A 72,089-nucleotide genomic window follows, 5' to 3' on the forward strand; every position below is an offset into this window, starting at 1 on the left:
GCGGTGTACATCCGCTCGCAGATTTTCTCCGAAAATTCGGCCGAGCGGATGTAGCCCTGTCTTAAAGGTGCAACCCGACTCGGCTCAGCCTCTTGGTACTCTTTGAAGGCCGATTGGGCTGCAGCAAGAGATTCTTGCAAAGTGGTCAGTTCGTCCTTATGCTTGGTGGTGTCGGCCGAGCGGTTCACTTTCTCTTGGTCGAGCTGCTCCATCAACTCCTTGACCTTCAGCTCCAAGCCTCGAGCCTCCACATTCTTCTTCTCCAAGTCAGAAATGGCCGTATTCTTCCGAGTGGTGGCCAGGGTAAACTTTTGGTCGAGCGACTTGACTTGTCGCTCGAGCTCGGCCAAATGATGAGCCTGGTCGGCTGTTCTCTTCTGTTCGGCCGCCAGCATATCTTGGGCCTTCTTCAGCTCCTTCTGTAGATCGGAATATGAAGGGCCCTGAAGGCCGGACGGACCAACCGCTGCCTTCAGTTGTCGCAGCTCTTCATCCACCAGGGCCAAGCGATTGGAAACCGCAATTTCTTCTACCCATCTCTGACGGGAAGAATTAGAAGCTGTTAGTGGCCGATCGGGAGGAAGGAAGACAAAACTTGGTAGATTACAAACTTACCCCCGTGGCCTGCTGCATATGGCTGTTAGCCAGGTTCCCGATGGGGATCAGGGCGACGCGTGCCCGAGCGTCGGCCCACATCTCAGCGAGAGGCCCCTTCAGGGTAATAGTGTGCTCGGGCGCGGTCGGGCGGTTGGCCTCAGGCAGCAGCTCTTCAGTCGGGAGGTGAAGAGATACTCGTATAGTACGGCCGTGGTCGGGGGTCGTCCGACCGGCAGTCGGAAGGGGATCAGAAGCCGGCGCAGAAAACTGCGAACGAATGGTCGAGCGTTGGACTGAATGACGAGCAGGCGGAAGAGTGCTGATCGGAGTAGCCTCAACTGGAGCAGCTGGCTCGTCCCAGTCAGAAGGCGTCCGGTCGGATGAAATGGTTTCGGCCTCTGGTGCCTTGCCCCGAGCAGTCGCAGTGACCCGCTCGGATGGTTGGATTGCGGAGGTAGCCGACCGCAGGGGAGTCTCCACTCGGCGCCTCTTTTGCAGAGGCTGCTCCTCCTCCCGAGCGGAACCTTCCTCAGGGGCAGTTGGTTCTCCGGGAGAGATGGCTCCGCTGGCCACGTGCTGTTGAGAAGCTTGAGCGGCCGACTTAGCTTGAGTTCCGCTCTCTCCTTCATGGGATCCGACCGGCTGGATACCCAGCGCTTCCATCTCTTTGGCAGCCGCGGCTTCTAACGCTGCCGCCCTTCTCTTCAAAACGTCGGCCATGACCGAATCCATGACGATGTCCGCTGCAAAGAAAGGAAAAGAAATCAGTTAGCAATCAAAGCAAAGTTCTTACCGAAGCCGGCCGGAAGAGGAGTCCGTATAGGACTCAAGCCGAAGATGTACATCACTCCTTCGTGAAGAAGCTTATTGATGTCAAGTCGCAGACCGGCTAGCATATTTGCGGCGTGGAGATAGTCCGGTCGGGTCTTGAATTTCTTCAGCTCGGGAGTGGGGGGCAAGTTGACTTGCCACTTTGTCGGGAAGGTGGCCTGATCGGGCATACGGATGTAGAAAAAATAATCCTTCCAATGTTTATTGGAAGTAGGAAGTTTGTTGAAAAAGACCAAGCCGGGCCGAGCTTGGAACATGAAGGTGCCCGGCTTGCTTGGGGTAATAGAAATAAAAGAAGACCTCCGGTCGGAGGGGGATGTTGTGAATCTTAAACAAAACGACAACACCGCAGAGGAGACGGAAGGTATTGGGTACTAAACTGCCGAGCGGCACACCGAAAAAATTACAGACATCTATGATGAAAGGATGTACAGGAAAACGCAGACCGGCGGTAAACTGGTCTCGGAAGACACAGAAAGCTCCGCGCGGCGGCCTGTGAGGCCGAGCGGAAGGACCAGCTAAGCGAATTTCGAAATCCTCTAGGATTTCGAAATTGTCTGTCAAAATATCGAAGTCCCGCTGTTCGAATCGGGACTGCATGGTGGTGTACCATGGGCCGAGCGACTGATCTTCGGGATTGGAAGAGCTAGCCATGGGCCGATCGGAAGGAATCAAAAGGCAAAAAGGCAGGAGAAAAACAACAGCAAACCAAAGGAGGTTTCAAGGATCGAAACTGAGAAAGAAATGCGGAGGAAACACCGGAAAGGAGGAAGGAAAGATATAAAACCTTACTGCGGGGAAAGGGATCAAGGAAAAGGCGCCGGAGAGCGTCGGAGAGCAGAAACAGGATCGCCGGAGCTCCAAAGCGCAGGGGGCAATGCTTGAAATCGCGGAGGCAAGTGAGGGAGAGAAGGAAATGAAGAATTTATAGGGTGAAGGCCGGGCGGCCTCCACCGTCGGATCCAGGTCACGGGAATCAAAGCATGCATCGAGCCGTCCATTTCGAATTGCTTCGATCACATCAAAACACCATGCCACCGCCGCCGTACGCTGATGGCAGTGCTCCACATGACATTCAATCATTCAGAGCATTTAATGAAAGCATGATCAACCTTAATGTCGAAGATTGGCGCAGAACACGAGGAGATCCGGTGAATGCCATCGTTGATTCGCTTAAGGCTATCTCTATAGTTGGCCGAGCGGAGGGTACTAGCACGGAGGAGCCGTTCGGCTAGATTCGTAGTCCAGTCAGTCGGACTATTCGCCTCCTTCGACTAGACTTGAAGGGGAGGCAAGTGATCCGGTAGTAAGAATAGGGGACCTCGTCCTGTGGAGTCAACGCCACGTGGAAGTCAAAGTGACAGTTGTCCATCCGGGGAGGGCCGGGTCCGACCGACCGGCCGACCGTCCGGTGGAATCGAACGTCCGGAAATGGATGGGTTCGACCGACCGGCCGACCGCTTGGTGTTCGGCTGATGGTTAAAGGCGCCCTGTCGAAATCAGGGTTCCGGCGCTCAGTGGAGAAGGTCGCAGGGCCGAGCGGACTGCACGCTCGGCCAAAGCCATAAGGTAACGTACTGCTAATAGTCTCCACAAAGCACGTGATGGAGAATCTCCCCATGTAAACCATCGCATATATCCGACCGGATGTTGAGGGAACTGTCCGGCCGGACGCCAGATATGGAGTAAAGGGGAAAAGGACAAGGGACATCTTTTTCTGATAGCAGGTATGTTTCACGTGTAGGCCATACTCCAAATCTTCTGACGGGAGGTTCCGCTGTCCCATCGAGGACATGCTTGGACTGTAGCAATATGGGTTAGGTAAGCTCACTGACAAGCCCTTACTAGGGCATGGGCCATGGACACGTGTACACCTCGATATGTGTACACTCGCTTCTTCGTTGCCCTATATAAAAGCCCTCATCCTTCGCCGGAGGTACGCTTTCTATGAGTTTTGGAGCCACTTTTTCTCTCTTGAGCTTCGCCTAACTTGAGGGTCGCCGCCGGGAACCCCTTCCCGGCCCGACTTCTGTGCAGGTTCGCCGGAGGTTCGTGCAACTAGTCTAAGACCCACGTCAGCAGCCGGGGAGCGCCACGTACCCAGCGTCCGTTGATTCAGCATTCGGACAAGATCAGGACTATTCGGAAAACCTCGAAGGGTTGGTTACTTCTAATGATGTCCAGGTGACTCACCAAGCTTAGAAGTTTATCCGAAAAATACCTATTTGTTGAGACCAAAGCTAAACCTGAATCTAACACAAGTTAAACCAAACTCTGTAATTAAATCTAATTCATCTCACAAAATTATAGGATTCCTTGATTGATAATCTAGATCGGGTGAGATAAATAAAGATTAAATTAATTAATTTTCAAATTAAATTAAAATTAATTAAAATTAAATTTCAAATTTCAAATTAAATTAAAATTAATTAAAATTAAATTTCGAATTTCAAATTAAAATTAAATTTCAAATTTCAAATTAAATTAAAATTAATTAAAATTAAATTTCGAATTTCAAATTAAAATTAAATTATCTTAAAAAAATTATTTTAAAAATTAAATTAATTTTAAAAAAAATATTTTAAAAATTAAATTAACTTTAAAAAATTATTTAAAAACTACTTTAAAAATTATTTAAAAATATTTTAAAAATTCTTTTAAAAACTATTTTAAAAATTCTTTAAAAAACTATTTTAAAAATTATTTAAAAACTACTTTAAAAATTATTTAAAAACTATTTTAAAAATTATTTAAAAAACTATTTTAAAAATTCTTTAAAAAACTATTTTAAAAATTCTTTAAAAACTATTTTAAAAATTGTTTTAAAAATTCTTTAAAAACTATTTTAAAAATTCTTTAAAAACTATTTTAAAAATTCTTTAAAAACTACTTTAAAAATTATTTAAAAACTATTTTAAAATTCTTTAAAAATATTTAAAAATTTATTTAAAAACTATTTTCAAAATTATTTAAAAACTATTTTAAAAAATTCTTTAAAAACTATTTTAAAAAATTATTTAAAAACTATTTTAATTTTTTTTTAAAAACTATTTTAAAAATTCTTTAAAAATTATTTTAAAACTATTTTAAAAATTCTTTAAAAAACTATTTTAAAATTCTCTAAAAACTATTTTAAAAATTCTTTAAAAAACTATTTTAAAATTTTTTTAAAAACTATTTTAAAAATTCTTTAAAAACTTTTTTAAAAATTCTTTAAAAACTATTTTAAAAATTATTTAAAAACTATTTTAAAAATTATTTAAAAACTATTTTAAAAATTATTTAAAAACTATTTTAAAAATTATTTAAAAACTATTTTAAAAATTCTTTAAAAACTCTTTTAAAAAAAAATCTTTTAAAAATTATTTTAAAAACTCATTTAAAAATTATTTTAAAAATTCATTTAAAAATTATTTTAAAAATTCATTTAAAAAATTATTTTAAAACTCTTTTTAATAAATTATTTTAAAAATAATTTAACATAAAAATTATTTTAACTTAAAAATTATTTTTTTTAACTTAAAAAATAATTTGAAAATCATTTTAACTTAAAAATTATTTTAACATAAAAATTATTTTTACTTAAAAATTATTTTAACTTAAAATTATTTTAATTAACTTAAAAAATATTTTTAAAATTGTTTTAAACTTAAAAATTATTAATTTAAAAACTTTTTAACTTAAACTTAGTCATTTTAAAACTGAATCAAACGTATGTTAATTGATATAAAACATATTATAAAAATTATTTTAAATTTCTTTTAAAATGCTAATTTAGAAGTCCCTTTAAAAAAAAAAAAAAAATATATAAAAATAATAATAATAATTATAACTAACACCTTCATTGACCAACTCAATCAGGTAATATGAAATTTAAATTATTTCACTAAGTATTAAATTATTAAATCAAGTAAAAACTAATCAATAAATTATTAATAATGCTTAACTGTTATTGAATTAATAAAATCTTATCTTATTTAACCTTAAACTAAAGTTAAGCGCCTGAATCTAAAATTAATTAATTAATCAAATTCAAATAAACAGTTATACCAAGGATACAGAGATAATAATATAAGTGTTACTAAATTAGACAAATGTGTTAGGGCTTCTGAAATTTAACACAACCAAACCTTAGTATTAAATTAAGGGGGAGATATTAAATTAAAGAGAGTAATAAATTAAAGGAGTATCAAATTCAGGGGGAGGTTTTTTTAATCTCCTTAAGTGTTATTTTTTTCTCTTTAAAATCTCTTTAGAAAATTCTACCCCAATTATTTTGAAAATCTAAACCTTGAAATTTTGGTTTTAAAAACACATGTTTGAAAAGTGTTTTTAAAGTTGAAACTTACTTTGAAAATTTGATCTTAAAATTCTCTTTCTTTTGCAAAGTCAATTTATTTTGCAAAAATTATCTTTCAAAATTACTCAAAATGTACTAAATTAGCTATTTTCAAAACTTAGTTATTTTACAAAAGTTATGAAATAAAAGCAAAATAATCTATGTTTTAAACTCTCCTAGGTTAACTTGACATTATTTTTTATTTTGTCTGAAGTCTGTATTTATGCTTACTTGACATTTGTTCTTTTGATGAATGACAAAGGGGGAGGGTTAGGTGGTTAAGTTAGCTAAACCAAACTGAAAATACAAATTAACTTAAAAACCACATAAATGCATGTTGTTACTTGCATATGTTTTCACTAACTTAACCAGGTTGTCATTCCATCAAAAAGAGGGAGATTGTTGGTGCGGTTAGCACTAACGATTTAACCCAGGTTTTGATGAATGACAAATCAGGTTAAGTTAGTTTGTTGTTGTCTGACACTTTGATCAAGTGTGCAGGAGAAGTCCAGATAGGTCGACGGGCTGACCGGATGTCTGGCACGAAGCCCAGCTAGGTTGACAGGCTGACCGGATAGCTGGCACGAAGTCCAAGCGGGTCGACGGGCTGACCGGACGCTTAGGCACGAAGCCCAGCTAGGTCGACGGGCTGACCGGATAGCTAGCACGAAGTCCAGATGGGTCGACGGGCTGACCGGACGTCTGGCAAGTAAGTGAGGTAAGTCACTGGAGGGGAGTGACTGCGAGGACGCGTTCCCAGGAAGGGAACATTAGGCGTCGATCCGGCTTAGATCCATTTCGGATATCTAAGTCGAGATCGTGACTAGATTCCGGTCTCGGAAAGACGGAATCTAAGTCATACTCTTTTCTTGTTAAATCATATTACTTTAGTTGTGCTAACAATCTGTTTTGCAGAATATATATTTGCCTCGGACTAACTCTATTTTGCAGGAAAGGAAGTTTATGGAAATAGGAGGTCCGGGCGCCCGGAGGTGAATTTTATCCAGGCCGAGTCGTCGCCACGTGGAGTTCACTGATTAGACTTGCCACGTCGCACCAGGGCGCCCAGAAGGGATCCAGGCGCCCGGAGCAGCATATAAAAGAAGCCCCAGGGGTGGAGCTTCAATAACAACTGAGAACTCTTCGACTGCTTGCTCTGCTGCTCTACGCTCCTGCAACGCTAACAAAGTTCCGACAAAGTGCTCCTTCTTCTTTGGTTAACTTTCTTGTCGGTATCTCTTTATTTCCATTAGCATTTCTGTACCTTAATTTGTAATAGTATTTCGAATTGCTAGTCAATTGCCCAACGAAAGTACTCAAGGAGTACGGGCCTTCGAGTAGGAGTCGTCACAGGCTCCGAACGAAGTAAAAAAACACCTTGTTCAGTTTGCCTAAGTTTTTTATTATTCCGCTGCGCTTAACTCTTATTAACGCGATTTTTTTTTTCGAATCGATATTCATCCCCCCTCTATCGACGTTTCACGATCCAACAGATATGTGAGTTGTGTTCCAAGAGAATAGAGAATGTGAAGGTCACAAAGGAGGATACTACTAGTGAGTGTATAAGATTCCTTTTCGCTTTATCTCTTTTCTCTCTTCCAAATCCTATCCGAGAGCCCTAGAAAAGTGCTAGCACACTTGGGGTACTCTCTTCTCTATCCTTGTGTGTTAGAGAACATACCTTGTTCGTGTGGATATCACTAGAGAGTTGTCTACGTTGACAACTTCGAGATCCAACGTACCTTGGACTTGCGGGATTACGAAAAGGGCACGCATCGAAGGTATAAATGGTTTTCCTTTGTAGATCTATTGTAGATCGTAGTTTAAAACTCGTACTCGTGTTTTCGAAATTTTTATTCGCACGAGATCCAATGGCTAGGGTGATTCGGGGTTTCCGTGACGCGAAAACGCGGTTTTCGCGGCCCGAAAAACCCAACAGTGGTATCAGAGCCACGTGCGAATCGAGTACGAGTTTAAATTAGTATTTTTGTGAAAAATATGCCTACTGTAACATTCTGTGAATTTCCTAATTTTTATGATTTTATGGGTATTTTTCTCGTAGAAGCGAAGCACAAGTGTTTCGGCACTTGTAGGCTTCGACTACCGAGAAGAATTTTCCGAAACGGCAATGTTTCGACCCAAATCGTTTTGGGACAGCGGACTTAGGTGCTATAGGATCGCTTAGGAGCAACTCGCGATAGTTAGATCGCGGGTAGGGGTACTGCCCCTAACCCCGCAAGGGGATTTGCTCCGCAATTGCGCCCGAAATCGCTAATCGGGATCGCCAGGAAAATTTTACTCTTAAAATCTGTAAAATTATGAAAAATTACAGAAAATTATGAAAAGTATATAATTTTGAACTATATATTAATTTTGTGATAGTCATGGTCCAAAGACCCTATTTGATTGGACAATTTGTGTTGTAATTCATAATACGGCCTGTGCGCCGTGATGTGATGTGCGTGTTGTATTTTATTTTATTTTTCGCGACCTGCGCGTCGTGCCTTTCTTTTATTCTGATTGTAAATTAGATTTAGACTTGAATGTAACTCGAGTTTCAAAATTGTAATGTACAAAATTGGAGCTGTGGAAGGTCCACTCGAGACGGAGTTACGAGGAAGGCGCGAGCAACACAAGGTGGTCAAAAGGAAGGCGCTTGAGAAGTTGACCTTAGGTTGACCATCCGATCTTCTCATTGGCTTGAGAAGATCGTAGTAGGGTCATGACTAATCACAAAACTTAGTTAATTACTTGTGTATATGATGCATGTTTAATTAAGTAATTAATTAGTGCCTAGCGATTAAGATTAGATCTAAATCGTGCACAAGATGCACCCTTACGATTAGATTAGATCTACATCGTGTACAAGATGCACTCTATCGATTAGATTAGATCTATTTCGTGTATATGATACAACATCATTTAGATTAGATCTAAATCACGACAACTCAAAATGCCTACCATGCCGTGATACCTACCACTACCTCGATCGCATGATGTTGTTGAATCTGCCAAAGCAGAACAACACATACTATCTTGATAGGGTACGGAGGGACAATCTTGGTCTCGCCTATCAACGCATGGGCGAGTACAAACTCAATTAGATAGAGTATTCCTAGTTTACTCGGTTGGATCGAGTACAACTATATGCATTCTTCCAATGGTTGGAAAGGTAGGACAAAATCACGTTTATATTAATTCTCGGGCGTATTAGCCAAAGCTAACTCGAGTTTTAATATAAATGCGGATTTCATCCTATAAACAAGAGTTGCATAGAGATGTAATTGGTAATTGTTACCTACCGATCATACTAAATCTTGGGCGTATTAGCCAAAGCTAACTCAAGGGTTAGTATGATGTGGATCTTGTCCCACATGAATTATAGAATTCAGTGGGAGCATCATTTAGTTAAAGGCCTAATTAAATGATTAAGAATATGATACTTATTTCTGCATTTATTTTTGTTGTAGAATTTCCATGACGTCGAATACGAACACCTCTCTCGCGATATCATCCTTAAGAAGGACAAGCTCACGGAGCAAATTTCCTGGAATAGGAACCCGAGAATAGTTCTCACCCAAGAACGTAAACTGACGTTCTACAGCCCATTCCGGAGGCTCCTCCTGCCACTGCCACGCGAGCAGACCGAGATGCTTACAAGAAGCATCAAGATGACGCATTAGATGTGTCTTGTCTTATGTTCGCGACCATGAACTCTGAGCTTCAGAAGCAACATGAGTTGATGAGCGCTTACGATATGGTTGAACATCTTTGTCACCTAAATCAAGGAAAAGCAAGGCACTGGAAGAGGAACTCCAAAGAATACCTGGAAGATCTTAAGAAGAAGAGAAATAAGATTTCTACTTTAGGTATACATGTTATAGAAGTCAACCTCTCTATTTCTTCATCGTGGGTATTAGATACCGGATGTGCTTCGCACATTTGTACTAATGTACAAGCGCTAAGAAATAGCAGGGCATTGACGAAGGGTGAGGTAGACCTACGAGTAGGCAATGGAGCACGGGTTGCTGCTATTGCTGTAGGAACTTACCATCTATCTCTGCCCTCTGGGCTATTACTAGAATTAGATGATTGTTGTTATGTGCCTGCCTTGACTAAGAACATAATTTTAGTTTCTTGTTTAGACAAGAAAGGATTCTCGTTTATAATAAAGAACAAATATTGTTCCGTCTATTTAAACGATATGTTCTATTATAGTGCACCTCTGATAAACAGACTCTATTTTCTAGACCTTGAGAGGCCTATCTATAACATAAATACCAAGAGGTTCAAGTCAAATGACCTGAACCAAACCTATCTCTAGCACTGTCGCTTAGGTCATATAAATGACAAGCGCTTATCCCAGCTCCATAAGGATGGTTTGCTGGACTCATTTGATTTAGAATCATATGAGGTATGCGAGTCATGCCTACGAGGCAAGATGACCAAGACTCCCTTCAGTGGGCACATCGAGAGAGCGACTGATTTGTTAGGACTCATACATAGTGATGTATGTGGCCCTTTCAATGTCGCTGCTAGAGGCGGTTATATGCACTTTATCACATTTATTAATGATTTCAGTAGATATGGTTATGTGTACTTGATGACACATAAGTCAGAATCCTTTGAAAGGTTCAAAGAATTCAAGAATGAAGTACAGAACCAGCTTGGCAAGAGTATTAAGATACTTCGATCAGATCGAGGTGGAGAATACCTTAGCCATGAGTTTCGTGACTACCTAGCCGAGTGTGGGATTCTATCCCAACTCACTCCTCCTGGAACACCACAGTGGAATGGTGTATCCGAAAAGAGGAATCGTACCCTATTAGATATGGTACGATCTATGATGAGTCACACAGATCTTCCGGCATACCTTTGGGGCTATGCTCTAGACACGGCAGCTTTTATACTCAACCGAGTTCCATCAAAGGCCGTGATAAAGACACCATATAGGATATGGTGGAGGAGATTCCGGTGTCTTTCATGAGGATTTGGGGTTGTGAGACTTACGTTCGACGTCAAGTCTCGGACAAATTAGGACCCAATCCGACAAGTGCTATTTCATTGGATATCCCAAGGAAACTAAGGGATATTATTTCTACATTCCGGTCAAGACAAGGTAGTTGTGGCAGACGGGGTCTTTCTAGAAAGGGATTTTGTTTCTAGAAAGACTAGTGGGGCGTTCGATCTTGAAGAAGTTCAAGATGCGAACAATAACTGATGCCTCGATGGAAGTTGAACTGGAACCACAAAGTGTTGTGGATGATGTTGTTCCACAAGAGTTGAGGAACAACAACCGGTTCAAGTAGACATACCTCTTGGCAGGTCCGATAGGGTGCGTCGTCGGCTGAGAGATACTCATTTCTCTTATCGACCATGATGACGTTGTGCTCAGAGGATGAGCCTACCACCTATCGGAAGCCGTGATGAGACCAGATTAGAGAAGGCTAGAAGCCATGAGATCGAGATGGAATCCATGTACACCAACCAAGTATGGACTTTGGTTGATCCACTGAAGGGTAAAACCCATAGGGTGTAAGTGGGTCTTTAAGAGAAAAGACATGGATGGACTTATCTATAAGGGTCGCTTGGTAGCTAAAGGTTTCAAGCAGATTCATGGTATTGACTATGATGAGACCTTTTCTCCGATGGCGATGTTTAAGTCCATTCGGATCATGCTTGCTATTGCAGCTTACCACGATTACGAGATCTGGCAGATGGACGTCAAAAATGTGTTTCTGAATGGAAACCTACTCGAGGATGTGTACATGACACAGCCTGAGGGTTTTGTCGATCTACAGCATATTAGTAGAGTATGCAAGCTGCATAGGTCCATTTATGGACTAAAGCAAGCTTCTCGGAGCTGGAATCTTCGATTCGATGATGCAATCAAACAGTTCGGTTTCATCAAGAACGAAGATGAACCTTGTGTCTACAAGAAGGTTGTAGGGGGCATAGTTGTCTTCCTCATATTGTATGTGGATGACATACTGCTCATTGGGAAGGACATCCCAATGCTTCAGTCTGTCAAGACCTGGCTAGGGAGTTGCTTCTCAATGAAGGACTTAGGTGAGGCATCCTGCATTCTAGGGATACAGATCTATAGAGATAGATCTAAGAGATTGCTTGACCTAAGTCAGAGTACATATATTGACAAGGTACTCATTCGGTTTGCCATGTAGAATTCCAAGAAGGGATTTCTGCCGATGTCACATGGCGTGAGTCTTTCGAAGACTCAAGGTCCCTCTTCTAGAGAGGAGAGAGACCGCATGGATCAGATCGCTTATGCCTCAGCCATAGGATCGATCATGTACGTCATGCTATGTACTTGACCTGATGTCTCGTATGCTTTGAGCATGACGAGCAGATCCAGGTGAAAGTCACTGGATAGCGGTCAAGAATATTCTTAAGTACTTAAGAAGGACTAAAGAATATTTCTTGATATATGGAGGCAATGATGAGCTAATTGTAAAGGGTTACAGTGATGCTAGCTTCTAGACCTACCAGGATGACTATAGATCGCAGTCGGAGTTCGTGTTTTGCATTAATGGTGGTCTTTGTGGTGGAAGAGTTGACGGACACGATGGTGATTCTGACGAGGAGTATATTCTTTGCATCGAGGCGAAAGGAGGCGGTTTGGATTCACAAGTTCATCATTGAACTTGGGTGGTTCCTAGCATTGCTGACCCTATTGAGTTCTATTGTGACAACAATGGAGCTATAACAGCGAAGGAACCTCGCTCACACGGACGGACCACTATGACGCTTCCATCTCATTCGAGAGATCATCGAGAGAGGAGATGTGAAGATTTGCATAGTACCTACAGAGACTAACATCGCAGATCCCTTGACCAAGGCTTTGGCACAGAAGAATCATGATGGTCACACTAGGTGATTTGGGCTTAGAGCCTACACTGATTGACACTAGTACTAGTGGGAGATTGTTAGCTAGAGCCCTAGACTCAATCATTTGATGATTGTATTTTGGACTTATTGTATCATATTCTATATATATAAAGGCATTTGGATTTTGGTTATTATACTTACTTGTATTTGTGCCAAATAAACTAAGTATAATAATGTCCTTGAGTAGATGGTTCTCACCTATATCAATCGGTTAGTTGAACCGATAGTGAGATGATATAGGGAACACTACTCTTAATCATTCCTAGTCGAGTATTAACATTCAGGGACAATGTTAATGCAATAAGACTAGCATGTAGGTCAACTCGATGACTTGATCTCACAAGTCATGGATATAGAGATATCAAGTTGACACATGGGTATACATTAGAGAATGTATACTGAATAACCCGCCATGAGAAAGTATCATGGATCGTTATATGAGTGTCATATACTTTCTCATGTGGCTATTAGTATGACTACTAGTCCTTAGACCTGAAGTCACCATGGTTCCCTACATAAGGAGTTATGTACTTTAGTTTCGTCAAATGTCACCCGTAACTGGGTGGACTATAAAGGCGATTACTAGGTATGTAACAATTTATGCGGAGGGATGTGAGTGATGTAGATGGGATCTATCCCTCCTATATGACGGGAGTGACATCGGTATTCTTGATAGAGTGAGACCACGAAGTGCATGACCATGCCCAAATGAGTCAATATAGGATATTGAGCTCATTTGATTTAGTGAGTCTACTTGGAGTTCAGGATTTAGATTGATCAGAGGATGACACGGTCTATGCCTCATATTGATCAATCTAGATGTCTAGGATATATAGAAGGGCACTTGTCATATATTGTGAGGAGTCACAATTAATAGTCACAAGGTGATGTTGGATCTCAACATTTCTTGTAACTTGGGTAGCAATGATGTATTGCTAGATGCCGCTCATTGCTTATGTTTTTAAAGGAGTTTAGAAACATTGTCAACGTTACAAGAACCTATTGGGTCACACACAAAGAACAAGTGGATGGAGATTAGGTTCATATGATGAACCAATTGGATTAGGTTCATATGATGAATCAATTGGATTAGGTTCATATGATGAACCAATTGGATTCAGATTGATTTAAATTAGACTTATTGAGTTAGACTCAATTAGATTCAATTGTTGAATGAGTCTAATTTAAATTTAATTCATTAAGTCAATTTATATTAATGAATTGAGATTCATTAGATTGAAATTGGCTTGGATCAAAGAATGAATTCAACTCAACATGGAAGAGATTTGGTCAATTTTGACTTGACCAAAATGGGAAGTTGAAACATCAAGTTTGACTTGATGAATTGCCACTTCATGGAGGATGACTCATCCTACATGGTAGCCACATCATCTCCACCTCATGAGGTGTGCCACCTCATGGAGGTTACACCTCCCATTCCATTTAATGTGGCTGGCCACATTAAATGGGGAGGTTATAATGGTGTGGCCGGCCACACTAATGCAAAAAGGAGGTTTTGTTTTGTGGCAATTGATGTGTGTTAATGCTTCATCTTCTTCCTTAGCTTCCTCCTCCTCCTTACTACTGTTGCCGTGGGGTTTCATGGAGGGTGAAGATATGTGAGTTGTGTTCCAAGAGAATAGAGAATGTGAAGGTCACAAAGGAGGATACTACTAGTGAGTGTATAAGATTCTTTTTCGCTTTCTCTCTTTTCTCTCTTCCAAATCCTATCCGAGAGCCCTAGAAAGTGCTAGTACACTTGGGGTACTCTCTTCTCTATCCTTGTGTGTTAGAGAACATACCTTGTTCGTATGGATATCACTAGAGAGTTGTCTACGTTGACAACTTCGAGATCCAACGTACCTTGGACTTGCGGGATTACGAAAAGGGCACGCATCGAAGGTATAAATGGTTTTCCTTTGTAGATCTATTGTAGATCGTAGTTTAAAACTCGTACTCGTGTTTTCAAAATTTTTCTTCACACGAGATCCAATGGCTAGGGTGATTCGGGGTTTCCGCGACGCGAAAACGCGATTTTCGCGGCCCGAAAAACCCAACACCTCCAATCTGTATCTCAATTCTATTTGGTCTCTTCACCTGTATTCAATTTTACAATTGTTAACAAAACTTTAAGAAACTATTTTCATAGAATGTTTTTAACTAACTTGTAATTTCTCCCTTGTATTGAGTACCGAATCGATGTTTGTTGGTTAGACACTACTTTGCTGTGAATTTGCCTCTTGTTGCGTGTTTCTGTCATCTGTACAAGTCCTTTGATTATGACCTAAATGGCCACATCTTTTGCATTTGTTTTGTCTATGTGGAGTTTTCAATCTGGTATGACATTTTGCTGGAGGTTCGTCAGGTTCTCTTCTTCTCAATTTGGCCGGTCTTCCAGCTTTATTCTTATTATAAACTGGAGGAAGTGGAGTTGGAAACACAAAATTGGCCACAAATCAGGCCCATTAATCAACATTATTGATCTCGAATAATATTTCTTGTAAGCTTCAGTCTTGTAATAGTGACTAACAAAAGCCTCAGCGTCTTCATGTTTACACCAAAGTGCGCATAATGCATGCTTGCATGGAATACCTGTCAAATCCCATTGTCTACAACTGCAAGAATTTGTAGAAAGGTCCACTGTGTGTTGCTCTTGACTGCTTGTTGCCTTAATTTGGAAGTGCATATCATCTGATTTCATAGGAATAAGTTTGGCAGCCTCTAAAGAAATTTTAGCTAAGATAGCTCTTATCCTTGGACAGTTTCTTGTATTCCATTTTTCAGCCTTCTCATGATTTAATTGAAACCGCCACATCAACAAATTTCTGATTGCTTCAAACATTTCAATTATTGATTTCTCTCTTGCATCTACAATCATTGTTTCGACATTTTGCTCTAAGCCTCTTGCCATCATTCTTTACAAACATAACTGCATTCCTTTTTTGATGCAATAACTCTTAATTGCAAATTTTGCTTCTTTCTTCGGATTAAAAATCAGTCCAAGGTTCAATTGTGGGGTTTCAGAATCAGTATTTTTATCATAAATAGGAAAATCTCGTATTTCATCATCATCATCAGAAGTTAATGGATTTCCAAAACCATCATCATTCACACAATCAACATCCCCTTCATGTAGTTGCATCATATGAAGCAACTCATCATAAATGTGTCCATCACCAGTCATATCTTTCTCATTACTGGCTCCTGCATCATAATCCACAAAAGTTTCAAACAACCTATCATTTTCATCAAAATCATAATCACTTTCTTCAAATTCATCAACATCTTTGCTGATATTATCTATCTTAGATTCCCTGACATCTTTCTCCATCCTAATTAGTATGTTCCCCAACCTCGTCTGACCATCATTCTGTTCAATGTATATTTCAACCTCATAATTACTAGGAATATGGGGGACAATATCCAAAACATCTGTGCCATTTTTCAAATATCTTCCATCTTTCAATGTTTCTACAAATTTATGCCAAAATTTGATAGATTGCTTGTCTTTATAGCCTATATCCTCCGCATAGCCCCACAATTCAATCATCCCTAAAATATCCCTATCAACATAGTCAAAATAATTGAATTGTCCACCGATACATTTTTTTATCATGAAGATTATATTTTATCTCCCTATTATAATAAAACTTAATTGTAAGGAAATCTGGTTCACCACAAAGTCCTAGAAAAATATGCACAATTAATAATTAATCATGAATTAATGAAAATTAGGACATAGTAGATTAGCAAAACATTAAGTACTTCATTTGTGTATATCTTACCATAATTTGAAGTGTGATCCAAGCAAGTTTTACTACGTTGAGTCATTAAATAAGGGGAGAGCGAGTTAAGGGGAGAGCGAGTGTGACATCAACAAATCTACTTCATGGAGAATAAAAATACTCTACAATGTATGGAAGCTTAGCTTGAGTTCTTCACTAGCTTTTTATCTCTCTGCTTGGAAAAGAAAATAATGGAATTACATTACCCTTCATATCATTGAGCATGACTAGAATCATTTACAAATTCAATTTCATTCAAATACAAATTGAGTGAATGAAGTTTATATTTTACATAATCTCAACAAATGAAGTTTGGAAATGCCATTATCGGAAACCTTTTGTTTTCTATGCTACAGAATTGGAGGAGCATACCTATCATGAAGAGCAAACACAACAAAAGTTGCCTTAACTTGTCGCAGTTGCTCCAAAATCTCCAGTAAGTATGTACCAAAGGAGGGGTTTTTGATCTAGCTGTACTTACATAGTTGTATTTGTATGAATGATAAGCTAAAATCAAAATAACAAAGCGAGGTGGGAGGGGAGGGGAGGGGAGACCTATTGGAGGGTGAAATAGAAGTAGAGAGGAGAAAAAATGACAACAGTCGCAAAAATACGCTACCTCTCCTTACATCGATGAACAACGCGTGAGTCTCTGTGATTTTTAGGGTAACTCCAGAATTAGGGAAATAGCGCAAGAATAAAAGTAACTGGTCACTTCCACCGGTTAAACAAGTCTTTCCGTCTATTTTAACGGAGATTTGGACGGAAGGATCAATTTAGGAAAACGTTCGAAAATTGGAAGACTAAATTTGGTCAATTAAAAAATTAAGGATGAAATCAGGACTACATCAAATAATGAGGGGCTGAATTAGGAATTATCCCATAAGATTAATATTAATAGACTTGGTTTCAAATTATAATATACTGGATATATTTTATATTTTAGTTTAATAATTAATAAAAATATATATTCACAGGAAAAAATGAAAAGGATAAACAATTTTGTAACTGTGTTTTAAGTTTATATACTGGAAAAAAGATTAAAATTATCAGCGAATATGAATTATTAATATTATTAAATCAAACTCTTTAGTCTATTATTAAATATAGAGGTTGCTGATATTTATAATTTTAATATACAGATATTTAAGTAATTATATATATATATATATATATATATATATATATAATTAATAAAAATATATATTCACAGGAAAAAATGAAAAGGATAAACAATTTTGTAACTGTGTTTTAAGTTTATATACTGGAAAAAAGATTAAAATTATCAGCGAATATGAATTATTAATATTATTAAATCAAACTCTTTAGTCTATTATTAAATATAGAGGTTGCTGATATTTATAATTTTAATATACAGATATTTAAGTAATTATATATATATATATATATATATATATATATATATATATATATATATATATATATATATATATATATATATATATATATAATTTTTAAGCATTTTAAAACTTTTTAGTTTTAAAACTTTTTAAGCGTCTGTCTACTTTTGTGTGGTTATTCTAAGGGAAACGTGTTTCTCTCCCATGCCTTCAGCGAGCAGATTGGAAATTCGGGTAAATTTGAAATTACCCCCTTCTTCCTATTATCAGTTTAGCCCTTCCTTGTTTTTCAAATTCGAAAGACGGTCCTTATTTTCTATTATGCAAATAAATCTAAGTTAACTATTCCCAAGTTTTTTACTTAATCCAAGGGATAAAAAAAAACTTGAGAATGGTAATTGCTAAACTTTGAGGGGCAAATTTCAAAAGTGCAATCAATTCAAATCAAGCCAAGTTATAAATATCACGTGCACGAGCTGTGGCGCCCACGACACTGAAATGGTACGGTGCGGTGCCGTGCCTGTCGGTGCTTAGAGCTAAGAAGGGGGACGAGAGATAGAGAAGAGAGAGAGAGAGAATATGGAGGCGATAGTTCGGATGCCCTACGAAGCAGCGGAGCGGGCGGGGCTGGCTGCGCTGGAGAGAAACCTCCTCCCGGATGCATTGGTCAGGAGGCTGACGCGGCTACTCCTCGCAGGCCGCCTCCGCCTCGGCTACCAACCCTCCGCCGAGCTCCAGCTAGCGGAACTCCTCCGGTTCAAGCAGGGTAAGGCTCAAGCCCATGCCTGCTGCTGGCTTAATCACTTCATTTCGTTTTAATCATGTAATTCAGCCGTCGTAGTCTTGGACTGCAAGAGCGAAAATTTTGAACTTTTCCCAATTTTTTTTGATGTTCTGATTTCCAAAATATTCGTTTCTGTTCTTACCTTCAAGAGAACTTTGAAGATTTGATTTTGTGAAGTAGAATTGTTCAAAAAAAAAAAAAAAATTGATTGTGGTCTGTCAAAGTATGAATTCTATATCATTCAAACTTTCTGCAGTTTAGTGAGGTTTTCTTTTAGCATAGCTAAAGGTGTAGCATTGGCTCTCTCCATTGTATCTTTCCCACTTGAGCTAGTGAATTATTATGTTTTTGTTCTTGTATTGATTCTATTTCCATCAATACTTTACTAGTTTCTTTAGTCATCTCCATTTTCGTTCTCCTAGCACAATTTTAGTGCTCTAGTCTTAGATTCAGAGTTCTGTGTGAAATGTGTTGTCTCCTTGAATATGTGTATTCCATCGTTGTTTCACCTAGAAATATACGATTTTGTGATGCAATGAACACATCCAAAGTGCAATCTGTTGCAAGAGGCCCTTGCATTCTGGTTGTTTTTTTTTAAACTCAAACAACCCTATTCACCATGGTACTTATTTATAACTGACCTGATCATGACAGACTACCTTTTTGTCTTTCTTAAGTTGCACTGTTTCCACTAATTTACTATATAAGTAGTTTCATTTGTCAGTTGTGGTAATGTTCTGATCTTGTATATCTTCAACAGCTCTTGAAGATATGCCTATAGCTGTGGAAACTGATAAAGCCAAATCCCAACACTATGAGTTACCCACCTCATTTTTCAAGTTGGTGCTTGGACAGAATTTAAAGTACAGGTTGGTCATTTCTCTAAGCTATAGCTTTTCTACTTCAAATTTAACAAGAAGGCCAATTTTTAAAGCATCAGGGCCACTTGATGTCCTAGGATGATATCAGCAGTAAATCAGAACTAGAATTTTCTGCCTGATGGGGAGTACACCTTCATTGATTTATTCCATTGTTTCTGATACTCTGCTTCTTTTTTAAAATTTTATGGTTTATCATCCAAAACAGTTTTTTAACTGTCCATTCTCTAAAGCCCTACACCACATGGTGCTAAAGCTGAACGATGATCTTTCTACATATCTAAATGAGTAATACCTCTAATTTAATACTCATTTTGACTCTATTTATGTTGAAAAATATTTAATGAGTTTTTGTTGCTCATCTTCATACTTAGTTGTTTTTTATGTATATATGAATGTATCATGCTTGTCAAATCAATATCAGTGTTAGGATCAGATGATCAAAGAATGTGTCATTGTATCAAATTGGTAGCATAGAGATTGAATTGTTAAGAAAAAAACCATAAAAGTAAAGATAAAATAATTCTATATTTGAGATAGCAAATGGTTTTTAATCATAATGAAAATGTATATTGTGTTTCATTAATACATCATTACAGATAACATATTTTGAACAACAAATAGTAGAATTAGCAAATTAATTATTAGCAAAAAAAATCATCATAATCACAAATATTATTATTATTACTAGTTTAGTGATATCTGACTCTGTTATAATATATCAAAATAATTACTAAGATATATTAGCATAAAGTTGTTAATATTCACTAAATTAGTAATATGTAGTAGGGATGGGGTTTTAAGGCTACTATTGATTGAGAGAGGTATTGCATTATTGGTAATAACCTTTGTGGATTAATATTAGCCAAGAGAGAGGCCAATGAGGTGGTTAGTCTAACTAGTAGGCTCGTAAGCAACAGAAAGGTTGGTTGTCAACAACGTTGAGTGATTTAAGCCAGAATTCAAATGAGTGACAAAGACTATCTTTTGCTCAAATTTATTTTAGTTACAGTTCAAGCTATGGCAGGGGGAAAATTGGTTAGATCAGCTAAGTTTCTCCAAATCAATCTAATTTTACAAGAATTCAATTGATTCTATCTAGTTTTACTCTCAATTTGACAAAGTTTCAATTGACGCTTATATTTGAAAGTAAGCAGGCTAAGCAGAAGGGTAATATAGAATTAAAGCTCATTTGAGTAGATCTTGGAATGTTTAAAAGCATGTATTAAAATTTCGTACAGTATCGAGTGGTTGGTCAAAATGCATTGTTTCGAGAAATTACGAGTAATACTACTTGACACTTGGCACTACTATATCTCTTCTTTCGCTGTGTCAATCGTGTCCGTCAATATCATATCATGCCAACACTCGATACCCCAATGCATGCTACAACACTAGTTGAGATGGATTAAAATAATATTGTTAGTTTTTTATAACTTATGTCCATACAAGATAAAACTCTACCATCCTAAATAAAACACAGTCTGAACTTTAGTACTTAAGTATTATAGTTTTCTTTTCTTCTTTTTAAACTTTATTTGATATATCCATATTATTTATCAAACATGAATCCACCACATTGATAATGTGAAGGTCAAGTCAAACTTAGACAATTAGTTCTGGATAGCGATCTCACCAGTAACTGGTCTTCTAGTCCTCTGTTCTTTATCTTCCCCTCCTTTAATGTGGTCACACACATTACAGCACTGGTTGATAATATTTACATTTGATCCTTAATTATTTTCCTTTACATAGCTGATTACTCCTGTATGTTGCTAGAAATTCTAAATTCCCCATTGGTTGCAGCTGTTGTTACTTCAAGGACAAAACAAGCAAATTGGAAGATGCCGAAAATGCAATGTTAGAATTGTATTGTGAAAGAGCTCAACTGAAAGATGGCCAAAAAATTCTTGACATAGGATGTGGCTGGGGTTCCTTTTCAATATATGTTGCAAAGAGATACAAAAACTGCAAGGTCACAGGAATATGCAACTCATCTACTCAGAAAGCTTACATAGAAGAGCAGTGTAGGTAAGCTCTTCTTCTTCTTTTTTTTTTTTGCTCTACTTGTTTTCTATTGATTTTTATCTCTAATTTGAAATTCTCAGTTTCCATTGATTTGATAGGTTAATGTCATTTCTAAAGTAATGAAAGTATATTGTATGAATTGTATGCATAGTTTTGTGCATGAAAGTTGAAATTTACACCAAACTATCTTTAGGCACCTTGAGCTTCCCAATGTAGAAATAATTGTTGATGACGTCAGCAATTTTGAAATGGAAGCTTCGTTCGACCGAATTGTCTCAATAGAAATGTTTGAGGTAATCTAACTAGTTTTCTTTTCCCCATTGAAACTAGTTAATTGTTGCATTAATTCCTGCAGCATATGAAGAACTATAGGGAACTTCTTAAGAAGATATCATCGTGGATGAAGGAAGATAGCTTGTTTTTCATTCATCACTTTTGTCATAAAACATTTGCTTATCACTTTGAGGTACTCTTTACTCCTTTTTGTGTATTAGTTGGTGTTTGTTTCGGCATTCTGTGATGACTAGTCTTTGAAGATTACCAAATAATACTCTGCTTTAAATCAAATTCCTCACATGTTTATTTCATCATTTTCATGTTTGTATATTTTTGGTTTCTTAATCACATGAAAGAACCATTTTCTGTGTTGCTGCTGAATGCTATTTGCATTCTAAGTTTTTTTTTTGTCCCACAGCCTTCATGTCATGTCCTGAATGTTCCCTCTTAACTCAGGATAAAAATGAAGATGACTGGATTACAAGATACTTCTTCACCGGAGGAACCATGCCTTCAGCAGACCTACTTCTCTATTTTCAGGTTAATTCCTTCACATACACAAATCTGGATTTTATACCAATATTTTCCTTTTGCTAATATTAAAGGAAATTTGTTTCATGTTACTTTATTCCTTTGAATAGATGGTGTTACTAGACTGCTTGATTAACGGACACCAACCTAGAAAGAAATGTTTCCACAAGATTATAACCCTTAAGCAATGCTATTGGAACAGGTCTTGCCCGACCAGATCAACCAAAAAAAAAAAAACAACCACCACTGCCTGTCTAGACTTGTGCATTGGTGTATAAATCCTCAATTCATCTGGTTGAACAGACGATTCAATAAGAAAAAAGGTGTCAACCACTCACCTAATTATCAAAACATCAATGGGAAGGAAACTAGTAAAATTTCATGTGCATTAATAGCATTTAAGAAGTTTTCCTTGTAAATTAGTAAATGACCACAGACAAAGAAAATAAATTAATACCATGCTGCACAATTTTAGCATATTTAAAATATTATATGCAACTTAGTTTAAGACATACCTAGTCTTATGTCTAAGTTTTAGAACTATTTATGTCTTAAGGAATATAAATACATGTTTTGTATTTCTAATGGATAATACAATATTTTCTGAACTTCGTATCATAATGGGTTTTTTTATCCCTCTTCAATTCCCTCAAGAGGGTGCAAATTTAATGTCACCATGGCCTCCCCTTCCTCCATAAAACCTAGTTTTTTTTCCTCTTCAACCTTTCCCTTTCACCATCTTAAAATCTTATTTTTCCAAATTTTGTTTTTTCTCTTCTAGATCTGGTACTCCTTTTGCTTGAACACAACATCAACAACTTAAAATTTGCAAGAGTCCTTAGAGAGCAAGAAACCAAATTCCTTGATAGTGGCGTTCCTCCATTCAGCAAATCCTCGTCTGAAATTCCACACATCATAACATCTTCCTCCTTGATGCTCTTCAATATAGACTTCTTCACTATGACAGAGTCATCCCCTTAGTGATGTTTCAACATGGATTTCCTCCATCAAGGAGGAGGAGGAGGAGGAGGAGGAGGAGGTAATTAGTTATTTCTAAGAGATGTTACTATATGAAATATCCCATAGTTTCCCTTCACAGATTATTAGTTGGATTGTTTTTACCAACACAAACAGGAGGATCAGAATTGCTGGTCCACCTACACTCAAAAGATATAATTTTGATCTGCAGTGTAGAAACATGGTTAATTTGACTAGAAAAACATTAAGTCATCCTACAATGCTGAAATCTTAAGTTGCAGCCATTACCAATTAAAACAGGAATGGAATTTTGATCACAAACTATATAACTAACCCAGGGATAACTTATAACGTTTTAACCTTTATCTCACTTTGTAGGATGATGTTAGTGTGCTAAACCATTGGCTCGTCAATGGGTCACATTATGCAAGGACAAGGTACGGTTAGGGTTAAAACTTTGATTTGGCTATTCTTTTGAAAGCAAGTAACAAACATCACGGTGCATGTAATACTGCGAGCCTTTGCCCACTGTTATTCAAGAAATTATTAAATATTCTTACTGAAAATGCCTGTCATTATTTTAGGATCCTAAGATTTTAGTTCAACAGCTCATTTTCTAATATCTCTGATTTCATAGTTTATCTCTGACTTCACATCCTGGAAAGGTCCATTTGGGAATGCCTGGTTAGATGTTGACCTCATGTCATGGAAGTGAAAATGGTGCTAATTAATATTAAAACCAAAACTAATGTCTGGAATAAATATTTGGATATATGAAGTGATCCAGAATCAAGAATAATAACTATTATATGCCTACTCAGAAGATTGATTCCCTTATATGCAGTTCAATATATGGAAGTGCTGAATGTTTAACGATGAGCCTATATAAATAGGGAATTTCTGTTTGCATGTTTTTCATTTTCTTTGAGCCAGACATTGTAGGTGATCACCTGAAATTTGACAAACATTTTAAGTGGTGTGATTTGACAATGATGCGACAAAGAATACCAATGTTCAAGCCAAGTCTGTACAAGTGTTCAGGAGTCCATCTCTTTAATAAATTTACTCGCTTGTCATTAGTAAAGTGTTTTGAATGATTAGTATAGAGGAATGATGCATAAAACTCAATATGTTCTTCTTAAGCCCACTTATTATCTTTCTTGAAGCTCCAGTTTTTAGTCTCAGTTGGAAAGTTATTGTAGGTCTGTTTCTCTTCATACAGCCAGAGCTTCCCTTTCCATAAGCTCCAATTTGATCTCTCTTGCGACAAACATCCATAAGAATCCATCAAAAATTATCATGATGACTATATATATATATGAGTTTTGTTATCCGACACATTCATCCGTGAGCCCCTAGTGTTAATTTTTTTCCCCATTTCCTTTAACTTAAATGCTATACCCTAAACCCTCAAAAAAAAAAATTTTAAAAAAATTAACACTAGACGCTCATGGATGAGTGTGTAGGTATATAAAAGATGAAAGAAAGAAAAAGAAAAGAGAATAGGGAGGGCTAGGGTAATTGAGAATGATCATCTAACGTGAGTTTGACAACGAAATTGAATTTATGGACTGTGGTCCAAATTAAAGATGATTGCAACCCTTTTAATTGGCTCTCAAACTGGTAAAACCTATTTGGGAGGGCTAAGGATTTATATAGAAGGGCAGTGATAACTGTTGGACCCTGTGGTTGTTTTGATGTGATCAATCAAGTTATGTTAGGTCCTGTTTGTTATTTGATCCCTGTGTTCAAGTGTGCAGGAGCTTAGGAGTGCAGGAAGTCGAGCGGAAGACGCAGCTAGCGAGAAGGACGACACAGGAAGAGAGCCGACGGGCTCGGTGCGTTCGAAGGACGAGAGAGCTGCGGAAGAGTACACCGGTGGATGAGAAGAATGTGCGTGACGTTCGAGGGACAAGAAGCCGAGACGGAAGCCTGCTCGAGGAGAAGGTCGGAAATTAGGTTCAGGTGAGTCCTATTTCGGTTGGCCGCAATCACCCAAGCGATCGGAGCTTCGGAAGAAGAAAGGAAGACAAAGAAAAGCTGTAGAAACCATTGGAGGTGCCCTCATCACTGTTGAGGGCACCCTTAACATTGGAGTCACCCTCAACAGTGTTTAGGGTGCCCTCAACATTGAAGGCGTCCTCAATTGTGTTGAGAGCGCCCTCAACCTGGCTAAACTGACCGTTTGCAATCGGATAAAATTTTATCCGCTCACCTCGGCTGGAGGCACCCTCAAACCTTTTGAAGGCGCCCTTAAAACTCGAGATAAGTTTTCTAGGAGCTATATAAAGACCCCTAGAGCTAGAAATTAATCACTCAACTTTGTATTCAATTCCTAGCAACTTCTGAGCTTTCTTAGTGTGTAAAAAGACTTCTTTGCATACAGTGAAGGAGATTCGTAGTGCGTTTTTTCAACCGCCTTGGATTAACAACCTTCTTGGTTGTAACCAAGTCAAATCGCTGAGTCTTCTTTCTTTTCTTTTCTATTATTTTATTTTATTTTATTTTTTTTTATTTTATTGTTGCTATTTTAGACTTGAAAGTTTGAGGAGGGTATTTTTTTAATCGTTGTTGACGTCGACTGTCGCTCGACCTACTTTTGGTGAGCCCGTGGTTTTTCTAGCGTTGACCTCCTTGACTTTGATCTTTTCGTTAGCTACTTTCTCCACCCTCTGACCCACACTTGGTGGGTCTCCTTTATCGTCGCATCAACTATGCTTATTTTTGTATATCACATTTAATTTTTTTCATTATTGTTTAGACAACCTAAATAATAGATGAAAGAATTATTTTCTATATTATTTCTTTCCTTTATCTATTAGTTTAAACATAGTATCAGAGTCATCTTCTCTTCCTTCCAATTTTCTTCTTCCGAATTTTTATTACAGTAGCTACAAGAGTTTTTACATGTTAATTTGATATTATCGTCTACAATACGGTAACATGACAACTTCGACGATAGCAATAGTAGCTTCAACTGTAGCATCATTTCTTCTCCTTTCTTCAACAACTCTTTTCCTTCGATGATAGTAACTTTGGTAACATGAATCATAGTAAGACAGAGTTATTATTTGCTCATTTTATTTATTTCTTCGTGTGTTTTTTGGCCTTTGTTTTTGTGTTTTACTTCTCTGTTTTATTAAAAAAAAACAAATAACGAAAGAGGAAAAAAATGGAAAAAAATAGGTAGAGAATGAGCAAAAAAAAAAAAAAAAAAAAAACAATGTAAAAAAAATTATCTTCTTTAAGTTCTATTAAGATTCCTGCATCATCATAAAATACCTATTTTCCTTTTCATATATTTTTCTCTTTTTCTTTAAACTTGATCATGATAACAATTTACTATGAAAATTGTAATTTCTTTTTTTACTTTGTGTTTTTGATTTACTTGGTCATGTTGATGGTACTTCATCTTCACCTCGAAAAGATGATTTATCTTATACTATTTGATTTAAAAAAGATCAATTAGTCTTGACTTTGTTATTCTCATCAATTATTGAGTCTATACTTCCTATGCTCATTAGGCTCAACACTTCTCGTCAAGTTTGGGAAGTTCTTGATTATTTTTTTGCATCCCACTCTCAAGCACAGGTCCTCCATCTTCGTTTACAATTACAGTTTATGCAACGAGGAGATGTCTCTATCAATGATTATATGCAATCAGTCAAGACCATTGCCAACGACCTAACTGCAATTGGACATCTTGTCTCTGATCCAGAACTATTAATGCATGTTCTTGCAGGTTTGGTTTCTCAATATGATAGTTTTTTTCTCAGTGTGATGGCTCGCATGGATCAAGTGCCACTCGAAACTCTTCATGGTATGCTATCCTCTCATGAAAGGCTTCTATAAATATAATTTCAGAGAATATCAGATTCTCTGTCTTTATCGGTACACATGATTAGCAAAACTCCCCAACTTGATCAACATAATCAGCCTCCTCCCCAACATGGTCATCAAAATCGTATTGGAAGTTTCAAAGGTCGAGGTCGAGGTCGTTATCATATTTACTTCAACTATGGTAATTATGCTCAAAATTATTATAAAAGATATGACTCAAATTTTTTAGTAGGACTTGTATCATCAAATCAACCTCGATCTCCATCATCTTGGCAATCTAGTTCTCAAACATCTCATTCTGGAGCATTCTTACTCTCTATCCCTCCTAATGCAACATTATCGATTCTTGAAACCTCAGGATGACATCCATATTCTGGAGTGACTCATCATGTTACACCAGAGTATGATATTCTTACAGAAGATTCGCCTTATCATGGACCTGGCGTGGTACAAATAGACAATGACTCATGTTTACAAATTACTCACATTGGAAACACATCCTTTCATTCATGTGGTCATACTTTTCGCATGCGTAACACTCTTCATATTCCTTCTATCATTAAAAATTTATTTTCCGTACGTCAATTTGCTTTTGATAATAATGTATTTTTTGAATTTCATCCTCATCATTGTCTTGTGAAGGATCTCGCGATAGAAACTATTTTACTCCAAAGGGACACTAAAAATAGTCTTATCATATTCAGCTCACCTCTCTCAAAACCTTTGTTGGGGAATGCACAGATAAATTCTCTTGGCATGCACGTCTTGTTTAGGATATTATTAATCATTTTGGTTTACTAACTTATTTAGCGTCATCATCTCATTTATGTGAAGCTTGTATGAAAGTGAAATCTCATAAACTACCTTTTGTATCTTCTACTCGCAACTCTAGCTTTCCTTTGGAAATTAATTACTCTGATGTATGGGGTTCTGCTCTTATTTTTTCTAATCAGGTTTTCTTTACTATGTTATTTTTATTGATAACTTTAGTAAGTTCACTTGAATTTTTACTATGAAAAGAAAATCTGATATCTTCGATGTTTCTTATTGTTTTCAAAAGCATGTTGAACGTTATTTTGATCATAAAATACTCTTCCTTCATTCTGATTGGGGTGGAGAGTATCAAGCATTTCTGTAAGTCCCTACAGAAAGGTGTTAAGATAATTCTTTGATATCTCAAAGATACTATTCTACATTATTTTCTTTTATATCGTTAGTCCTCACGAGAGTTGATTGCCTACATTGATGGAGATTGGGTTGGATCTCCCGAAAATAGACGTTCTACTAGTAGATATTGTTGATACAGTCTGACCTGGCTGTTGTTTTGATGTTGACACTGATTTAAGTTTGTATCAGACATTAATTAAACTCAGACTGATTGATGATCAAGGTTGATCATGAGGAAAAGTCCAAGTACGGATACTTGGCACGCAAAGTCAGAGAGGGCTCGGTAGCTCGTTCTCTGGACCGGACGAAGTCGGAGAGGGCTCGGCAGCTCGTTCTCCGGACTAGGTCAGAGAGGGCTCGGTAGCTCGTTCTCTGGACCAGACGAAGTCGGAGAGGGCTCGGCAGCTCGTTCTCCGGACTAGGTCAGAGAGGGCTCGGTAGCTCGTTCTCTGGACCGGACGAAGTCGGAGAGGGCTCGGCAGCTCGTTCTCCGGACTAGGTCAGAGAGGGCTCGGTAGCTCGTTCTTTGGACCGGACGAAGTCGGAGAGGGCTCGGCAGCTCGTTCTCAGGACTAGGTCAGAGAGGGCTTGGTAGCTCGTTCTCTGGACCAGGAAGATGTTAGGGTTTAGGGCTGGGAGGCTCTAAAACTAACACAGAGAGCTATGGATCGGTCTGTTGACCGATCCAGTGAAACTCTGGTTGTCTGGATCGGTCCACGGACCGATCCAGTGATACTTAAGTTTCCTGATCGGTCTGTGGACCGATCAGGAACCACACAGAAAGTTTCTGTGGGTTATCTGATCGGTCTGTGGACCGATCAGTAACCACACAGAAGCATTCTGTGGGTTATCTGATCGGTCTACAGACCGATCAGAAAGAAGCGATCAGAAACGCTGGGACTCAAAGCGAGAGGGGGGATCGGTCTGTGGACCGATCCACACATTGGCTGATCGGTCTGGGGACCGATCAGCCTAAGGCCTGATCGGTCCACAGACCGATCAGAGTCCGATCAGTGCGGCTCTGTGAGAGTTACTGATCGGTTTGGAGACCGATCAGAGACAAGGCCAACTCTCACACAGAGTTGGCTGATCGGTCTGGGGACCGATCAGCCTAAGGCCTGATCGGTCCACAGACCGATCAGCACCATCCCAGACCGATCAGGATATGTCCTGATCGGTCCTGAGAGCCATGGATCGGTCTGCTGACCGATCCACAGTTAAGTTCATTGTGCATGCGCTTTCTCTGATATTTTCTGATTCGCACTTCTTTTTGCCCATCTCTGTTTAACCTTCTGCTGTGAGTCTTTTGGAGATACAGGTTGCAGGTACCATACCAGTGCTTAGTTTCAAATTAAGCCTCATCAAAGGAATGAGACAAAGGATCTTTCCACTGCTTTCTCTGCGTCAAATGCATTTGAAGCAACAACGGCTACATGTTGCGATTGGCTGTGTTTCTGGCAGTGATCAGGCGGCGATTGGCTTAACTCCTGGTGATTGGTTCGAGCTCAGAGGCACCAGTGAAGACCGTGGTTCTATTGGTGTGAGCTCAGAGAATCAGAAGAGGAAGAGAAGCGATTGGCGACGCCGTAGCTTGCAGCAGGGATTCGGTGCAGGTTGGCAGCGATCCGGTGCAGGCTGATCGAATGTAGAGACATAAGAAGCAGTGTATGCTGAAAAGAAAAAAAAAAACGAGAAGCAAGTAAAAAGCTGTGTGTGTTTCGGTTGAGAGCTTGCTGTGTTCTTGGACTCTGTCTTCATCATCTTCGTGGCTATGAGCTTACTTCGATTTTCTTTGAGCCACTGTGATCTGTAAGTCTTGTGTGCTTCATTTTAAATCTGTTCGAAGACTTTGTAGAGAGGTTTCTCCACCGAGAAGGAGAGCTTCATTAGCCGGAGTCATCCGGGGTGTGATCTACCGAAGATCAAGGGCTCGTCCACCTCACGGACACGCCGAGGAGTACGGGCAAGTTATCCCCGAACCTCGTATATCTTGTGTTAGTGGTGCTTGGTTCTTTTCTCGTATAATTTCTTTTTGTTTGCTTATTTTCCGCTGCGCTAACAAACTCGCTTAGAATTTTTGTGAAAAGATTAAGATTTTGGTGGAGGCTATTCACTCCCCCCTCTCTAGCCATCCAAAGGATTCCAACAAGTGGTATCAGAGCCTGGTGCTCTTCATCTGGACTAACATCCTAAGGAGCAAGAAGATGGCGATGAAGGAAGGATTCAGCACCAACAGACCACCCTTCTTCGATGGAGCAGATTTCCAATATTGGAAGAGTCGCATGGAGTATTATCTCAAAACTGATATCTCCATGTGATTTTCTGTAAAGGAAGGATTTACGCCTCCAAAGGACGAAGAAGGTAAGGAACTCGACTCCTCGAGGTGGTCCACCGAGCAAACCCGCAAAGGACAAGCCGATGCCAAGGCAGTGGTCACTTTGTAATGTGGAATAGCCAAGGACTAACTCGTCAAGGTAGGTCCTTTCACGAGCGCAAAAGATCTATGGAACAAGCTCATCGAGCTCCAAGAAGGAACTCGGGACTCTCGGATCGCCAAGAGAGACTTGTTCCTAAACCAACTCCAAAACCTCACCATGAGGGAAAATGAGACAGTAAGTGAGCTACATGGAAGATTCAAAGAGATCATCAATGGTCTCCATTCCGTGGATGAACGCGTGGAGAATCGCGATCTTGTAAGGTACGCTCTAAAAGCCTTTCCGAGGAGTGCCTTGTGGTCATCTATGGTAGATGCCTACAAGGTCTCTAAGGATCTTTCAATTGTAAAGTTAGATGAATTCTTTTGTGAAATGGAACTTCATGAACTTGCTAACAAAGGTCAAAAGGAGAAAGGTATAGCTTTGGTTGCAGGAGAAAAGAGCAAGGATGAGAGAAGAAAGAAAGAAAAGAAGAAGGAGAAAGAGATTCCTTCATCTTCATCCTCCTCCGAGTCCGATGATGAAGGTGGATCATCATCAAGTGAGATGACAAATTTTGTGAGGAGGATCATGAGAAGAAGCAGGAGATACAAAGGTAAAATTGTAGATCAAAATATTGATAAGTCTAACGTTACTTGCTATGAGTGTAGCAAGAAAGGACACTATCGGAGCGAGTGTCCAAAGCTAAAGAAGGAGGAAAGGGCCAAGAAAAAGAAAGCCCTCAAAGCCACATGGGATGAATCCTCCTCGAGCTCATCGGAGGAAGAGAAGAAGGAGAAGAGCACAAGGCAACTAGCACTCATGGCAAGGGAGGAATCCGATTCCGGGAGTGATGGGGACGCAAGCACTTCAGCCGCGGCTTCATCATCTTCGGATGATGAAGAGGTAACCTCTTCTCACTTAGAAAAATGCTATAAGACTATTACACATTTGTCTACCTTGCTTAAAAAATTAAAAACTGAAATTAAATCTTTAAAAGATGAAGTAGAGAACTTGAGAGCTCTTAGGGAAGATGAGGTTGATGACCTACATCTAGAGCTCCTTGAAGATGAAAACAAAGCCTTGAAGAGTGAAGTTGAGAAACTCAAGAAAATGCTTGAGAGATTCTTAACTAGCTCCAAGACATTAGACATGATTCTAAATGCCCAAAGGGCGGTCTACAATAAGGCTGGGTTAGGGTATCAACCCAAGGAGTCAAGTTTTATTTCTCTAGTGTCTAGAACCCATTTTCATAGATCACATGCTTCTAGGGTTCATGAGACTAGGAAGGGTGTAACCAAGGCATGAGTGCCTAAGTCTTTCATTGTAGATGCATTAGGTCCCAAGATTTGGGTACCTAAAACATCTATCTTTCGTGTCTTGTAGGCATTGGTCAAGGGGGAGCGTCTATCAACTTGGTTTGTTGATAGTGGATGCTCCAAGCACATGACCGGGGACAAGTCATTTTTTACTACCCTTCAAAACAAAAATATGTTGGTGCAATATCCCTCAGGTCAAGGGTGACCTGGTTAACCAAGCTGAGTCTTGGTTAGGGTTTAGATGTTTGACAATAAGATATTGATTGAAGAAGAGTCAAGTAGGTCAAGGTTGACTGGATACTTGACTGGGAAGTCCTAACTGGAATGTCAGGCAGAAGGAAAGTCCTAGTGAGTGAAGCTAGGCAGAAGGAAGTCCTAGTGAGTGAAGCTAGGCAGATGGAAAACCCTAGTGAGTGAAGCTAGGTGAAAGTCCTAGTGAGTGAAGCTAGGCAGATGGAAAACCCTAGTGAGTGAAGCTAGGTGAAAGTCCTGGTGAGTGAAGCCAGGTAAGGAAGGAAATCCAGATGGATCAAGGATGATCGGACATCTGGTGTTGGGAAGTCCAAGTAGGTCAAAGGATTGACTGGATACTTGGCAAGGAAGGAAATCAGATGGATCAAGGATGATCGGACATCCGGTGTTGGGAAGTCCAAGTAGGTCAAAGGATTGATTGGATACTTGGCAAGGAAGGAAATCCAGATGGATCGAGGATGACCGGACATCCGTGGAAGTCAAGTAGGTCAATGGAGGACCGGATACTTGACACGAGGAAAAGTCCAAGTGGGTCGAAGGTTGGCAGACACTTGGGGGCAGTCCAATGGAGTGAGCACGAGGCATGATGTACCAACAGGTCAAGGTTGGCCGGATGTTGGTTAGGAGGTTTGGGACTTGGTTTTGGGCAAAACCAAGTCTGATCGATCGGTGTGGATCGATCGGTGGATCGATCGATTCTTCCCGTGATCGAAGCACGGATCGATCCGTGGATCGATCGAGGTCCGATCGATCGGCCGATCGATCGGGACGATGCTGCCGCGCGATAGTGCTGGATCGATCCGTGGATCGATCAAGCCTCCCGATCGATTGGAACATTCGAATCGATCGGGATCCGACCGTTGGCGTTTAAAGTCGCAGCGAGCGTGGTCTTCGACATCTCTTCACGAGCTCTTCTCAGATTCATCCCGGCTCCTCCACAGCTCTCTACAAGCACGTGATCGCCAGTTCTTGAAGGTTCTTGGAGGCTTTCCAAGTCAAGAGGCGGATCTATTGCAAGAGGAAGAAGTTAGGGTTAGGGTTTTTACTGCACATCTTGTAAGCTTTTGCTTAACTTGTATTTCCCTTTCTTCTTCTTGTATTGAGAGTGTTGTAGGGCTTCTCCGCCTTTGGTAGTTACCATAAAGGAGTGTTATTCATAGTGGAGGGTGTGTGCGTTGGTGTGGATCCTTGGATTAGTCACCTCTTGTGAGGTGGATACCAAGTAAAATCCTAGTGTTAGCGTGTTTGTGTTTGTTTACGTATTTTCCGTGCACATCCAAGAAGCAACAAGCAACGCCGAGCAACGAGCATCGAGCACGCGACGAGCTATTCATCCCCCCTCTAGCTACTTTTGGTCCTAACAAGTGGTATCAGAGCGAGGCCGCTCTTCACCGGAATCATCGCCGGAAGGGTCAAGCGTAACAAGAAAAGCTAGAGGGTGAAGAAGTAGAAGCAATTTCTTCAAGTTCAAGATTTTATCAAGCTCAACTTCAAGATGCAATTCCAAGATGGACTTGGATTTGACACAAGGGTAGCTTCACCATACACATCGGCAAGCTTCGATTCTTGGAGATCAAGAATCGAAAATTTTCTTATGATGGAGATAGAGCAATGGTTTGCTCTGATGGAAGGCTTCAAAGCTCCAACGAACTCCAAGGGCAAGCTTCTAAAGAAAAGCAGATGGAGCTCGGAGCAAATTCAAAGGGGCGAGGCAAATGACAAAGTGACCAAGCTTTTGGTCAACTTATTGCCTAGCCACATCTTGGCTCAAGTTGGAGAATTCAAGATGCCAAGGAGCTTTGGAGCAAATTGGCCAAGCTTCATGAAGTCCCTCCACTGTACAAGATCAAGAAGAATCCAGAGGGTGACTCTTTGGAGCAAGACCAAGAGGAGGATTCCGTGAAAAATGCTCAACCTCCGAAGAAGAGGAAATCCAAGAAGCTTCATCCTCAAGGGAATGCAACGAAGGGAACAAGGAGAGAGCATACTCCTTGTTTCATATTCAAGATGATGAAGCCTCCACCTCTAGGATTGAGGGGGAGCAATTCTTGGTGACACCGGATCAAGAAGAAGGAGAAGCTTCTACATCCGGGTCAAGAGAAGAAGAGGAGGAAGAAGCTTCTACCTCCACAAGTCAAGAAAAATCAAATGGAGGAGAATCAAGGTCCGATCAAGAGGAAGCTTCTACCTCCGGATCCAAAGAAAAAGATGCCACCCCTACAAGCAAAGGTATAAATATTTCAATTAATAATAAAAATCATATAATATATTTTGAGTGTAGGGAAAGTGGGCACTACAAGAGCAAGTGTCCCAACTTGGCCAAGAAGAAGGACCAAGTGGCAAGAAAGGGCAAGGAGAAGCCTAAGGAGATCATCCCCGGAACAAAAAGGAGCAAGGAGCACATTGTGTGCTTTTCTTGCAACCAAAAAGGGCATTACCGAAGTCAATGCCCCAAGGGGAAGAAGATGGTCAAGGCTCAAGGAGACATTAGTCAAGGGAGAGCCTCCAAGGTAAAAAGAAAGGTAACATTTATTGAGCCCACCCCTTTACATCATGGGAAAAAGCATGATAGTTCTAATTTTTATCATTTTAATGCTATTTACCATAAAAATAGAAAGCATGAGGGCTTTAAGGAAAAGCATGTGGCCCTACATGCCAAAACTACTACACCTAAGGCTAGGAATGTAGGTAAAAGTCTAGGCAAGAACTCTAAGGATTGTAGCTATAAGCCTAGAAACAAAAATGCTCATGGACTTAATAAAAAACCAAATTCTAAGGATTTAATGATAGAAAATCAAGTCTTGAGATCAAGACTTGATAAAATGGAAAAGACCCTAAAAAGGATGGAAAATATCCTAAAAGGGGAAAATGAGCAAAACCTAGGGCTAGGAAAGTCAAAGCCATCAAATAGCCATAGAGGTTTGGGATACAAACCAAAGGCTAAGAAGGATGTGCCTAGTTATCATAGGGTTCCATATAGTTATGGAACAAACCCTAGGTTTAGTGGTCAAGTCAAGAACACTAGGGAAGTCATCCCTAAGAGTATTTTTGCAACCAAAGTGACTAAGACTTCTAAGAAGTCTAAGAAAGTCACTAACAAGGTCACAAGGGAGGCTATCCCTAGGGTTGACCTAGAAAATGTGACCAAGGCTTCTAAGAAGCCCAACAAGGTCACTAGGAAGGTATCTAGGGAAGTTATCCCTAGTGAGTACCTAGAGCATCTAAGGAGCACCAATAGGTGTTGGGTTCCTAGGAGCATCTTCTCTACCCCATAAATGGGTTAGAGAGTGTCAACTCCAATTAGAAGGGTAGTTAACCCAACTTTGAGGAAATTGACACTCAAGGAGCATTTTCAAGGTTTTTGTTAACCTTTGAAAATGAAATGAAATTATTATTTACTCCTTGAAAGAGTAAAATGTGCCTAGTGGTGAAAAGTTGATTTTAATCTTAAAAGGCACATATTGGGAAATTCATAAGAGCTACCAAGTTGGGATTTTGGTATGTTCTTAGGAAATTTAAGGCAATCTGGGCCTTAACTTTAAAGTGCTACTCTTGTGGAAAAATGAAATATGCCAACATTTGAGGAATATGCTTAATTTCAATTGGCATAAATTAATCAAGGGAATTAGAAATGCCAATTTAGGTTTTGGCGTTTTCTTGACGCACTTAAGGGCAATCTAGGTTTAAGTTGTAAGTTTAGCTAAGGTTTTAAGGATACTTAGATAGTTAATCTAGGTATATTTTATTTATGCTAAATCTTGCCATGATTGTTTGCCCATCATATGCCATGACATCATGTCTACTTTTGCATTCATGACTTATTATGAAAAATACAAAAATACCATGTCATGTCATGCATACATCATGTAGTTATAGGAATATTTCTTTTGAAAGTTATTTTATTTTGATGTATGCCATAACATTATCATGCATTAGTTTAAGTCCTTGTAATTAAGGACAAAAGGCATTTAACAACAATTATTAACAAGTGACATCCTTGGTGGATGTCTAGCATATATCTAAAATGCCTAGATAGATATGCATGATCCCTAGAATAGGGCAAAACCAAAATCTTACATCTCACAAGGACTATAAGATGACTTGTATGTGTTTTAGTGCACATTAGATACAAGTGAGATGTTAGGAAGATGAACAAAACTCAAGATGTTGATTTAGTGCATTCTTTTGAGTTTTAGGTTCATCAAAACACATAGTTATGTGTTCTCCCATCATTGGGAAAGCTAATGTACAAGTCATGTGCATTAAGCCCAAGGAACATGGTGGGATATTGGTTTTGAAAATGTTTTCAAAATGATTTTGGAAAACATTGGTGAAGGCTATCTTTTGATAGTAATCACCATTGAATAGTTAGACACAAACTTGAAGAAAACAATACAGTTTTTGCAAGTTTTCAAGTTTGTGTCAATCTTTGAAAATATGATGTATTTTCATAGAAAACTATTTTTCCTTGATAATATATACCCTAAACAAAGTCTACACAAAATTTCATGATTTTTGGATTTTTGTAGAATTTTCTAGGGGTTTCTGAAGTTGACTGAAATAGAATTTCAGCAACTATCAGAGCTCCGATCGATCCATGGATCGATTGGAGTGCCTGAATCGATCCGTGGATCGATTGGAGTGCCTGGTTGGATCGATCACCGATCGATCCAGGGTGTCTGAATCGATCAGTGGATCGATTCAGAGAGGTTCAATCGATTGAAATCCAACTCCAATCGATCCAAGTTGCTGATTTTGGCTGGGAAGACCTGATTTCAGCATCTTTGAACCAATTTTAGTCTAGGTAACCATTCCAAACCCATAAAATACATTTGTATACATAAAAAGGGTGTTTTCATGTGAAAACAAGGATGGATTGGTTAAGGAAGGCTAAGCTGAAGTTTAGGTTGAGGTTTGTTTCAAATTTTGAATATTTGAACCTCAAAACTTCTAAAATTGGTTTTCCTAATGGTTTAGGGATTCCAAGTCATTGTTGGTGCAATGACAGAAGTTACCACCATGTCTTTAGGGGGAGGGACTCTTTAAAGACATGAAAATTATTTTTCATGAACCTTGGAAGGTGGTTAACCTTCCGTTGTGAACTTGCTCAAGGTTGAGCATTTAAACTTGAAATGGGGATAAATGGGGAGTGGATATCCTCATCATTTCAAGTGGCAACTCAAGTGGTTGAAAATGCTCAAGGTTGGGTATTTGTCAACGTTGAGGGAGAAGTTAAGGATAATGAAGGGTATGGGACCTTCAATACTGATTTGATCACATGAGTGAAATTGTGATCACGATGAGCAACTCTTCAGGGGGAGAGTCTTCAACAAATGGAGTTGTTGAAGTGTGCCCAAAATTGGAGCATAGGTTGATGTGTGTCCAAAGACGGGTTGATGTTTTTTTGTAGGGGGTTGATGTGTGCCAATAGGGGGAGAATGAAAGGAAGTAAGTTAGGTTTTCATTACCTAGAGGGAGTTTGCCCTCTTAGGGGGAGAATGAAAAGCTTAATTTATGGGTTCATTACCTAGTGGCATGAAGAAGGAGGCTATAGGATTAGCCTAACTTACATGTGGATTGTAAGTGTTGTTGTGGTATTGTCAAACAAAGAGGGAGATTGTTGGTGCGATATCCCTCAGGTCAAGGGTGACCGGTTAACCAAGCTGAGTCTTGGTTAGGGTTTAGATGTTTGATAAGATATTGATTGAAGAAGAGTCAAGTAGGTCGAGGTTGATCGACTAGTGGAAGTCCAATGAGTGAATGGCGGAAGGAAAGTCCTAGTGAGTGAAGTAGGCAAAAGTCCTAGTGGTGAAGCTAGGTGGATGGAAAACCCTAGTGAGTGAAGCTGGGTGAAAGTCCTAGTGAGTGAAGCTGGGCGGATGGAAAACCCTAGTGAGTGAAGCTGGGTGAAAGTCCCAGTGAGTGAAGCCGGCAAGGAAGAAATCCGGATGGATCGAGGATGATCGGACATCGGTGTTGGGAAGTCAAGTAGGTCGAAGGATTGTTGGATACTTGGCGAGGAAGGAAATCGGATGGATCGAGGATGATCGGACATCGGTGTTGGGAAGTCAGTAGGTCGAAGGATTGTTGGATACTTGGCGAGGAAGGAAGTCCGGATGGGTCGAGGTTGACCGGACATCGGTGGAAGTCAATAGGTCAATGGGTGGCCGGATACTTGCACGACGAGTAAAAGTCAAGTGGGTCAAAGGATTGAGGACACTTGGTGGGGAGTCTGGCAGTCAAGGAGTGACCGGATGTGAGGCATGATGTACCAACAGTCAAGGTTGGCCGGATGTTGGTTAGGAGGTTTGAGACTTGGTTTGGGCAAAAACCAAGTCTTGGATCGATCCGTGGATCGATCAGATCGATCGGTGGATCGATCAGTTCTTCGATGACGAAGCACGGATCGATCCGTGGATCGATCCAGAGGTCCCGATCGATCACCCGATCGACGATGCTGCTTCGCGCGATAAGCGTGGATCGATCCGTGGATCGATCAGCCTCCGATCGATTCGGAACATTCGAATCGATCGGGATCCAACCGTTGGCGTCGTTTAAAGCCGCAGGCGAGCGTGGTCTTCGACATCTCTTTACGAGCTCTTCTCAGATTCATCCCGGCTCCTCCACAGCTCTCTACAAGCACGTGCCATTCTTGAAGGTTCTTGGAGGCTTTCCAAGTCAAGAGGCGGATCTATTGCAAGAGGAAGAAGTTAGGGTTAGGGTTTTTACTGCACATCTTGTAAGCTTTTGCTTAACTTGTATTTCCCTTTCTTCTTCTTGTATTGAGAGTGTTGTAGGGCTTCTCCGCCTTTGGTAGTTACCATAAAGGAGTGTTATTCATAGTGGAGGGTGTGTGCGTTGGTGTGGATCCTTGGATTAGTCACCTCTTGTGAGGTGGATACCAAGTAAAATCCTAGTGTTAGCGTGTTTGTGTTTGTTTCTGTATTTTCCGCTGCACATCCAAGAAGCAACAAGCAACGCCAAGCAACGAAGCGCATCGAGCGAACGCGACGAGCTATTCATCCCCCCTCTAGCTACTTTTGGTCCTAACAAAATAGAGGTAATGTGTCATTTGGTAACAATGGTAGTCTTAAGGTTATAGGAGTTGGAGACATTCATATATCCGAATGCCTCCAAATCAAGAATGTCTTTCTAGTCAAGGGGATGACTTTTAATCTCCTAAGTGTCAGTCAATTGTGTGATACGGGTTACACAATTGAGTTTCATTCAAGTCAATGTCTGGTCAAATACATTGACACACTTGACACGGTACTAGTAGGCACAAGAGTAGATAACATTTATCAAATTTCTTTTAAAAGTGCTACTAATGCCTCTGCTAAGTGTTTCATGTCAAAAGAAGAAGAATCATGGCTTTGGCATAGGAGGTTGGCTCATGTGAACATGAAGAATATTAGAAAGCTGGCCAACAAAGGATTAGTGCGAGGCTTACCAAGCATCAAGTACCAAAAGACTAAACTATGTGATGCATGTCAAAAGGGTAAGCAAACAAAAGCAACTCATAAAGGTAAAAGCGCTGTAAGTACCTCTACTGTTTTAGATTTACTGCATATGGACTTGTTTGATAGTAGTAGTGTCATTTCTTTGAATGGTAGTAGATATTGCTTAGTGATTATTGATGATTTTACTAGATATACATGGACTTTCTTTTTGAAAAATAAGGATCAAACCATAGATATCTTCATTTCTTTTTGTAGAAGAACTGAAAATGAAAAATCAACAACAATTAAAACAATTAGAAGTGATCATGGTGGAGAATTTCAAAATCATAGATTTTTAGAGTTTTGTCAAGAAAAAGGATATAGGCATGAGTTCTCTACTCCAAGGACCCCACAGTAAAATGGGGTTGTGGAGAGAAAGAACCGAGCTTTGCAAGAGGCTGCACGAAGCATGCTCAATGAGTACTCACTACCGAGCTACTTGTGGGCTGAAGTTGTGAATACAGCTTGCTATGTGCAAAACCGAGTCCTGATACATAGGTTTTTAGGAAAAACTCCTCATGAACTTTGGTTTGGGAAACCCCCTACAATTAAACATCTTAGGGTGTTAGGTTGTAAGGTGTTTATCTTGAACACCAATGATCATCTTGGAAAGTTCACGGCTAAGGCTGATGAAGGGATACTGGTCGGGTACTCTCTCTTCAGCAAAGCCTATCGAGTCTATAACAATAGGACTAAATTGATTGAAGAGTCCTCAGATGTAGCATTTGAAGAAATCCCTAAATCGAATGATCAATCAAGGGATGTAGGAGAAATTCAACTTAAACTTAGAAATCTAAGTTTGAATGATCAAAATGAAGAAAGAGTCGAGGTTGACTCTGATGACGATGAGCAAAGGCATCAAAGGGCTCAGGCTGATCATTTGCCTGATACTGAGTCTCTGCCTGTGCCTAGTGAGACCATTCATGAGGCACCGCCAATACCAATGCAATCTAGGATAACCTCTAGTCATCCCCAAGACCAGATTGTGGGAGACATCCAACAAGGGGTTAGGACTAGATCATTCTTTAGAAATGAGTCTAATGAGGTCGCCTTGATCTCAGAAATTGAACCAAAAATAGTTGATGAGGCATTGGACGATCCTGACTGGATCATAGCTATGCAAGATGAGTTAGGTCAATTTGAAAGGAGCCAAGTGTGGGACTTAGTTCCTAGACCTAAGAAGACCACCATTATTGGAACTAAATGGGTCTTCAAAAATAAGTTAAACCAAAAGGGAGAAGTCGTAAGGAACAAGACGAGACTTGTAGCCAAGGGCTATAGTCAAGTCGAAGGCCTCGATTATGATGAGACTTATGCTCCCGTGGCACGATTAGAGTCCATTCGTTTAATGCTAGCTTTTGCTGCACATAGAGGTTTCAAGCTCTATCAAATGGACGTTAAATCGGCCTTCTTAAACGGATTCATCAAAGAAGAGGTCTATGTTGAACAACCACGTGTGAAGCTCAAGAAGCTCCAAACCACGTGTACAAGCTCAAGAAAGCTCTTTATGGGCTTAAACAAGCACCTCGAGCTTGGTACAAAAGGTTGTCAACTTACCTACTAGAAAAGGGTTTTGTGAGAGGTCAAATAGATCCAACACTATTTCTGCATAGAGACGGTGAAAATATTTTTGTAGCCCAAGTGTATGTCGATGACATAATTTGTGGCTCAAATAACAAGGACTATTTGAATGAATTTATCACTCACATGGAGAGTGAGTTTGAGATGAGTCTGGTGGGAGAATTGACTTTCTTCCTTGGACTTGAAATCAAACAAACTCGAGATGACATTTATGTCCATCAGACGAAATACACTCAAGAGATGCTCAAGAAATTCAACATGAGTGACTCTAAGGAAGTGTCCACTCCAATGGCGACAAACACTCGTCTGGACAATGATGAGAGTGGAAAATCAGTTGATCTAACGCAATATAGAAGCATGATTGGTAGTCTTCTATATCTCACAGCTAGTCGACCGGACATACTCTTTGCTGTGGGCATGTGTGCTAGATATCAAGTTTGTGCCAAGGAATCTCATTTAATTGCAGTTAAGAGAATTCTGAGATACCTTAAAGGCACAATTAGAGTAGGTCTTTGGTACCCTCGTACTGAGTCTTTTGACTTGATAGGTTATACCGACTCCAATTATGCTGGGTGCAAATTGAATCGGAAAAGCACTAGTGGGGGTTGCCAATTCTTAGGATCATCATTGGTTAGTTGGTCAAGTCGGAAGCAACATTGTGTTGCTCTCTCCACGACCGAGGCTGAATACATTGCCATGGGAGAGAGTGTATCACAATTGTTGTGGATGATTCACACTCTAGAAGATTATGGACTTTCGTATAAGGGAGTGCAAGTGTTGTGTGACAACATTAGCACAATAAACCTAACGAAAAATCCAGTTCATCTTTCTAGGACCAAACACATTGAAGTGCGTCATCACTTCATTAGAGATCACGTAGCTAGGGGAGACATTGCACTCACATATGTTGAGTCAAAGTCAAACCTAGCCGATATCTTCATCAAACCCCTTCCGGAAAATGAATTTAGTCATTTAAGGAGGGAATTGAGAATGTGTTTGGCTCAATAAGTCATTTTGACCACATCATGATCAATAAGGACAATTAAAATGACAAGAGAAATTGAGAAATTAATTTGGGCAACTTGGGAACATCTCACACAAACTATAAGGTTTAACAAAATATTTTTGTTTGCTAGAAATGGGGTGAGATGCTAGGATCAACCAAATTATTCAAAATGTATCATGCATCCCTTGAATAATTAGGTTGAAGAGACATAAATTGAGTATGGGGAAGACCATTACATAATTCATGTGTATTTGGTTTCTAGATCTTACTCATATATTCCAACCAAGGAATCTTGGTTGGACTTTTGCCTAGAAATTATCTAATTATGGTTGATGGACTGTTTGTTACACTTGAACGATGCTTTTCATGATTTTGATTGATACTAGGACAAGTTCTTGAAAGAATGATAGCAAGTTGGTTATATTTTGACAAACTTGAAACTAAACATAACAAAGGTCGAAAATTTCAGTTTGCAAGCCTTAAGTTGCCTGTTTTCTAAATATCTGCAATGTTAGGACTAAAAACAAGTTCAGATCATAGATTTTGGGTAATAGTTATGCTTGTAGATCCTCCAGGTTCTAGGTTCTGAACTTGGAAGTTTTCCTAGAGAATCTTCCACGAACTATCGAACATCTCTATGAATTTCAGTTACTGAAATTGCGAATTTCAGTTACTGAAATTACTGGAGAAGATCTAAGTATCAGACACTGATCGGTCTACGGACCTATCAGGTCAGCCTGACACGTAGAGCCCGCTACTGATCACTTTCTGATCGGTGTACAGACCGATCAGGGAGTTCCCTGATCGGTTCGAAGACCGATCAGATCAATCCGGCACAATAGCCACTGATCATTCTCTGATCGGTCTACCGACCGATCAGGAAGTTCCCTGATCGGTCCAGGGACCGATCAGCGAGTACTGATCGTCTCCTGATCGGTCTACAGACCGATCAGGATGTTCCTGGATCGGTCCATGGACCGATCAGGAGGCTCCTGATACCTCCTGATCGGACAGCCGTCCGATCATTTCATCAACTGTACACCCATCAATAAACCCTTAAATCTTCCCGATCCCTCTTTTCCTCTTTCACGCGGAACCCTAGCCGACTCTTCCCTACACCTTCTCTTCTCTTTGCACGCCGGAACCCTAGCCGAAGCTCTAGCCAACAGCTCAATGGCACCAAGGTAACTCCTTACTTCTCTAGAACTTGGCATTTCAATTTCATTTCTCACCATAACTGTGGTTTTTGTTTCGGGTGGCTCCTGTGCTCATTTATTTCCCATTGTATCCCATTGTTAACTCTTAGAAAGAAACCAGTGGGTGAGGGGACCTCTAAGTCATCTGAGAAGTCGAAGTCAAAGGTCCCTTCCCGACCTCAACCATCTGTTTCCGGGAGATTCCCGAACCACAATTTTGAGGAAGCTTTTAGACAAAGAACCTTCAAATTACTCCCGTGTAGGTCTGTAGATCGTAAATTCATGGACGAATTTTGTCCAACTGTGTCTAAAACCATTTCCTACTACAATCTTGACTCACTTGTCTACTTAGAACGGGATATCAACTATGACTTGGTCTCTGAGTTTTATAACAACCTTCATCAGACTGCTAATGATGTAGGTTATAAAACAAGAGTTGCTAAACGGACTCTTGATTTCAGTTTCTCATCCTTCTTTGAGTATCTCGATTGTCGGAGGTGTTCCGGTAATGTCTTTTCGATATTTCCTGATCTACCAGACCCCCTACCCTCACCTTTTGATGTCACACCTGACTCCGTCTATGAGTATTTCTTCAGACAACCTAGACCGGATGGCCTTGATGAGCTAGATGTTGACTTTCCTACTTTTGCAGCCTTGAGATTATCTCCTCAAGACTACATTCTTTTTAAAATTGTGACAAATTGCCTTTTGCCTATCACATCTAAACCATTGTCTGAGATCCGACCGTATCATTGCCTGATGCTTTATGGATTGCGTCGGCGTCTCGACTTTGACATCGTATCTAGCATCTACTCTTCGATCATCTCCTATAGTGAGCCATCATCGTTTATATGCCTTATGGGCATATAATTACTGATTAGCTCGAGACCTTAGATTGATGTCTCTAAGGGTAGAATAATCAAGATGGTCGACAGGATTGAGACTTGGAAGCGGGCATTTTCCAAGTCCGGAATCATAGGACAAAATGGGAGGTCCGGTGGAAGGATGGGAGAGCACTAGGTGAGTTACCACGGGACCTCCACGACAGGTTGCTCTCCTCCTGCTGCCGACGATGGAGAGGCCGATCTCGTTGGCGATCGCCGAGGAGAGTCGCTTTGATCGGACGACGAGTTCTTTGAGCTTCAGCGTCCGGATTGACCGGCCTACGATGATTTACGCAATGATCGGCGGGTGACACATCGACGATTATGGATTGGATGGCCGATACCCACCTCCGCAGGATTTCCTGCTATCCATCCGGCATGCCACCTCAGGGACTCATTCCTCCCGTTGATGATCCTGATGCTCCTCATGATGAGGGGGTTGATTGATATACATTGTTCTATGATGACATTTTGACTGTCTATGTTTTGGATGTTGGTTGTTGGTTATGTATGTCTGTCCTGGATACTTACTGATTTCTTCTATTTATGCTGTTTACTTTATTTCTTTATGTTTCACTCCTTATTGGTTTTTAATATGCTGTTAATATGTCATATCTTGTATGTCTCTTATTTCTTTATCACTGTCTTATAATACATTTAGAGGATGTTCTAGGTGAATTAAGAAAAAGACAGTATGGGTTAAGGGGGAGTCCTTACCGTTCTCTTACCTAATTCGCACCTTTTCGATGTTTGACAAAGGGGAGAGAGAATAATTAAGTTTAGAGATAAATGAGAGTTTGGCTTTAGGGGGAGGATCTTGATTCCCCTATCCTTACATGATGTTGTATCTGTCTTAGGGGGAGGATCTTGATTCCTCTAAAATTAGGGAAATATGAAAATATGAACATTTCTGATCTAAACTTAAATCGTGTTGTCAAACAACAAAAAGGGGGAGATTGTTGATACAGTCTGACCTGACTGTTGTTTTGATGTTGACACTGATTTAAGTTTGTATCAGACATTAATTAAACTCAGACTGATTGATGATCAAGGTTGATCATGAGGAAAAGTCCAAGTACGGATACTTGACACGCAAAGTCAGAGAGGGCTCGATAGCTCGTTCTCTGGACCGGACGAAGTCGGAGAGGGCTCGGCAGCTCGTTCTCCGGACTAGGTCAGAGAGGGCTCGGTAGCTCGTTCTCCAGACTAGGTCAGAGAGGGCTCGGTAGCTCGTTCTCTGGACCAGACGAAGTCGGAGAGAGGGCTCGGTAGCTCGTTCTCTGGACCGGACGAAGTCGGAGAGGGCTCGGCAGCTCGTTCTCAGGACTAGGTCAGAGAGGGCTTGGTAGCTCGTTCTCTGGACCAGGAAGATGTTAGGGTTTAGGGCTGGGAGGCTCTAAAACTAACACAGAGAGCTATGGATCGGTCTGTTGACCGATCCAGTGAAACTCTGGTTGTCTGGATCGGTCCACAGACCGATCCAGTGTTGGTCGGCAGACCGATCCAGTGATACATGAGTCACCTGATCGGTCTCGTGACCGATCAGTGACCACACAGAAAGTCTCTATGGGTTATCTGATCGGTCTACAGACCGATCAGAAAGAAGCAATCAGAAACGCTGGGACTCAAAGCGAGAGGGGGGATCAGTCTGTGGACCGATCCACACATTGGCTGATCGGTCTGGGGACCGATCAGCCTAAGGCCTGATCGGTCCACAGACCGATCAGAGTCCGATCAGTGCGGCTCTGTGAGAGTTACTGATCGGTCTGGAGACCGATCAGAGACAAGGCCAACTCTCACACAGAGTTGGCTGATCGGTCTGGGGACCGATCAGCCTAAGGCCTGATCGGTCCACAGACCGATCAGCATCATCCCAGACCGATCAGGATATGTCCTGATCGGTCCAGAGAGCCATGGATCGGTCTGCTGACCGATCCACAGTTAAGTTCATTGTGCATGCGCTTTCTCTGATATTTTCTGATTCGCACTTCTTTTTGCCCATCTCTGTTTAACCTTCTGCTGTGAGTCTTTTGGAGATACAGGTTGCAGGTACCATACCAGTGCTTAGTTTCAAATTAAGCCTCATCAAAGGAATGAGACAAAGGATCTTTCCACTGCTTTCTCTGCGTCAAATGCATTTGAAGCAACAACGGCTACATGTTGCGATTGGCTGTGTTTCTGGCAGTGATCAGGCGGGGATTGGCTTAACTCCTGGTGATTGGTTCGAGCTCAGAGGCACCAGTGAAGACCGTGGTTCTATTGGTGTGAGCTCAGAGAATCAGAAGAGGAAGAGAAGCGATTGGCGACGCCGTAGCTTGCAGCAGGGATTCGGTGCAGGTTGGCAGCGATTCGGTGCAGGCTGATCGAATGTAGAGACATAAGAAGCAGTGTATGCTGAAAAGAAAAAAAAAACGAGAAGCAAGTAAAAAGCTGTGTGTGTTTCGGTTGAGAGCTTGCTGTGTTCTTGGACTCTGTCTTCATCATCTTCGTGGCTATGAGCTTACTTCGATTTTCTTTGAGCCACTGTGATTTGTAAGTCTTGTGTGCTTCATTTTAAATCTGTTCGAAGACTTTGTAGAGAGGTTTCTCCATCGAGAAGGAGAGCTTCATTAGCCGGAGTCATCCGGGGTGTGATCTACCGAAGATCAAGGGCTCGTCCACCTCACGGACACGCCGAGGAGTAGGGGCAAGTTATCCCCGAACCTCGTATATCTTGTGTTAGTGGTGCTTGGTTCTTTTCTCGTATAATTTCTTTTTGTTTGCTTATTTTCCGCTGCGCTAACAAACTCGCTTAGAATTTTTGTGAAAAGATTAAGATTTTGGTGGAGGCTATTCACTCCCCCCTCTCTAGCCATCCAAAGGATCCCAACAGATATGTCATATTTCTTAGGCAAAATCTTGTTTATTGGCTTTCAAAGAAGTAACCTACAATCTCTCTCTCTCAAGTACTGAAGCTGAATATAAAACTATAGCTAACGCGACGTCAGAAATTATTTTGCTACAGTATCTTTTTTTTGGAATTACACTTTTCTCAAATTGCTACGTCTAAAATTTGGTGTGATAATATTGGAGCAACTTATCTTACGGCAATTCCTGTTTTTCATGTTCGTACCGAGCATGAAGAGATTGATTTTTATTTGTTCGTGAGTGTGTGGAGACTTGACAAGTTTCAGTTTTTTTACATCTCTACTGAAAATCAAATTACTGATATATTTATCAAGTCATTATTCAGACAACGTTTCATCAAATTAACACTAAAACTCAACGTTCAGTCATTCCCGTTGAGTTTATCGGGGGTAACGATAATAATAAAAAATAATCTCGAATTAATTTTACTCAATTAATATTTATTATATTTGACATCACAATTAAAATTGACATGAATCATAAAGTAAAATTAATACTTTCAAATTTATTATATTTATTTCTATGCTTATTATTATATACAATATTTAGTATTTCTATTATTATTTAGATAATTTTTATAAATAAGTCTATTTACTTTAAATAATAGATAAAAAAATATTCTCTATTCTATTTCTTCTCTCTATCTATTAGTTTAAACAACTAGAACTTGGAATCCGACATTAATTAATACAATAATTATGAGAAAACAAAGTACTTAATGATGAGCTAAGATTACATGCTTTGTACTCTTTTATTCTTAATGATTGAACCGAATACGTATTTTTATTTAGAAAGTGACTCAAAAATAGTCAAAAATGAATGATGTAATTAGAAGCATATAGTTCAACAATTCAACACAAACTGTTGCTTGTCATATGTCATTTGTGTTCTAATAATTTTCTAATTCATTGTTTTCAATTCAACTTAATTACCATTATTCAACGATTTAATAGGCCGGTTCATTTTTAATTAATAATGAAAATGTAATTGATCATTTATTTTCTTGTTTGTTTCACGAAATTAGAGAGGAGAATTTGCTCAGTTGATAGAGACTTTAAAGTCTCCAACAAACTAATAAGGATGCTTCACGCCATGGGAGACTTCCTCAATATTGACTTCGTCCTCTCTTAGTTGGTTTGTAACTATTAACAAGCAAAGTCCATGCATGATATACGACAATCTCATTTTGTTTTTTTTTTTTTTTGTGTGTTTTTTTTAAATAGATATATCTATATATGTAACACGACTAACTTTTATTTTTTCTAAAAAAATATTCTTTTTTTATTTTATTTTTAATAGTATCCATACTTATACATATTTGTTTATATGGGACTGAACTTCCCTATCCAAAATGCATAATTTAAGGTAAAAAAGTTACTTTATTAAATTTGGATATCCATTTTTCAAAATATCATATATCAGCTTCCCTATTTCTTCTCTCTTCTTTATAATGTTTAGGGAATGAAATTCATTCCCTAAATTTAGAGAAGTGCTGTTCATAAATGCATAATTTAGGGAATGGATAGGGTAGCTAACCCTATCTAAAATTTAAGATAAAATATTTAAATAGGGTATCTGATGCAGATGTTCTAACGTGGCTTAAATGCTTGAAGCTTGTGGGGTACGTATGCCATTGAATGTTTCTAATAATCCATTTTGAAGTTAAAAAAAAACAACAATTCAACCTTTTTTTTTTTTTTTTTTTTTTTTTATAATAATTGAATTATATAATTATATGTATACGAGTTTCAGCGTACTAAACCCTAACAAAAAAAGATGCACTAATTAGCGTGTAATCTGATAAAGATTATAGCCGATAATTTATTTAAAATAAAAAATATAGATATCTTTAAAAAATAAAATAAAAAATACAAGTCATTTTTTGCCCCTGTTAACTTTCCAAATAAAAATAAACTTGTCTTTAGTAAAACAATTGAATTATAACGATATGATGTCTGAATAAAAAAACCCACTCATCTTTCTCAAAGATCACGCGCAATCTTTGGTTCGATCTACAATATTGTTCTTAAGATTTGTTGTTCCATTTCCAAAATTTATATGACTTTTAATTATATTAAATATCTAAGTCAACGTGTATCTTGCATGCAATTAATAATTAATGAATCCCCACTTTGCTTATTAAATTAAAACGTGAAATTTATAGAGAATTCTATCTTTTGTCAAATGTCAATTTTTCTCCTGTCAATTAAAAAGATCCTCTTCAGAATCCACACCTTGTCGCATGAGATCTACCGAGAAAATGAAATAACATCAACTGTTCAAAATAAATCTTATCTAGTACGTAGCCACCACGTAATGAGAAATATGATCACAAAAGATGCAAACAGTCCTTACTTGATTTTTGAATCTTCATTTGTTTTTCATAATTGACAATAATGCATCATATAAGAATACTTTAGTTGGACTTTGGCCTGACCTAGCACCTTACTTGATAGCTGATTGCAACTTGAGGGAGTACTAAATTTGCTCAGTCATATGTTTAGATATCCTTGAGAGATTCTATCAGATTTTGTCAAGATTTCCTGTTGCTGACCGGATCTTGTATGAATAGACTTATGGGACTTGCATTTGCATACATAAAAAGAGCGACTTATTATTGATCTTTTATAGTTATATCTCATCAGGAATATTTCTTATAAATATATACTTTATTCTTTAATTGCATAATTGTATTTGACCGACTATGAGAGGGCATTGTAGATAATGGATCGATGTATTGATTAGTTATTTCTAATATGTATCTTTGAATTTTAATGACTGATTTTGTACACTAGTAAAATACATTCTGCAATATTTTCACTTTACTTGGACAATTAGAACACACACAAATAAAATAAATAAAGTATGAAATCTTAAAGATACACAAAGATATTTTTATTGAAGAGGTCAAGAAATAGAGAGGAGACGAGTGCCCATGCGTGAGAGATAGAAGAATGCTACCTTTTAATTAGATAAAATCTCATCCTAGGCCATTAAGATTAGCTCTAACGAGTATTGTAGTATTATTAGTCTTGACATATATAATCAATTTTGGTTCAAAAATTAGCATATTTTTATCTATATTAAAGTTATTTTTTTAAAAAAAATATTTACTCTTAAACTTGAAAATTATTTGAAATTTTATATTTTTATTTTAAATGTAAAATATTTTAAAAATTTATTACATATATAATGTATATTATTTTACTCTTTATATATATATATATTTTAAAATATAACTTATAATAATTCGATCAATAGTGCTAAGAAAATGTTCCAATTTGATTGTTTTTTCCGGAGTAAACTACTAGATTGTTTACGTTAGGATTAATACACATGCAATAAGAAAAATTATTTATATGTATCATAATTAATTACACGTACACAGCGTGTATAGATATATAATTGCTGACTGCTTTGCATGCATTAATTACGTGCTTAGTTTGATGTTCAATTTACTTAATTAGTAAATATATGTTGTTCTGGTGACAGTAGTGCCTTTGGGTCATATGTCTGCTTCAACTGCATAAACCTTTTCCACTTAACTTCTCCAAAGTGTTCCATCCAATCGGTTCGCGATTTATAATGAGCTAAATACTGCTTTGCTTGGACGCCCTGTCGATGGCAAAACCCTAATATTTCATTGTTACCGGCCTCAAGGTTCTTCCAGTCCTCCTCTGTCGAAGTCCAAAGAAACTCTACACTATAGAAGACCTCCTCATCAGGGACTACGACAGTCATGTTCTCATTCCACCTGCAAGTAATTAATTAGCATGCATACTCTAGCTAATTAATTAACTATGGAGGTAGATATTGTATACCTATTCCTGTTCATGGGGTAGAGTAATACAACGCCTGTAGGGTTAATGTTTTGGAGGATCCCTTCGGCTCCAGTCTGAAAGTCTCGGATTCTAGACTTGGGCACGAAGAGATTGAGCCATGGATGGCGGATTTTGCTGGGGTCGACCGCCATGGAGCTTTTTCTATGTTCCTCCTCGGTGTAGACTCTGTTCAGGAATTCAAAATGGCTCACGTCCTTACTGAAGGCAAAGCCAGGGACAAAGCTCAGCCGTTGCAGCAAGCCCTCGACTTTCTGTGATCGATCATCAGATTATATACACAACACATGAATGGAGTTGTTAATTAGATCTTCCTTAATACTTTTAGAATATGATATTGTACCTGATCCACCAAGGACGTAGAGTCGAAGAACACGGCTACTTCCAAGAGGTACATTGCGTTGAACTCGGCAGTGAGCTGGTTGATTCTCTCGGCTTCTTCGATCGAGAAGAAGTTGGGGTCGTCGACTTGCTGGTGGTTCAGGAGGACCTGCCCCTCCACGTAGTCGAACCCGATTTTGTCTCTCAGCGAGATCAGGAACTCTTGGTCACTTGTGTTGAAATACAGAGATAAAATAATTGTTAAATATGGTAATATTATCAAAGTAATATAAAAAAAACGGCAGTCCGGTGGAAATTATAGATAGAATAGGATTTCCAAGTAATACTAATTTATTTCTATTAAGATGTCTAATAGAATAGGATTATGAAATATCTATTTTGACAAGAAATTGTCTATATGTTAAGATGTCTATAACAAGAGCTATAGCTTAGTTGGTAGTGCATCTCGTTTATAGGCGCGCCAATGCTTTTCAAAGGAGCCAATTATGCAATGAACATAATTGATCGTATTGAAAAATTGATGTCTTACTCTATTCTATAGGTTCGAGGGAACAAGAGAATAATAGCCTGACTTGACAAATATTTAGTTTGGTCTGATTCAAACGATAGTTAACATACAAAGTTTTGAGAAAAGATCCATTGTACGGGATGTTATTTTTTTTTTTTTTTTTTTGTAAAAGATTACTTTTAGGATTCGAAGATCTCTTGATCAAAGTAATATATGGAATAATAATATATTACGATAATTATATAAAAATAATGATAATTGCTATTAATTACCTTGTCAAGCTGTCGAAGTCGGTGTAGAACAGCCTCAGCCATCGGACCTTCGCCGGCGTTGGGCGGAGACTGATCCGAGCTCGGGTGATGACGCCCAACTGGCCGAGTCCGCCGAGGACTCCGTTGAATAAGTCTGAGTGCAACTCCGGAGAGCACGTTACCATCTCACCCTTTCCGGTGATGACGTCTAACTCGAGCACGCTGGAGACCATCGGCCCGTGCTGGAAAACCATGCCGCCGACACCGGCGTTTGACAGCGTGCCGCCGACCGTCAAATATAAGTAGTCCACCCACGACCTCATCGACATTCCGTGCCTCAGCGTCTCTTCCAGCACGTCGATCCAGAGCTGCTCCCCGCCGGCGTCGACGTAGGACTCCTCCGCCGACACACGGATCCGCTTCCCTACGCCGCGGAGCTCAGCCATGTCGATGGCCACGCCGCCGGGCGCGAAGGCCTGCCCGTGGGTGGAGTGCCCGTTGCCGCGGGCAGCGACGGAGAACGGGGAGTCAGCGCGGTTCGCGCAACGGATGAGCGCCGCGATGTCCTCCGGCGAAGAGGGTCGGAGCACGGCCGCCGGAGGCGCGGCACTGATGATGCCGCCGTAGTCGGTGGCGAATCGGGCGACGGCTTCGCCGTCGGAATGGAGCTTGCTTGCGATCTCGGGTGCGATGTTGTCGAGCCACGATGAGGTTCCGGCAGCCATTTTGGTTTATGATTAACTCGGCGCGCGGTGGATTTTGAGCGGGAAGTGGCGGTGGAGTCTATTATTTATCGTGTTCAGAGTTACCGGAAAAACTACTTCTCTAACTGTATTTAGTAATTATATCATCCCGTCCACGGAAAATTTGCTAAATATAGATATGAATACGATGATGTGTCATTCAAAAAATACATTATTAAAGATAATTTGCATTTAAAATCTAAATGCATATCCTCTCTAGTGAAATTAAAATATCTTTTATCTTTACTTATCCTTCTTCTAGCTAATATAAAAATTTAATAAGCTTAAGGATTAATTCTCAATTTAGTCCCTCATTATTTGACGTGGTGCTGATTTTCTCCTTAATTTTTCAATTGACCAAATTTAGTCCTCCAATTTTTAATGTTTTCCCAAATTGATCCTTCCGTCCAAATCCCCGTTAAAATAGACAGAAAGACTTGTTTAACCGGTGGAAGTGACCTATGTGTTGCTTTTATTGTTGCGTTATTTCCCCATTCTGGAGATGACCTAGATGGAGATACTAATGCCTTGTTCAGCGATTTCGGGAGAGGTAGCATATTCTTGCTGCTGTTGCCATTCTTTCTCCTCTCTGATTCCATTTCATCCTGGTCTCTCCTCTCCTTCCATCATTTTCTCTTTGCTATTTTAATTTTAGTTTATCGTTCATTTGTCACCGAGTTTCGTCAAACTTATCATTCATCTGTCACCGAGTTTCGTCAATGATTGATTGCTATAGACACTTGGTAGAATTTAATCTCACTGAGTTTCACTTTCTCTCCTTTTCTCAAAAAGGTTTATTCTTTCCAATCTTAATTCCCACGAGGCTACGCCGATTCAATTTCTGTGCCCCACTTTGCAAAAGAAAAAAATATGCTAGTTTGCTATGTTATTTTGTTTTCGAAGTGCAAAAGGGAAGCTTTAAGAGTTTGTACAGTTGGAAGTTTGATCACGATGCCATATATAGACACTACAAAAAATAATCTTTTAGGGACGAATGTTTGCGACTAATTTATTTTTAGTCCCAAACTTTCCAACAAAATTTACGACAAAATAATAATTTGTTGCAAATTAGCAAAGCAACGAAAATAATTTGTTGCAAATTAGCAACGAAACATATTTTGTAACAAATTTTGTTGGAAAGTTTGGGACAAGAAATAAAATTTGTTGCAAAATTTGCAACGAATAATAATTACGTCGCAAATTTTGCAACGAAAAATATTTTCATCGCAAATATTGCAACGAAAATATTATTCGTTGGAAATATTTCTAACGAATTTTCTGATTCGTTGGGAATTTCCAACGAATTCGAGATTCGTTGGAAAGTATACAATTTCCTAAATTCACGGTTGATGGACCTAGAGATCTCGGAATCGGATGAAACAAGTTTCTATGTGCTCCTCTTGGACTCCTGATTCTATAAATGAGGTCAAATATTTTTTTTTTGACATAGGATGATTTTTTTCACATCTAGGTCAATTAGATGAATTTTAATGTTCGTTGAATTTATAGTGTTAGAATTTTAAATCTAATTGATCTAGTTGAACTTGTAAGATTTACAAAATAATGTTCGAGTGCTTAGAACGAGACGAAATCAGATTGTATGCATTTGTAAAGTTTTCATGATTATATCCACTAATTAAAAAAAATTTAGAGGCAATGCATTTTGATTTGTGAATTTTTAAACCCGAATTACATTAAACGGACACATTGATGTTTGAAAAATTACTGAGAAAAACATATTAGGTAAAAAAAATATTTGAGGACATATATAAAATTAGAATGAATAGAAGAGCACATAGAAACTTGTTTCATTCAATTCCGAGATCTCTAGGTCCATCAACCATTAATTTTAGGAAATTTCAAACTTTCCAACGAATCTATAATTTGTTGGAAATTTCCAACGAATCTCTAATTCAATCTGCAAATTCGTTGAAAATATTTCCAACGAATTTTCTAATTCGTTGGGAATTTCCAACGAATTCGAGATTCGTTGGAAAGTATACAATTTCCTAAATTCACGGTTGATGAACCTAGAGATCTCAGAATCGGATGAAACAAGTTTCTATGTGCTCCTTTTGGACTCCTATTTCTATAAATGAGGTCAAATATTGTTTTTTGACATAGGATCATTTTTTTCACATCTAGGTCAATTAGATGAATTTTAATGTTCGTTGAATTTATAAAGTGTTAGAATTTTAAATCTAATTGATCTAGTTGAACTTGTAAGATTTACAAAATAATGTTCGAGTGCTCAGAACGAGAAGAAATCAGATTGTATGCATTCGTAAAGTTTTCATGATTATATCCATGAATTAAAAAAAATTTAGAGGCAATGTATTTTGATTTGTGAATTTTTAAACCCAAATTACATTTATCGGACACATTGATGTTTGAAAATTTACTGAGAAAATATATTAGGTAAAAAAAATATTTGAGGGCATATATAAAATTAGAATAAATAGAGGAGCACATAGAAACTTGTTTCATCCGATTCTGAGATATATAGGTCCATCAACCATTAATTTTAGGAAATTTCAAACTTTTCAACGAATCTGTAATTCGTTGGAAATTTCCAATGAATCTGCAAATTTGTTGGAAATATTTCCAACGAATTTTCTGATTCGTTGGGAATTTCCAACAAATTCGAGATTCGTTAGAAAGTGTACAATTTCCTAAATTCACGGTTGATGGATCAAGAGATCTCGGAATCGGATGAAACAAGTTTCTATGTGCTCCTCTTGGTCTCCTGATTCTATAAATGAGGTCAAATATTTTTTTGACATAAGATGATTTTTTTCACATCTAGGTCAATTAGACGAATTTTAATGTTCGTTGAATTTATAAAGTGTTAGAATTTTAAATCTAATTGATCTAGTTGAACTTGTAAGATTTACAAAATAATGTTCGAGTGCTCAGAACGAGACGAAATTAGATTGTATGCGTTCGTAAAATTTTCATGATTATATCCATGAATTAATTAAAAAAATTTAGAGGCAATGTATTTTGATTTGTGAATTTTTAAACCCGAATTACATTTATCAGACATATTGATTTTTGAAAAATTAATGAGAAAAATATATTAGGTAAAAAAATTATTTGAGGACATATATAAAATTAGAATAAATAGAGGAGCACATAGAAACTTGTTTCATCCGATTCCGAGATATTTAGGTCCATCAACCGATAATTTTAAGAAATTTTAAATTTTTCAACGAATCTCTAATTCGTTGGAAATTTCCAACGAATCTGATTCGTAGGAAATTTCCAACGAATCTGAGAATTCGTTGGAAAGAACACTACTAATTTCTCTACCCGACCCGATCTTTTCTCCTCACCTCGATCTTGACCTAATTTTTTTTCCCTTCTCCTTGTGACGGCGGCTGCTGCGAATTTTCCGCCGATCTATGGACAGGTGTGCAAACTCCCCCTTTCTTCGACGATCCTCAGTCCTTGCATCCCGCAGGTGGCTGCTCACGGTCGTAGGAGGTTGCGCCTGGCCTCTCGCTGCCTCGCCTAGCAGCTCGTGGTCGTACCTTGCCGCGAGCGGCCGCGCCTGACCTTGAGCGGTCGCGACTGGCCGCGAGCGGCCGAGATTGGTCGCGAGCGGCGACGACTGGCCGCGCCTGGCTGCTCGCACCTGCTCATGGCCTCTCCCGCTTGCTGCTGCACCTGGCCCTAGCGTCGCCGCCTGGCCACTCACCTGACCATTGTCGGGTTGGCCACTAGTAGACTCACCTGGCCATTGTCGGGCTGCTGGTGGCCTCGCCTAGCTGCTGGCGGCGTATGCTGGTCGCTGGCGGCGTAGGCTGGCTGCTGTTTGTAAATCGGCAGGTCATTGTTTGGGGTTGTCGGGCCGGGTGATGGCGCAGGTGTCAAGATTATATTTGATAATTTGTAGACTTTTTTATTTTATTGTAAATTTGATATTATTGTTTGTGCAGGTTTGGATTTGACGTGGCTCGAAGAGACGTTCGGTTTTATTTACAAATATTAGGTATATTTATTTACACATGCTATTTTAATAATGATTGCATGTTTTTATTTTCCTATATTATATGTTATTTGTAGTAGTTTGTGAACTAAGTAATATTGAGCATTAGTATTTACGTTCTATGAGTTTTTATTATGATAATTTATTTGAAACAGGCAAAATGTAGAATAATAAGAAGTTGGATGCAGAATGCATGAGTGTTTGTAATTTGAATTTTTGACTTCTTTTATTTTATTCATTTTGTAAATTCTTAATTTTTGTATTTTGATTAGTGTTGTTATTTTTGTTTTAAACAGGGTTGGTAGGTGAAGATGATGGTGATATTGACGTAAAAATGTGTAAGTCTTTACCTATTTATTTTTGTGTTGGTTTATAAGATTTTCTTTTTGTTTGTTTATCTTTTGATGTAGGTAGAAGAAGGATTTAGATTGAGAAGGACCTCCATAAGATGAGAGCAGATCCTCTGGTCCGCAAATTGTGGACCAAGGGATGCTCCATTACATAAGGACCCTTGATTTGGATGGACCCCATCTTTAAATAGATGGGGTCCATCCAAATCAAGGGTCCACATCAGTGGACCATCCCCTGGTCCACAATTTGCAGACCAGAGGATCCTTACTGCCATAAGATTATCTTCTACTCTACCTTTTCATGTTTTTGTATGATGTTGGAATTTGGATACTATATGACATGGTTGTTGTAACTTTATTGTAGTGTTTGGTTTAGGGTGTTAGTTGTAGTTGTATATTGTTGTAATTTGTATTGTTGGATGATGATGTGTGTTGTATTGTTAGTTTTATGCTCTTAGTTTAGGTTGTATTTGGAACATGTTTTGATGATGTATGTGTTTGGATTTATATTATTGATGTTTGTATTCATTTTGTTGTTCATTAATATATTAGTTGATTTTTGGTTTATATTTCTATTTTTGTCTTTAGTTGTTTTTTATATATATGTTGAATATGTTTGGAAAAAAATTGTAATAGGAAAATATATTGAAATAAGATGATCTGGACGATTTTTTTTTAAAATTTGGGACGAATTTATAGGTGCAGCGGAGGCCGGTGAATTGGTTCTGAAAAATTAAACCTATACCCTCCTCGTACTTTCAACTCAAATAGTGCAATAGTAAATAAAATAATGAAACAATAAACAAACAAGAAGATAGAAATTAACCTGGTTACAACCAAGAGGGTTGTTAATCCAGGGCAGGAAGAAAAGCGTAGTAGAAGATCTCCTTTACTGAAGGCGGAGAAGCCTTTTACACACTAACGGTTCAGAACTATTGCAAGGAAGTTGTTACAGAGTTGAATACTCAATTTATTCTGAATTCTTAGCTCCAGGGGCCTTTAAATAGCCTCTGGAAATCTGATCCCGAGGGTCCAAGGCGCCTCCAACCAGGGGTCCAAGGCACCTCCATCGAGTGGGCGGATAAAACTTTATCCGCAGCGCAAACGGTCACTTTTGACCAGTTGAAGGCGCCTTCATCAAGCCTGAAGGTGCCTTCAAGCTTGAGGCGCCTCCAAGGCAGATTGAGGCGCCTCCAAGGTGGAGGCGCCTCCAGTACTGGCTTGAGGCACCTTAAGCTCTATTTCCAGCATCCTTTCGCCTTGCTTTGACTTCCGTAGTTCCATGCGATTGGGTGATTTCGGCCAACCGAAATAGGGCTCACTCGAACCCAATTTCTAGCCTTTTCCTCGAGCAGCCTTCCTCCCCGGCTTAACGTCATTCGAATACCGCACACGTTCTTCTCGCCCACCGGTGTACTCTTCCGTAGCTCTCTCGTCCTTCGGACGCACTGAACCCGTCAGCTCCCTTCCAGTGTCGTCCTTCTCGCTAGCTGCGTCTTCCGCTCGACTTCCTGTGCTCCTAAGCTCATGCACACTTAGACACAGGGGTCAAACACAAAGCAGGACCTAACCAACTTGGTTGATTACATCAAAACACCCGCGGGGTCCAACAATCTCCCCCTTTTTGATGTGCATCAATCCAAGTTCAAGTAAGGGTAAAAAATAGACACATAGTAATTTTAAAGAGAATTACTAAACTAACATTTTAAGCATAAATTTGCAATAAGTAAAATTGCAAATAAAAGTAAAAAAAAAATTGAAAAAATTATTATCTCCCCCTAGACTTGTACTTGTACTAATCTCTCCCTCTTTGATCACAGCAAAACGGGGTAAGAGTTTGATATTAAAAAAATATTTAGCAGATTTTTAACTTAGAAGAATTTTTGAGTAATATGAACTTTCCAAAATTTTCTAAAACAGAATGGAATTTTTCAAAATAATTTATAAGTCAAAATTAATTTTTAGAAATAAAAAAATTTCTAAGTAAACTGAATTTTTAGAATTTTTCAAAAAATGTTAAAAAAACTTTCAAAGTATTATTTAATTCTAGTTTAATGTTTTTTCAGAAAGTTAATTAAACATTTTATTTCAATATTTCAGCTTCCAGGTCATGGCGAGGCACTAGACCTTCTTGGTTATTGGAGCAACAACCACTTCCTTAGACAAAACTTCATAAAGAAATTCTTTGTTTAATTTTCTCTCTTGAAAACCTTAATTAAATAAATTAATTTAGCACAGATTTCGGAACCCAATAGAGGTTCTTTCCTACAGGATTATTCAAGAATTTAGGGGGTACATAGTTCTTGGGCACTCTTCTAAGTTGACCCTGATGGTTTCTAATGTACCAATTCAATTTTTCATAAATTCTAATTTTTGATTTTGGAAATTTATTTAAACATGCATTATTTTTTAATTTTTCAACTTCAATTTTTAATTTTTAATTTTCTGATTTTAGATTATCGTACATCTCAAGTGGACATGCTTTTGCTAATTTCGTTTTCAATTCAGTATTTTCTTTCTCTAATTTAAACAGATCTTTAGAAAGAGATTTGATAAATTTGAACGACTGAGTAGGGGTTAGAGCACGTATCTCACTTACCTGACTTGGTGATGCTCCCCCTTCACTGCAACTTTCTTCTTCTGATGCTCCTCCCCCTTTATCTATGCTCATTTCTGAGGTTGACTCTTCTTCCAGCTGATGGCTTGCCATTAGCGCTAATCCCGAGAATTCTTCGAGTTCTGACTCGGAGGATGACGAATCTGACCAAGTGGACTTCAGGTTCTTGTGCTTGGAGGATTCTGGTTTCTTGTATTTTGTCTTTACCTTCTCTTTCTCCTTTTTCTTTAACTTTGGGCAGTCATCCTTGATGTGCCCTTCTTCGTTGCAATTGTAGCAACGAACTGCCCTTGTCTTTTGATGACGTTTACTCGACTGCGATCTAAATTTATTAGATTTAAAAAACTTATTAAAACGTCTTACGATTAACGCAACTTCGTTTTCGTCAATCGATGCGTCAGAGTCAAAAGCGTTTGTTTTTGCCTTTAAGGCAATGTTCTGACTAGTCTTCTCTACTCCATTGGGCTCTGCAACTCGAGATTCGTGAAGTTCAAATGTAGAAAATAGATTTTCTAAAGTAATTACCTCGAAGTCCTTAGAGATGTAGTACGCATCTACTAAGGAGGCTCACTCTGGAGTTCTGGGGAAGGTGTTGAGCGCGGACCGGATCGAGTCCCGGCTTGTTACTTCTTCTCCAAGATTGGTTAGTTGCGTGATCAGCTCTTTGATCCTTGCTTGGAGTTGCGCTACCTTCTCGCCTTGGTTCATCCGAAGGTTCGTTAACTGGGTCCGGAGGATGTTGCGCCTCGCTAGCTTAGCTTCCGAGGTACCTTCGTGAAGCTCCAGGAATTTTTCCCAGAGGTCTTTCACAAAGTTGTAGCTTCCGATCCGACTTACCTCTTGTGGTGGCAGCACATTAAGCAGGTGGAACTCTACCTTTCCGTTGGCGACAAATTTGACTTGCTCTTTCTTGCTCCACTGATGTTCTTCTTTGTCTTTCGAAACTTCAAAACCATATTTCATAGTTAGTAAAATATCGAAGTCGGTTTTAAATAATACCTCCATCCGGCGTTTTCACGTCGCGAAGTCTCCGTCAAACTTTGGGGGGTGAATATTCGCTCTGACCACCGTCTTGATCGTTGTGCTTCAGTCGGCGGTTAGTCCTTCTGAGGCGGCCTGACTCTGATACCAATTGTAGGTGCAGCGGAGGCCGGCAAGAGGGGGGGTGAATTGCTTCTGAAAAATTAAAATTATACCCTCCTCGTACTTTCAACTCAAATAGTGCAATAGTAAATAAAATAATGAAGCAATAAAGAAATAAAAAGACAGGAATTTAACCTGGTTACAACCAAGAGGGTTGTTAATCCAGGGCAGGAAGAAAAGTACAATAGAAGATCTCCTTTGCTGAAGGCGGAGAAGCCTTTTACACACTAACGACTCAGAACTATTGCTAGGAAGTTGTTACCGAGTTGAATACTCAATTCATTCTGAATTCCTAGCTCCAGGGGCCTTTAAACAGCCTTTGGAAATTTGATCTCGAGGGTCCAAGGCGCCTCCAACAGGGGTCCAAGGTGCATCCATCGAGTGGGCAGATAAAACTTTATCTGCAGTGCAAACGGTCACTTTTGACCAGTTGAAGGCGCCTTCAAGCTTGAGGCGCCTCCAAGGCAGATTGAGGCGCCTCCAGTACTGGCTTGAGTTGCCTTAAGCTCTATTTCCAGCTTCCTTTCGCCTTGCTTTGACTTCAGTAGCTCCATGCGATTAGGTGATTTTGGCCAACCGAAATAGGGCTAATCCGAGCCCAATTTCCAGCCTTTTCCTCGAGCAGCCTTCCTCCTCGGCTTAACGTCCCTCGAATGCCGCGCATGTTTTTCACGTCCACCGGTGTACTCTTTCGCAGCTCTCTCGTCCTTCGGATGCACCGAGCCCATTGACTTCCTTCCCGTGTCGTCCTTCTCGCTAGCTGCGTCTTCCGCTCAACTTCCTGCGCTCCTAAACTCCTGCACCCTCAGACACAGGGGTCAAACATAAAGCAGGACCTAACTAACTTGGTTGATCACATCAAAACACCCGCGGGGTCCAACAGAATTTTGCAACGAAATTAGATTCGTTGGAAATATCGTATTTTATCGTAATACTGCAACGAAAATACATTTTCGTTGGAAATTGCCAACGATTTTTGAACTTCGTTGGAAATTTCCAACGAATAATGTTTTTGTTGGAAATTTCCAACAAAATAATGGATTCGTTGGAAATTTCCAACGAAAATGTGGATTCATTGGAAATTTCCAACGAATCCACATTTTCATCGAACATTTCCAATGAATCATGTTTTCATCGGAAATTTTCAACAAAATAATGGATTCGTTGGAAATTTCCGACGAAAATATGGATTCGTTGGAAATTTCCGATGAAAATATGAATTCGTTGGAAATTTCCAACGATAATGTATTTTCGTTGCAGAAATTATATTTTTTAACTTTTCCAACAAATATTTATTCGTCGCAAATCTGTTTGCAACGAATACGTTTTTCGTTGCTAATTTGTAACAAATTTGGGGTTCGTTGGAGTTTTTTTCTGCTGACATTTTCAACAAATATTTATTTTCATTGGGTATTCCCAACAAATTTTGCAACGAATTTTGTTTTTTGTTGTAGAATTTTCAACGAATTTTGCAACGAATATTGTTTTCGTTGCAAAATTTCCAACGAATTTACAATTTTCGTCCCAAATTTTTGCTACGGCGTATTTGCAACGAATTTTTTTGTCACAATTTTCGTCCCAAATCCAATTTCCAACTAATTTTTTTCTAAAATTTGTTGCAAGTGAGATATACTCCCTCACTAAGCACTGTCAAGTAATTTTGGCTATTATTTTGTTATAGCTTTTATATTTATATTTAAAAATTTTAACTATGTATTGACTATATTATGCAGACATAGTTGAACTTGTTAAGGTGACTCGTGTTAAAATGGTGAGCCTTTTGAAAATTTTAATCTTTTAACGCAATTTATACTTTTTCTCATTGGAAATAATGTTCTTTTAAATATATTTCTGATGTAGGGCAAAACATATGTTGTATTTGTTAGACGTTAACCTGGTATTTATGATAGTTGGGCAGAAACACATAATGAAGTGAATAAATTTAGTGGTACTTTATACAAATCATATTGGAGTAGAAGAGGCAGAGAAAGCTTATGGTGTATTTTTAAAGACACAGTCGAAACAACCCGCAACTGTTTCATTAATTTGCTTTCAGTGATAACAATTCTTTGACTTCAACTTCAAATTCCAGTTCAAGTTCAAGTTCAACACCTAACGAATCTGAAAAAATTGTTAAGCTACGAGATGCTCAACTGGAGTTAAAACGTGAGAATCGCGATCATGCAGCAAGAGTTGCGAAGATATATGAAAAGATGGATACAATATTTGAATCCTTGCACTTGTGATGATGATGGAACTTGTTATTATTACTACTCAATTGTATTATTAGTTAATGTTGTTCTCAGATATTAACCCTTTGTGTTGTATCTGTTGGAACCCCAAGGTTGTTTTGGTGTGATCAACAATTTAAGTTATGTCCTGTGTATTTTTAACCTTGTGTCTAAGTGTGCAGGAGCTTAGGAGTACAGGTAGTCGAGCGAAAGACGCAGCTAGCGAGAAGGACGACACGCGGTACATTCGAGGGACGAGGTGCTGCGGAAGAGTACGCCGACGGACGAGAAGGAAGTGTGCGGTGGTTCCGAGGGATGAGAAGCCAGAGCGAAAGACTGCTCGAGGAGCAAGAGACGCAGGTAGCGAGAAGGTCGGCACGGGGTGCGACCGAGGGATGAAGACTGCGGATGAGTACGATGGCGGACTAGAAGGAAGCACGCGACGATTCCGAGGGACGAGAAATCGGAGCGGAAGTCTGCTCGAGAAGACCGGAGATTAAAATAGGTGACATAAAGTTTATACGATTTATAAGAATTTACGTATCCCCCAAGCCTGAGATTCGACAAGGTGGACGAGACGTAGAGGAGAGAATTTGGAGGAGATAGTTCGGATGCCCTGCGAAGCGGCGGTGCGGGCGGCAATGGCGGCACTGGAGAGAAACCTCCTCCCGGATGCATTGGTCAGGAGGCTAACGCGGCTACTCCTCGCAGGCCGCCTCCGCCTCGGCTACCAACCCTCCGCCGAGCTCCAGCTAGCGGAACTCCTCCGGTTCAAGCAGGGTAAGGCTCAAGCCCATGCTTGCTGCTGGCCTAATCACTTCATTTCGTTTTAATCATGTAATTCAGCCGTCGTCGTCTTGGACTGCAAGAGCGAAAATTTCGAACATTTCCCAAATTTTTTTGATGTTCTGATTTCCAAAATATTCGTTTCTGTTCTTACCTTCAAGAGAACTTTCAAGATTTGATTTTGTGAAGTAGAATTGTTCAAAAAAAAAAAAAAATTAATTGTGGTCTGTCAAAGTATGAATTCTATATCATTCAAACTTTCTGCAGTTTAGTGAGGTTTTCTTTTAGCATAGCTAAAATTGTAGCATTGGCTCTCTCCATTGTATCTTTCCCACTTGAGCTAGTGAATTATTATGTTTTTGATCTTGTATTTGTTGGTTGCTACTCGAAATATCGTACTGGTTCCCTTGTATAAAAATTTTGTACAAGTCCCAAAACATTTCCTAATAACATATTGTGTTCTTTAGAAATTAAATTTGGAATCGCAAACAGAACTTAACATTATTGATTCCAAATTCAACTTATCTGTTCTTTAGAAGTTTAGACTTGGATCGCAAATGATGCTTAACATTATTAATCCAAATTCACCCATGTTACAAAGTTGATTAAATATTTATTTCAATGATCGACTTCCAGGTTAAACATGGCGAGACACTAGGCCTTCTTGGGTATGGGATCATCCACCACTTCCTAGACAAAGCCTTTCAACGAAATTCAATATTTAATCTCCTTATAGTAATCCTAGGTTTAACCACTAAGAATAATCAAATCACAAGATCGAAAAAATAAAAGAAACACAAAATCGAATCATAAATTCAAAACCTAGAATCGTTAGCTTCTTGTGTTTAGTATTTCAAAATCCATATAAAGAAAACTAGGATGATGCGGAATAAGACAACTAGTTATACCTTTCTTTGTAGCTAAAGACCTCTTGATCTTCTGTTGTATTTTTCACCTCCTCTTGGACGTCGTGTGGACGACGATCTACCAAGATAAATTCCACCGGGACCACTTCTTCTTCTCCAAGACTCTTGAGCCATCAAGGGATGCAAAAATAGGAAATTTCCTTCCTCTTCTTCTCCTCCCAGCAACCGGCCACCAAGTGCATCTCCTCCTCTTCTTCTTCCTATCTAAGCAACCGACCACAAGGACTAAGGAGACCTTGATGCCGTCGGCCCTAAGGAAGCAAAAGAGGAGACAAGAGATAATGGTGCCGCTGGCCATAAAAGAAGAAAACAAAGAGAAGGAAGAGATGCAATGGCCGGCCACCAAGGAAGAAAGAAGCATGAAGGGGCCGACCACACCAAGGAAGAGAGGAAAAAGAATAAGGGTTATCCCATGAGGCACCCTCTCCCTCTTTTTTATAATCCTTGGTCTTGGCAAAAAAAGGAAATTTTAATAACAATTAAAATCTCTCTCTTTTAATTTTCTTATTGTACATGGTAATAAAGGAAAGTTTTAAAATTAATCTCTCTATTTTAAAACATGCAGACAACTACAAAAAAGGAAAGATTAATTAAAATTTTTCTTTTTAAAACATGGTTACAAAAAAGGAAAGTTTTATCAAAAATTAAAATCTCTCTTTTAAACATTATAGATAACTACAAATAAGGAAAAATTAAAATTTCTCTTTAATCTTTTGTAGATAGCTATAAAAGGAAATATTTTAAAATTTTAAAACTCTCTTTTAAAACCATGAGGATGGCTATAAAAGGAAAATTAAAATATTTCTTTTAACCATTGTAGATAACTACAAAAAAGGAAAGATTTTAACAAAATAAAATCTCTCTTTTAACTATTGTAGATAACTACAAATAAGGAAAGATTTTAACAAAATTTTGTTTTAAACAAAACTTTATTTTCCTTTTATTCTCCATGTGGCCGGCCCTTAGCTTGGGCACCAAGCTATGGCCGACCACCTCTTGGCTTCCAAGCTCATGCTTGGCCGATCCCTTGCACCAAGCAAGGATGTGGCCAACCCATTACTTGGGTAAGAAGTGGACTTTGTGGATATTTTATAGATGTTACAACAGGGGCCGAGAGGAGAAATTGATTTTGGTCTCTCGATGAGCTTGAGCTTCCTGTGTTCGCCCCGAACACCCAACTCAAGTTTATCAATAATAACTCATACCACTAAAGAGTTATTATTGAACTACCGCACCAATCCCAAATTACATTATGGGCTTCTTCTTATTATGAGTGTATTAATCTTCCTGTGTTTAAGATATAAAATGTCCACTAATTAAATGAGTTACTGACAACTCACTTAATTAATATCTAGCTCCAAGAGTAGTACCACTCAACTTCATTATCATGCCGAACTAGGTCCACCTGCAGGATTGTCATCCTTATGAGCTCCTCAAGGGGGCATCATCAACCTAGATTACTAGGACACAATTTCATTCTATAATCAACAACACACCATATAAATAATATCATTTCCCAACTTATCGGGCCTATTGATTTAACGAGCAAAATCGCACCCTTTGATAAATTAAAGAAATAAATATTAGATATACGTGCTTGTTATTATATCATGATTAAGAGTACGCACTTCTATAATAACAGAGATTTTGTTCTTTTATATAGTTAGTATAAAAAGAAATTACCTCAAATGGTCCTGCTCAATACACTCATAGTGTACTAGTGTAATTTTATAGTCTAGATAAATTAATACCAAATTACACTACAACCACTCTAATGGTTTGTCCATTCCATCTTGGTTGTGAGCTACTATTTATAATTTATAAAGATCTGATAACATGATCTTCTGTGTGTCTTCTCACACCATGTTATCTACAATATAAATTAAATGGACAACTACACTTAACATAAATGTAGACATTTGACCAATGTGATTCTTATTTCTAAATAAATATTTATACAAAAGCTAGGCTTTTAGTATACATTCCAACAGTATTGATTCTATTTCCATCAATACTTTACTAGTCTCTTTAGTCATTTCCATTTTCGTTCTCCTAGCACAATTTTAGTGCTCTAGCCTTAGATTCAGAGTTCTGTGTGAAATGTGTTGTCTCCTTGAATATGTGTATTCCATCGTTGTTTCACCTAGAACTATATGATTTTTGTGATGCAATGAACACATCCAAAGTGCAATCTGTTGCAAGAGGCCCTTACATTCTGTTTTTTTTTTTTTTTTTCTAAACTCAAACCACCCTATTCACCATGGTACTTATTTAAAACTGACCTGATCATGACAGACTACTCAGACAACCTTTTTGTCTTTCTTAAGTTGCACTGTTTCCACTAATTTACTATATAAGTGGTTTCATTTGTCAGTTCTGGTAATGTTCTGATTCTTGTATATCTTCAACAGCTCTTGAAGATATGCCTATAGCTGTGGAAACTGATAAAGCCAAATCCCAACACTATGAGTTACCCACCTCATTTTTCAAATTGGTGCTTGGACAGAATATAAAGTACAGGTTGGTCATTTCTCTAAGCTATAGCTTTTCTACTTCAAATTTAACAAGAAGGCCAATTTTTAAAGCATCAGGGCCACTTGATGTCCTAGGATGATATCAGCAGTAAATCAGAACTAGAATTTTCTGCCTGATGGGGAGTACACCTTCATTGATTTATTCCATTGTTTCTGATACTCTGCTTCTTTTTTAAAATTCTATGGTTTATCATCCAAAACAGTTTTTTAACTGTCCATTCTCTAAAGTCCTACACCACATGGTGCTAAAGCTGAATGATGATCTTTCTACATATCTAAATGAGTAATACCTCTAATTTAATACTCATTTTGACTCTATTTATGTTGAAAAATATTTAATGAGTTTTTGTTGCTCATCTTCATACTCAGTTGTTTTTTTATGTATATATGAATGTATCATGCTTGTCAAATCAATATCAGTGTTAGGATCAGATGATCAAAGAATGTGTCATTGTATCAAATTGGTAGCATAGAGATTGAATTGTTAAGAAAAAAACCATAAAAGTAAAGATAAAATAATTCTATATTTGGGATAGCAAATGGTTTTTAATCATAATGAAAATGTATATTGTGTTTCATTAATACATCATTACAGATAACATATTTTGAACAACAAATAGTAGAATTAGCAAATTAATTATTAGCAAAAAAATATCATCATAATCATAAATACTATTATTATTACCAGTTTAGTGATATCTGTTGGTGCAATATCGCTTGGGTCAAGGTTGACCTGGTTGACTAAGCTTGAGAAGGCTCAAGCTTGAGTCTTGATGTTTGAGTTTCAATGTTTGACAATACATGGAGACTGACAATACATGGAGATTGCAGGTGCAATCGTTCATTTGGGGAGATTGTTGATACAATTCTCCTCTGATCAAGGTTGACCAGTTAGAAGTGAAGAAGAGTCAGGTAGGTCAAGACTGATCGGATACTTGACTAGGAAGTCCTGGTGAGTGAAGCCAGGCAAATGGGAAATCCTGGTGAGTGAAGCCAGGTGAAAGATCTAGTGAGTGAAGATAGGCAGAAGGAAAATCTTGGTGAGTGAAGCCAAGTGAAAGACCTAGTGAGTGAAGCTAGGCTGAGGAGAAGTCTTGGTGAGTGAAGCCAGGCAATTGAAAAATCTTGGTGAGTGAATCCAGGTTAAAGACCTAGTGAGTGAAGCTAGGTAGAGGAGAAGTCCTGGTGAGTGAAGTCAGGCAGTTGGAAAATTCTGGTGAGTGAAGCCAGGTGAAAAACCTAGTGAGTGAAGCTAGGCAGTATGAAAATCTTAGTGAGTGAAGCTAGGTGAAGGTCCTGGTGAGTGAAGCTAGGCACGTGAAAATTCAGGTGGGTCAAGGTTGACCGGACACCTGGTATGGAGAAGTCCAAATAGGTCAAAGGGTTGACTGGATACTTGGCATGAGGAGAAAAGTCCAAGTGGGTCAAAGGGATTGACCGAACACTTGGTGAGGAAATCCTTGTTCGTGCAGGAAACATCCGACGATCGAACCTATGTTTTGATTTTGTCAAAGGGTTCAAAGTTAAGATGTTTTGTTATCTGATATGTTGAATGAGCTTTGCAGGAAAGTCCTAAGGTTTCTTAGGCAAGAGTCCTAACTGCGGTTAGGCAAGTGGAAAACCCTAGGGGGTGGTAACCCTTGTTGGTGCGGTTAGCACTAACGGTCTAACTCAAGTTTTGATCATGACAAAATAGGTTAAGTTAGTTTCGTTGTTATTTAACACTTTGATCGAGTGTGCAGGAGAAGCGTAGACAGGTCGACGGGCTGACCTGATGTCTGACATGAAGTCCAGCTAGGTTGACGGGCCGACCGGATAGCTGACACGAAGTCCAGCTAGGTCGACGGGCTGACCGGATTGTTGGCACGAAGTCCAGACGGGTCGAAGGGTTGACCGGACGTCTGGCAGGTAAGTGAAGGTAAGTCACTTAGACACCGATCCGACTTAGATCCATTTCGAATATCTAAGTCGAGATCGTGACTAGATTCCGGTCTCGAGGAGACGGAATCTAATTACTATTCTGCTTATTTATAAATTGTGCTAACATTCTGTTTTGTAGGATATGATTTATACTTTCCTTGGACTAACGTTTTCTTGTAGGAAGGAGATTGCAGAAAATAAGGGTTCGGGCGCCCGGAGGTCTGGGCGCTCGGAACAGGTCCAGGCGCCCGGACACAAGTTTTATCCCCAAACTAGTATCGCCATGTGGAGCACCCTAGTTGGCTTGGCTACGTCACATTCAGGGCGCCCCGAACCTCCTATATAAGAAGGGTGAAGCCCTGGAACAAAGAACAACGAACGATCTGCTCTCCCGTGCTTTTGCGACACCTCTTCGACAAAGTGCTGCTGTTTTCCTTTTCTTATTGTCGGTATTAATTTCTTAAAAGCAGTTCTGTACTTTATTATTGTAATACTTTTCGAATTGCTAGTGAATTGTGCAACGAAAGTACTCAACGAGTGTGAGCCTTGGAGTAGGAGTCGCTAAAGGCTCCGAACCAAGTAAAAAATACTTGTGTTAGCGTTGCTCTCTCTTTTCACTTTTTCCACTACGTATTTACTCGCTTAAATTTTTAAATCGATATTCACCCTCCTCTATCGAATTCACGATCCAATAACCCTAGGTCCTAGGGGGTGGTAACCGTAGGCGGAAAGTCTTTGGCGGGTCGGAGCTTCAGGCGAAAATCCTAGGGGCGGTAACCCTAGGTTGAAATCCTGGTGTCGCGAACCAGGTGGAAGTCTGGACGGGTCGTGGACCGGACGTCCAGCATGAAGACTGGAAACATCGGATGCTGAGCAAAAGCCTAGTCGGTCTGGAGGACCGAACTGGCAAAAGGTAACTTCTCTTGAGTGGAGTAGGTGAGGACGCGTTCCCCGAAAGTGGGAACAGTAGGCGTCGGTTCGATCTAGGGTTTCCGGTCGGAAATCCGAAATCAGAACCGGATAGTCCGAAGACTGTCAAACTTATTTTTCTAATATATTATATGTTCTAACTCTGTTTTGCAAGAGACTAACATTTGTGTGGGATCGGTCGACCGAACCCCCAAGCAGCAGGTCAGATTTCCAGCGAGTGGACCGGGCTCGACCAGGGGATCGGTCGATTGAACTTGGTTATTGGTCGACCGGACCGGAGATAGGAGTTGACCAGATTGAAGCGGAGCGAGCGGAGCGAGCGGATCAGGCGGATCGGATGAGGCGGAGATCATCTGATCGGTCGACCGAACGTGGGGATCGGTCGACCGATCTGCCTCGGGTCAAACCCGATCCCGAGCTTTAAGGATCTGGATTAGTCCTGCGGAGCCTATAAAACGAGCCTTGGGAAGCAGCTTCGATATCACATCTCGAACAGAACATCCTGTGCACTTGTACGCTGCTCCGAACGCTCAAACGATGCTCTGCTGCTCCGACAACTGACGACTAACCTTCCTTATCTTTTGTGTTGTCGGTATTGTAATTCTTTGTTCAGTACTTGTATCTTTAAGTTGTAAATGATTTACGCAATTATAGTTGTTGCCCAAAGTAAACGCTCAACAAGCGTGGGCCTTGGAGTAGGAGTCGTCCTAGGCTCTGAACCAAGTAAATTTTGGTGTCTTTGCTGTGTCTTGTTTTCTTATTCCGCTGTGCATTTACTCGTTACGAATCCGAAACGCGTGAAAGCCATGAGCGCTATTCACCCCCCTCTAGCGCTTCTCGATCCAACAATTGGTATCAGAGCAGGGTCGCTTCGATTTGGTGCAACCACCAATCAAGCACTTTTTCGTGGTTTTTTTTTTTGGTTTTCGGAATCGATCGGAATCGGTACTCTTGCCGTATTCCGATCTAGTTTTCTTTCGTAATTGGATTTGTCTCGAAGTTGGTGCAACACCACTCGAGATCGCGTAATATGCATTTTAAATCGCACTGCTAATCCAGGATTAGTCCTGGGACGAGTTTTTTTTTTCTGTGTGTGCAAGATATTCATTTTTCAAATGGCCCATCAAGAAGGCTACAGCACAGTCCGCCCGCCACTTTTTTCCGGCGAGGACTTTAGCTATTGGAAGAACCGGATGGAATACCACCTCAAGACACAAGTCGAGATGTGGATCATTATCTAGACCGGTCTCGAACTTCCACGTGACGACACTGGAGAACTAGTCTCATGCATCAACTGGGATGCTAGCATAATGAAAAAAATTGAAGTCGATGCCAAAGCAACCTGCATGCTACAATGCGGACTGACAAAAGAAGAACTGAATCGAGTCGGGTCATTCTCAAGCGTAAAACAGCTATGGGAAAAACTAATCGAGCTGCACGAGGGCACTCCCGACACAAAGGTAAGCAAGTGTGATTTATTGTTTAATAAATTATATAACTTAAAAATGCAGGAAGGAGAGACGGCGAGTTAACTTCACGCGTGCATCCAAGATCTGTTGAACGGTCTTCACACAATCGGCCAGAGAATAGAAAACCGCGACGTAATAAGGTACGCGCTT

General features: G+C 39.2%; 2 protein-coding genes across 6 annotated transcripts; one reads left to right on the top strand and one right to left on the bottom strand.

The window, feature by feature from the left end:
• Positions 1-18,301: 18,301 nt before the first annotated feature.
• LOC121987254 ((S)-coclaurine N-methyltransferase-like) lies at positions 18,302-48,449 on the top strand. Of its 5 annotated transcripts, none has more exons than XM_042541152.1 (8): positions 18,303-18,585; positions 19,364-19,472; positions 21,288-21,512; positions 21,703-21,802; positions 21,865-21,975; positions 22,242-22,325; positions 23,673-23,731; positions 48,384-48,420. In XM_042541152.1, exons 1-8 carry the CDS (start codon positions 18,399-18,401, stop codon positions 48,403-48,405), a joined length of 897 nt encoding a protein of 298 aa, XP_042397086.1. In that variant the 5' UTR covers positions 18,303-18,398; the 3' UTR covers positions 48,406-48,420. The 5 variants fall into 5 exon arrangements, with proteins under 5 accessions (XP_042397075.1, XP_042397086.1, XP_042397080.1 ...); XM_042541146.1 differs by lacking the exon at positions 48,384-48,420 and adding an exon at positions 23,932-23,998; XM_042541141.1 differs by lacking the exons at positions 23,673-23,731; positions 48,384-48,420 and adding an exon at positions 22,519-22,749 and having other exon boundaries at positions 18,302-18,585.
• Positions 48,450-50,818: 2,369 nt separating this feature from the next.
• On the bottom strand, positions 50,819-53,024 carry LOC122043996 (cytokinin dehydrogenase 6-like). Its single transcript, XM_042604548.1, has 4 exons — positions 52,321-53,024; positions 51,542-51,749; positions 51,181-51,452; positions 50,819-51,113 (listed from the first exon to the last, which is right to left on the bottom strand). Exons 1-4 carry the CDS (start codon positions 53,022-53,024, stop codon positions 50,819-50,821), a joined length of 1,479 nt encoding a protein of 492 aa, XP_042460482.1.
• Between the last annotated feature and the right edge of the window lie 19,065 nt (positions 53,025-72,089).

The sequence above is a fragment of the Zingiber officinale genome, chromosome 1B, assembly GCF_018446385.1.
Source record: "Zingiber officinale cultivar Zhangliang chromosome 1B, Zo_v1.1, whole genome shotgun sequence".
Taxonomy (NCBI): Eukaryota; Viridiplantae; Streptophyta; class Magnoliopsida; order Zingiberales; family Zingiberaceae; genus Zingiber; species Zingiber officinale.

Bases quoted from the DNA above. Each gene is read 5' to 3' on its own strand.
- LOC121987254 (XM_042541141.1), top strand. From the start codon at position 18,399: ATGGAGGCGATAGTTCGGATGCCCTACGAAGCAGCGGAGCGGGCGGGG. The intron at 21,513-21,702 runs GTAAGCTCTTCT...AACTATCTTTAG, and splicing joins TACATAGAAGAGCAGTGTAG to GCACCTTGAGCTTCCCAATG. The intron at 21,976-22,241 runs GTACTCTTTACT...CTCTTAACTCAG, and splicing joins CATTTGCTTATCACTTTGAG to GATAAAAATGAAGATGACTG.
- LOC122043996 (XM_042604548.1), bottom strand. From the start codon at position 53,024: ATGGCTGCCGGAACCTCATCGTGGCTCGACAACATCGCACCCGAGATC. The intron at 51,453-51,541 runs GTACAATATCAT...GATCGATCACAG, and splicing joins CTACGTCCTTGGTGGATCAG to AAAGTCGAGGGCTTGCTGCA. The intron at 51,114-51,180 runs GTATACAATATC...AATTACTTGCAG, and splicing joins TACCCCATGAACAGGAATAG to GTGGAATGAGAACATGACTG.